The 71,698-nt window shown below is 40.2% G+C and overlaps 4 protein-coding genes across 7 annotated transcripts; 1 reads left to right on the plus strand and 3 right to left on the minus strand.

Annotated features, from left to right (window-relative positions):
• Window positions 1-7,869: 7,869 nt before the first annotated feature.
• On the minus strand, window positions 7,870-14,061 carry CETN3 (centrin 3). Its single transcript, XM_054986752.1, has 5 exons — window positions 13,922-14,061; window positions 12,326-12,461; window positions 10,010-10,124; window positions 9,081-9,272; window positions 7,870-8,275 (listed from the first exon to the last, which is right to left on the minus strand). Exons 1-5 carry the CDS (start codon window positions 13,936-13,938, stop codon window positions 8,232-8,234), a joined length of 504 nt encoding a protein of 167 aa, XP_054842727.1. The 5' UTR covers window positions 13,939-14,061; the 3' UTR covers window positions 7,870-8,231.
• Window positions 14,062-15,271: 1,210 nt separating this feature from the next.
• MBLAC2 (metallo-beta-lactamase domain containing 2) lies at window positions 15,272-29,375 on the minus strand. The gene is made up of 2 exons (XM_054986751.1): window positions 28,778-29,375; window positions 15,272-19,969 (listed from the first exon to the last, which is right to left on the minus strand). The coding sequence occupies exons 1-2, from the start codon at window positions 29,262-29,264 to the stop codon at window positions 19,584-19,586; spliced, it is 873 nt and encodes a 290-aa protein (XP_054842726.1). The 5' UTR covers window positions 29,265-29,375; the 3' UTR covers window positions 15,272-19,583.
• Window positions 29,376-29,541: 166 nt separating this feature from the next.
• On the plus strand, window positions 29,542-42,515 carry POLR3G (RNA polymerase III subunit G). Its single transcript, XM_054986767.1, has 8 exons — window positions 29,542-30,084; window positions 31,454-31,574; window positions 33,912-34,041; window positions 35,027-35,089; window positions 37,860-37,910; window positions 38,861-38,925; window positions 40,357-40,476; window positions 42,121-42,515. The coding sequence occupies exons 2-8, from the start codon at window positions 31,455-31,457 to the stop codon at window positions 42,205-42,207; spliced, it is 636 nt and encodes a 211-aa protein (XP_054842742.1). The 5' UTR covers window positions 29,542-30,084; window position 31,454; the 3' UTR covers window positions 42,208-42,515.
• On the minus strand, window positions 31,086-55,797 carry LYSMD3 (LysM domain containing 3). Of its 4 annotated transcripts, none has more exons than XM_054986765.1 (4): window positions 55,648-55,797; window positions 54,348-54,626; window positions 51,475-51,811; window positions 31,086-31,222 (listed from the first exon to the last, which is right to left on the minus strand). In XM_054986765.1, exons 2-4 carry the CDS (start codon window positions 54,609-54,611, stop codon window positions 31,098-31,100), a joined length of 726 nt encoding a protein of 241 aa, XP_054842740.1. In that variant the 5' UTR covers window positions 54,612-54,626; window positions 55,648-55,797; the 3' UTR covers window positions 31,086-31,097. The 4 variants fall into 4 exon arrangements, with proteins under 4 accessions (XP_054842740.1, XP_054842741.1, XP_054842739.1 ...); XM_054986766.1 differs by lacking the exon at window positions 31,086-31,222 and adding an exon at window positions 45,778-46,760; XM_054986764.1 differs by lacking the exon at window positions 31,086-31,222 and having other exon boundaries at window positions 51,242-51,811; window positions 55,705-55,797.
• Window positions 55,798-71,698: the final 15,901 nt, after the last annotated feature.

Below are 71,698 nucleotides of genomic sequence, written 5' to 3' on the forward strand. Positions count from 1 at the left end.
GAAGTGAGCTGTGGTTCATGAAAGCTCATACCCTACCACTAATTTTGTTAGTCTTGTAGGTGCCACTGGACTCTTGCTCTTTTCCACTGAGTTTATCATGGAGTTTCTTCAGCTCTTCAGTTGCTGATTTGTACCTTGAGATGGAAATAAATGAGTATGAGAATCAATATGGTATAGTGATTACACTTGCAGATAAGAACTGGGTCTAGTAGGGTTCAAATCTCTACTCAGCCATGAAACTTTTTGGGTAACTGTCCATCAGCCTAACCTACTTTGCATGGTTGGTATGAGAATAAAATAGAGGAGAGGAGGAGGATCTAGGATGCCTTAAAGGAAAGTGGGAATTACATAGTTATAGAAGTGCTATCCCAGATGAGGTCATTTAAGTATTTCTTGTTCAGTTTTGGCTGTCCAAATTCATAGATTACTGTTCCTTATAACTAAGTTTAGGCCTTGAGTGGCAGCAAACCTGTCTTTAGAAATAACAATAATTTCTCATCATACAAATAAAAATAATCCCTCCATATCCTAAACTCAATAATTCTGAATTTCAAGAACCATCAAGAGCTCCACTAAATTCAAATTTTGAGGAATCCAACATATTCAAGATCAGAATAAACAATAAGAAAAGAGCAAATGCAAGTGATAACAAAAGTATCAAAATATATATTACGAAGATACACACACAGCCCTGCAAAAACAAATACATAAACAGGAAGTGCTGTGCACATGGGGAAAACAGCACACCTCGGTTTAAATGTGAGTTGTAATTTTACCACTAGGCACTTCCATTGATGCAAACCCATGTGGAAAAAACATTGATTTAAAAGATTATTGCTTTCATGGTGAAAGGAAAACAAAAGTAAAACAAAACTTCCTGTTCATTTCCAAAAAGGCAATCCACTGTAGCCCAAATTGCAATGATCTCTAAGGAGCAGACTTCCTGTTTTCAGCAAACACTGCCTCTAACTTCTAGCAAACCTATATGTGATGCTGGAGTTCCATGACTGGACCTTCTATTTGTGTAATTGTATGATCCTAAAAACAGTCCTCATGCTGTTTTCCCAATCAAAAAATGCCTCTTGGGCTGCTTTGATGCATAATAGGGCGGGGGGGGGATAGGACCATTTATCCAGATTAGACCACTCCTCCACTTCTTAGGGCCAAATGACATGGCTGGAGTTCCATTTAACTCCAACACCAAATGTAACTTAAATAGGAGAACAATTGGCTTTTGGGGATGAGATGTTCATTGAGCTACCACAGAATCAAACTGGAAGTGACTCTATCCTTCTCCTTATTTAATAAGGCTGCAAGGGAATGGTCTAACAATCCCAGACACAAATATAAAACAGGAATGTGCAAGTTCTGGGATTGCAGCCACAACCTAAACATTGACATAGTGATGGCTAAGAGCACAGATAACTTTAAAAGGGGATTAGAAAGAATCACATAGGTTAGGTCCACCAATGACTCCTAGCCATTGAGCTGTTGGCTGGGAGATTAGATAATCAGGACTGAGAGACCAACACTTGCCAGTAACATAGGTTTGCCAGGTACCCACCAATGGCGGGCAAATACCTGGTGGTTTGCCTCTCTGCCCTCCGATTGCTGGTGATTGGTGGGAGGTGGCAAGCTGCCCAACAATCACCTGCCACCAGCAGGCATCTTGGGCAAACAGGTGGCATATGTGCTTCTGGAAGTGACATCATTGCACTTCCTGCGTAAGTGCTCCCATGCTCCACATGGGCAATTTCAGCCCTAAACAGGCCGATTCTTAAAAAATCAGCCCTGAGCAAAATATAGGACCAGTCCCACAGCCAGCACAATGACATCACTTCTGGAAGTTATGTCATCATGTCCTATTTAGGAGTGCCTCTTGGAAACCCTAAGTAACAGAGAGCAGAACACAACTTTAATAGATAGACAGGCTTAACTTAACTTAACTTAGAGCCAAGCTACAACTTAACTACAAGCTAGAGCCAAGCTACAACTTAACTTAACTTAGAGCCAAGCTAAAAGTGACGCCTTACACAGGTTGGACACTTGTCAGCTTACCTCAAGTTTTGATGGGAAATGTAGGCATCCTGGTTTTATAGTTTGGCTCTCCATCACAGCTGCAAGAACAGGATGCCTACATTTCCAATCAAAACTAGAGGGAAGCTTGCAAGCGTCCAGCCTGTGTCAGGTGTCACTTGTAGCTTGGCTCTAACTATACACTCTAGGCTTTCCTCTCTCTCCAGGAAATGCTTCCTGCCCAGGCTTTCTTTTGACTTCTGAACCAAGAACTATTCTCACCACCACCATAATTAAAGGTAACATCCACATTCAGGGCTAGGAGGTACATCAGGGGAAAATCTGGCCTCTATTTCTTGTTTGTTGACTCTCCAATAAAACTGGCCACTGAAACAAGACACTGGGCTAGATGGGTCCATCAGGGCTCTGATTACGTTCTCAGTTTTTCCTGTTGCAATTTTTCCACAAGAACGATACATCTTCTAGGATTTTCTAAATGTAAGCAGAAATCTGTTTTTTCACTGTGTTCTAAATACATAATTTTGCCTTGTGTGTAGAGTATATTGATGAAAAATAAACAGTTGCACTCTTGGTAAATATATTGGAGTGAATAAATAATATATTTTCAGTGCCTCCAAGATACAATGTGCTTTTCACATCTTTGATTTTCTGTTATAAATAGTGTGGTATATTATGGAAGGATTATATTACACAAATATCTAATTATAACCCTTAGTCATGGTACGCCTGTAACAGAATTTGATTTTTTTTCAGTTGCACGTGGCATTCCAAATACGTCCATCTCATCATCTTGATGTATACTTTTAATAAGCTACGACTAATAGATAACATTTGTAAGTTGTTTTGTAACTGAACTGGCTCACTAGATTAACCAATGGACTGAAAAGCATGCCATTCTGTCCTCCATGTGGATTACTGAGGCTTCTCCTGGCCTTCTGTTCATCTTTGATATTGTAGCAAAACTACTCAATTGGATTTGTACAGATTTTCCTTCATATGTGTGGATGAAGGAAGATCCTGAAACACTGACCTCTCTTTTTTCTCTGAGAGGTCATTTTCCTTTTGCAAAATCAAAAAGAGTCCAGTAGCACCTTTAAGACTAACCAATTTTATTGTAGCATAAGCTTTCGAGAATCACAGTTCTCTTCGTCAGATGCATGGAGGGCAAAAAGAAACTGGTCAGATATAGAGGAGGAGAGGGGAGGGCGGAGTAGATGCAAACAGCTCCTTCTGATATGGAGATGCAAACAGCTCCTTCTGATATGGAGATCAGTTTGCTTCTGCTAAGGAAATCAGTTACCTCTGATAATGAGATAACCATTCATAGTCCCTATTCAGACCCAGTCTGTCAAGCTGATGAAACTCTTGACCAAATGAAAAAAGTATAAAGAAAGAACTAACATGGGCTTCTGAACTGGTTAATTCCAGCATAAGATAAATTCAGCTCACTTCTTCACTGGTCTCTGCCTTATTTAAACATTAAGAAAATCCAACAACATCCCATGCAGTTAATGAAAGCAACAATAGCTTTCATTAATTTACAATTTACAATTAAAGGCAGTAACTGCCCCCTACCTGTTGTACATCCTTGTTAACATCACCAGAGTGAAGACAAGAATGTAAACTTCAAGTCTGTTTTTAAACAAGGAAGAGCACCACAAGAGGAACTTCCCACTGAAGTTCCAAGAGAGCAGCCCTCCCTCAAAGGAAACGATTTAGCTGGTAAGCCCAGAAGCTTCACGTTTCTTTAGGATAGCCGCTCCAAAAGACCCCAATCCACAGATGCTAAGCAAATGCCAAAGATCCTCTTCCCTCTCTGAGCTACTCTAAACATTTCTATTACCTAGCTTGATGGTGTGGGGGCGGAGCAGGTTGGAGGAGGAATCCATGAAGATTCCCTCCCTGCTCCTGCCATCAGATGTTTTAGCCTTCGATTGTCAGAGTCAATCTCAAAAAAGATCTTGCAGAACGTCAGTGAGACGCCAATGCCTTTGGCAAGTGTGACAAGACAAAAAATGTACATTGAATACAATATGCAACTTAATAACCACAAGGAGTTTTATGATTATGGACACAACCTAGTATGTCTTCATATGTGTGAAATCTGGACAATAGTCCCATAATATAAAAACTTAGAATAATGAATGGCTTTGAAAAAATTACCTTAACTGTCTAGGTAAGGGTTATGTTGTCCTGACTTGGACAGTCCAGGCTAGCCCAGTTTCATCAGCTCTCAGAAGCTAAGTAGTGTTGCTGGTTAGTAACTGGATGTGACCAAGGTTGCTATGCTATGCAGAGGTAGGCAATGGCAAACCACCTCTGTCAATCTCTTGCCTTGAAAACCCCAATAGGGGTCATCATAAATTGGCTGCAACTTGACACCATTTTATGTGTGTGCGCGCACACACAAACACACACATTGTATATTTAGTACATTTGTGTCATGAAATGAGGCAGGGCAAGAACCCATGGGGGAGACAGCACTCGGTAGATATGATTGAGGACCCAGGTGGAGTCTTTCAGTCTACATCCAGACTGAGAATCCAACCAGCAATTCTGGATAGCTACTGTTTACATTCCTCTCTCTAGTAAAACCTTTGTATTGGAGTGGAGAATTGGCGGTCCCAAACCTTAAATTCAGATTGAGTAATTTACTTTGGGACCCACATGGGCTGAACCCTCAACAGGTGCTGTCCCTTTGTCTTTATGTGTGTGTGCGCACACATGCACATCTACAAGGACTGGCAGGTGGGTCCAATGCACTTTATGTCAGATCCCCAACTGGAGCTGACATAAAGAAGCTGTAAGTTCCCATTGATGGTGGTGGAAAGTGCCATCCAGTCATAGCTCACTTATGGCAACCCCTGCTGGGGCTTTCAAGGCAGGAGACTAACAGAGATGGTTTGCCATTGCCTTCTTCTGCAGAACAACACTGGTCTTCCTTGGAGGTCTCCCATCCAATTACTAAGACTGACCTTGCTTAGCTTCCAGGATCCAAAGAGATCAGGTTTGCCTGAACTCTTAGCTAGTGGCTATTCTTGTTTATTTTCCCTAGCCTACAGATTTGTCTTGCTCCTGTATTTAACAAAGAATTGTCCTTTTGCAATAATATAGTTATTTGGTTAAGGATCATTGCTCCAATTCCTCTTGCACGCTCTGACTACTAGTCAGCACTACTATGTACTCTTTGGAGCAACTGCAACTCTGTGCAGCTGCCCAGGCACAAGAGGACATCTTGGGGGTGAGGGCAAACATCCAGGGCTGGTGCCAAGCGACAAAGAGACTCCAGCACCCTACCATTTGCAGAGGCGTTGGAGGGACATGTTTCCCAACCTCAAGTCTTCCAGGGTGGGTGGCATACTAGTGAGAGAGGGTCCTGCTGGGTGATTGAGATGAGGTACATCCTGACAGTTTGAAAGTGGGACAAATAATAACTGTGCTTATATACCACTCTTCTAGACAGATTAGTGCCCCAGAGCAGTGAACAAGTCCAGTGTTATTATCCCTACAATATAGCTGGGGCTGAGAGGAGTGGCTTACACAAAGCCACCTGCTGAGTTCATGGCAGTAGTGGGATTTGAACCAGCAGAATGCTGATTTGCAACCAAACCACTTATTATACCTCTTTTAAAAACAAAAATATGGTTGACTATAAAGCTCTGAGGAAAAGCAAAAAGCGTTTAAAAACTAGTGCCCTCTGAAGATTTTCTGAGGCTTAGCATTGATGCCAGGCTTGCATCGTGAGCCCTATTAATGCTTGATAAATATTTAATTTTGCCTTATGTGTCATTAACCTACATCTTATCTGTACTAATTCTACATTTGGAACAGGTTTGCTTCATTCTTCAAAAGCAGGGGGAGAGGAGGCATTATTTGTCATTTTTTTCACCTCACCCATCTGTCTCCTGCTTCCATGAGGCTGTTGTATGCTAATGTTGTCTTTCATGCTGCAAGGCCTAATATTGTAACCTCCCTCCATTCTTTAGAAAAGCAACTTCAGAAAGGTGTGATCGAGGAAAGAAGCAGGAAGATATTATTTAACCCTCCCTCCTGCTCCAGATCACCCTGGGGGAAAAAACCATTTTGAAAGGAAGGGGAAAGGAAGCCACCTTGAGTGGCAGGTTAACCCCCTTTCCACCTCAATCTCTATTCTAAGTAACACCTATTCTGAATAACAAGCTATTTTTCTATCTCAGTTGTGTATATGAAGTTAACCACATACATCCCTGCATTAGGAGAATGTATGAGCCCCCCTCTTTGCATGAAACCTTGAAGGAAAGGGGACAGTTGCTCACTTTAGTTTCAATTGACTCCATTATACCATTTCTCTAGTTCTAGGACTGATGATGGCAGGAACTTATATCATCTCTGTTCCATGTTAACATAACTAGAAAAAAGATTAACTCATGTTCTATGAAGTGAAATGCAACTATAAACTAAAAGCACCAAAGCGAGCACTGATCTAAATAACATACCAGAAGATCCAAAAACGTATTATTTTGTCCTTATGTACTATTTGTGATACAAAAAGAAAGTATTGCCAAGAAATCTCTGGCAGCAATGACAGTTCTAGAATACTGATTTAGCTGGAAATAGTGTGTGCAATACATGAAACTGGCACAGACAAGGTGTGAATACTTGAGATATTATAAAATTATACCAGTCAAGAATGTATTACACATAGTGGAATGCAACACAATGACTACAGATATGGAAACCAACATATTTGCTGTATATAAAAAATGAACGAAAGGGCTCCCCATTTTCCATGATCTATCATCTTCTGAACTCATAGGAGAGACTTGCTTCTCCCATATAGAACCATAGTATCTCTAACAGATTAAAACTGAGTATGTGACCAGTATCATCATGAGAACCAAGTGTTCAGAAGCAGATTCCTGAAATCTGGACCTAGGTAAAAATTTTCCTTTTGTATTGGGAGTTTTATCTCCAGATTCTCCCCTAGTTTGCAGGTCCCATTTACAAAAGTGTTTTCAAAAGGGAGAATCTATGGAGATTTAATATGAATTCTTCAGGTAGTTTTGATCAAAATTATGTTTTATAGGAGCTCTATAAACATTGGGATAGATTCTAAAAAGCTGTGTCCATTGGGCAGCTGCCATCCCACCCTTCAGCAGCTAAGGCACTAAACAGGAAAAGGGGAAAGGCATAAACTAGCTTGACGGTTTAACATGACAGTTGTTGGCCAAAACTATGCCACTTAACTTGAACTTGCTAGTTTGATTAGCAGTCAGCTGATGGTCTGGATTCATTCAGGACACTTGTTATTTGCACAGAGCTCTGTCTGGGGCACTTTAAAAACAACTCAGCTAATACTCAAGTTTTTCATAATCTAGAACAAAATTTGAGGGCAGTAGCACCTCAGACTAACATTTTCCAGTGTATAGGATTTGTGAGTCAAATATCATTCTATGAGATATAAGAGTTTCGACAGTTTCATAAATGTGCTTTTCATTTATGCCATATACTTTTAAACTTATGAGTTTTTTCTGTGTTCCAAAAACATTATTAGAAGCTTTAGTCTTAGGTGTGAATGAGTCTCACTTCCAAGTAAGTGTACAGCAGGTTGAAGCATTAGTTGTATCTACTGTGTGTGTTACCAATACCCATAATATTTAGCAATATTAATATTTGTACATTTTTGATTAAATTCAGCTTTATCATCACATACCAGTTTTCCATTGAAAGGAAAATGATTATAATAGGCACACAATAGAAACATCATATAAAATTCCAAATGTTATTTTTGAAATATTAAGCACTTCTACAGTTACAATTCCATTTGAATTAAAGACTCCAACAAGGTTTACAGAATATAAAAAGAAGACTTTATTAAAATGGATGTCTGTTAAACTCTTATATAAAAACTAAGGCCACAGCTAATGCTAAAATAATGTTAACTTTCAAAGGTTTTATACTATGATTTAAAATTCTTATACAAAGCTATCTTACAAATGAGTACTCAAACATAACACTGTTTATTCTAAAATTTAATGATACAAAATATCAACTTTAGTACATATACATATACTTTGTGTTTCTTTTGGTCCTTTGAGGAATTTTTTGCATGGCTCCTGGTACAGAAATCAACTAAAATGAAAAAGTGGCAGCTTCAATGCTGAAACCCGATACTCCTTTCTTTTTGTGCTAAGTTCAGTTCTTTTGTTACAGCGTTAAACATCTCCAGTCATGATAGCAATAAACTCCTCCTGGTTGACTGTAAAAAATAATTAAAAAAAACCATTCAGTATACTTTACATGAAAGTTTATGATTTCACTCATCACTTTTTGGCCATGTCTGAAATTCTCTCTCAAAAATCAGTTAGAAAGTCTGCTCAGTACCCTTCCAAAAGAATAGCTTGGTATTTAATCCTATAACCAAGCAAAATGTATACAAAATTAAGAAAGCATGGTCCTACTAAAGCAGGTCAATTTGAAATGCATTACTTTCACATGTAGAACAGCACTGAAGAGATGAGCATTTTTAAGTAAAAATAACAGTTGCCATCATGATTTCTTGTCACGTATTGCTACAAGAATGGATCACCATTATCTTTTGGGCCTTACCGTCTGAAATGAAATTATTTACAGATCCTGTAGTACTATCTATTTTCTGATAACAAATGGTATTTCTTAGTTTCTGGATTTCACATTTATGTTTCACTTATTTATACTGCAGATTCAACATGGTAGTGAATCAATAATTCATCGCAATTAATAAACTACTGCTAACTATAAAACTATAGAAGTGATCACTGCAATGATTAGACATGACTTCGTAACTTGTCAAAGAATTTCACATTTGAATAGGAAGGAATATAATTTCATTTAAAGATCCATGGGAAGTTTGAAGAATAACTAGGTCAGTCTATTCCGGCAAACCAGTCACTTGTCTGAGCAGGTCTCACCATGAAATTATTTCAAGCAAGTGAATATAATATACTTGCTTTGATTTGTTCTTCTCAAATTCAAGAACAGGGCATTAACATGTTACGTTTAGTAATGTTACATTTAGTACTCACTTTCTCCATCACCATCTTTATCAAATTCTTCAATCATAGCCCGAAGTTCTTCATCAGTCATGTTTTCCCCAAGTTCTCTAGCTACTCGACGCAAATTTCTCAAGCTTATTTTACCTGAATCATCATCATCAAACAATTTAAATGCTTTGAGAATCTCTTCATGTGGATCTCTTTCAAGAATCCAGTCTGTCACTAAAATGAGAAATAAAGATACTGGGGATTCAATAAAAAGACATTTTGTTGACAGAATTTTATCATGTACATAAATGCCTGTAATTGCTATTGCCTGTCAAACCTAAACAACTAAAAGGTGCATCTTCACCTTTTGTCTTAGGGGAGATGGGGAGCCTTAGGTTCATGGGTAATGTATTCTACATAAATAAGCAACCGTCTTGAAACATGCTCACCAACAAAATTTTATTCTAGCATGAGCTTTTGTGGTCTAGAGTCTGCTTCTTCAAATTTTTGCTGCAACAGATAGACAGGGCTACTCTTCTGGTATTCTATGTAAGAGATGAATGTATTTTTATCATAGCCTTATTGGGAGTGAGTAAGTACTTCCTGAATTCTGCACAAAAACACAGAAATGGAAATGTTCAGGTCAGGACTCTCTCACACTTTTATTCTATAAAATACATAAAATGTATTAAGCACTGCTGCATGGTTAAAGCAAAACTGAGGTTTAAGTGCTTTTTAAATTTATAAACAAATCTGAAGACAGAATATAAAATATTTCTAAAAAAATAGTTATAGTAAGAAAAGAGAAAGGCAGGAAAAAAGCAGTTTTTAAGCAGTTCATTAGGCAAAGGCTTAACACACGTATCCCTGGCACATCTGTACATCTATCAAGAAACAGATGAGCTAAACCTCTAGCTCCCAATTATTGCCAAATTTTTCATGATGATACATATTTAAAATCCAGTACTTACCAACTTCATTAAAATCTTCAAAGGTGATTTTCCCAGTTCCTGCCCGATCATAATCTTTAAGTATCTTCAACACATCTGCTTTTTTAACATCAAAACCTAAGGCTCTCATTGCCACCTTTTGGGAAAAAATAGAAATGCAATGATACTTCAGGTATAATACAGAAAGGGAACACTGCATATTTTTATACAATAAACTGAAGAAAACATCTACAGAGACTCTGTGTGTGTGCGTTTTCACCAGAACATAAGCCTGAGTGCAGGATCATGGGCTGCTTTTGAACATTGCCATTTAACTTATAACAACATAATACTATCATGTTTCAATGACATAACCATTTGTGCTAGGTCAGGTGACCTTTTTAGCAGTGTGTCAATAACAGATTGCAGGCACAAACAGTATTTTTACCTATGTGATGCCTTCCTAGATATTAAAGGCAAGGCAGATGCTTTGAAGATAAGATCTTAAATAACTTGTTGCAGATCACTGCAGAAGCCTGACAATTAATAACCACTCTCCAATCACAAGAGCATCCACTGACCAAATGAGAAGTAAGACTTGGTATTCAGCTTCTGCAACAACTATTGCAGCTTCCCTGATGTCAGGGAGCAGACTGGCTGGCCCAGAAGCAATGCATAAAACATCACTTCTCAGTTGACACCCCTCCAAATAGCAAATGGTATACTGTCTCAGAAGTGCCTGCCCTAACCTGAGAACTTCTGGGTGATTTCTCATTTCCTGATAAGAAGGGTAGGAGGCGAGTGGGCTAAGAGAGATTCCTCTGTGCTCCTTTTGGCCCTCTGAGCACTTTCCACAAGCAAACCATCAGAGGAAGTAACCATGTCCAGGCCAAATAAAACAAGAGTCATCCTCCACTGCTTCCAAAAAGAGTGGACAGAGGATCCAAATGAGCCTATGAGTTGGCCATCTTCTATTCTATATAAATCATCTTAACCTCTTGTTTTCTGGCAATTATATGACATATGTTTGATGCATGAAGCAACCTTTGAAAAAAAGAATCACAGTACAAGATGTATCTGCAATATCATATTTTTGATGTCAAAATATGGTACTATAAAAGTAGTCTGCTTTCCAGAGCTCTGGAAACACTTCAAAACATTTAAGATTCAAAATACCCCTTGAACCTACTTTTTTGCAACTAATAATCCAGAATAGTTCATCAGTAACCATTTCTAATGGTCTTAAATTTTATAAACTGAGGGGCTTTGTGGGAAGAGAGCACAAACATATGACTGGGTGGGGGTGCGGAATCTGAATCTACATCTAAGCTTCAACATTATCCAAGTCTCTTTTTGGTTCTACTATATCAGAGACACTGGAAGAAATGGCATCTATACATCTTGAAAATCAGAATGCTGTACTGTATTGTACTTAGAGAATGAAATATTTAGACTATTGAAAGCAACTGAATACCATACTTACAATAACTCTAACAAATCTCTGACAAAGAAACACATGTTATACTAGCAAGAATATTATGCTATATTCAGTGCAATTGAAGCAGGGTTACACACCTCTAAATCCACTCACTGAAGGGTGTAACTGCTTAAAGTCTGAAGTGAAAAAGTAGCATTTTTCCTTTCAGATTTGAAGCCTCCATCTGGCATGCATGAATATATTTCATCATACACACACACCTCAAATCTCTCTTCTGCTATTTGCTTTAAGTACTTCTGCCTTCAGGCTGCTTCATACAGCACAAAAGCACAAACATTCAAAATTCAAATTCAAGAGGTGCTTCAATATAGTAGATAAGCGCAGACCCAGTTCAAGCTGTTTTCATACATGAATTCCTAACACGGTCATCCTATGAAAGCTCCTTTCTCTCTTCAGCCTCTACTGTAAAATGGGTTAACACTAATCTACCCTCTAGGGTTGTAGTAGGGATTCCACTGATAATGTATGTTAAGGACTCCAAACCAAAGTCCTATACCAATGTCATTACACCACACTTGTTTTTATCTCACAGATCAGCAACTTGCCTTTTAGTCATTGTATGAATATAATAGAAACACTCATCACCACATACAGAATTTTGCAAGGTAGAAGACGGTATATATTTAGCTCATGTTTCCTCAGTAACATGAAATGTGGTCATTAATCCCTAGCACTGCTCTTTGGCCAATCCTGTGGATGTCAATCTGCAGCCACTTCCCATGCATTCTTTCCCTTTAGTCCTTTTCTTATGCAATAACTATTCATAGCTAAAGGTATCTGAACACCTAACCTACGAACAAAGAGTGAAAGCATTTAGAAACCAACTTCTATCAAACAAGAGACTAAGAGAAAAATATTGCCTTTAGCTCATGATAATCTATTGCTTTATCCTTATCTGTGTCAAATAATTCAAAAGCATCTTTAATTTCTTGCTTCTGTTCTTCAGTTAATTCTCTTCTCTTCTTTCTCTTAGTTTTTTCAGCAGCAAGCTCGGCTCTAGACATAAAAAAACACAAATGCAGTAATATAAAGCACCAGGTTTTTCCTTTTAATATACAAACTAAGAGTTCTAGAATGCATCTTAGGAGAGTGGGTAGTTATTTTATAATGGGGGTGGTGATAATCAGAACATTCCTCTGACCTGGATAGTCCAGGCAAGCCCAATCTCATTAGATCTCAGAAGTATGCAGGGTTGGTTTGGGTTAATAATTGGATGGGGGACCTCTAAGGAAGACCAGGATCACTATGCAGAGGCAGGAAATGGCAATCCACCTCAGTTAGTCTCTTGTCTTGAAAACCACAGCAGCAGTTGCCAAAAGTCAGCTATAAATTGACAGCACCAATGAGAACCCTATCAGTCTTCTTTATTTGGATGTATTGTGATGTTCTTTCCATCTCAAAAGTCAATAAAAGAGGGGAAATATTATAATATTAAAGAGGCTGGCATTTCTAAAAACAACTAGAATTCCTACATTAGTTTGACAAAGTTGCAGCAGGCCTAATGCCATGGTTATGCCTATCTCAATTAAGAAGCAACACACTACAGGAAAAAGAAAACCTTCAGGAAAGGGTTTGATTCTCGCACCCGTCCCCCCTCCCATCTACTGTGTGTAATGCCTTTGCATTAAGCCTGCCAAGAGTCTTACAATTAGCTAGCAGCATGGTCCCACACAGTAATTGCTAATTGGCTAAACAGTGTGAGATGGAGTGTGAGTAAATATGTCCTTTACTCATCCTCCCACACCCCTCAGCTCAGAACGGTTTGAAAGCCTCTGGTGAATTTGACAGGCAATTTGTAAAAATCCAGGGATCAAGCACCTGCAACATCAGATAGCTTTGAGAGGATTAGGGTGTTTTTTTAAATGCTGCCAATTTCTTTCAATTGCAGTTGATTCTTTCACCACATTTTACTTTGCTTTTAATTACTACTGCATTTGTTTGACTATTATCTGTTGTCTTGATTGTTAACTGCTTTGAGAATTGGGAGGGAGAGTCAACGACTTATAAGTAAACAACCCTTTTCTGGCACTAAGCCCCACTGAATACGCCCGAGTAGGAGTCTTAGAAGACTTGTTTATGACTGCTGCCTAAAGGGCCGTAAGGAGCATAATTTGCTCTGGATAAATGTCTAAAGGCTACCTACACAAAAATTCTGTAACGCTTTTTGTTGACTTTAATACAATTAACTCCATTCAGAATACCCTTCCTGATGGAAAAGTAGTTATCCAAACATTTTGATGATGGCAAAAACAACGGCGGGGGGGGGGGCGCAAACCCCCTCCGCCGCCCTCGCTTTAACTTTTGGGACAAAGCGCAGCTCCACCCGCTAAGGATACCAGCACGCGCCGGAACCTATATGGCTGCAAGCGGCTCGGGTAGACTAAACGCTGAGTTACCATAGCAACAAGGCGCAAGAACCCCTCACTGCTTCGCTCCCCATCCCTCTTCGTACCAACCTCGAGACCAAATTCATTCTCCTTGCTCAGCCCCTCAGCCACACTCCTGGCTGGGCGGCAGGGCGCCTCTGCTATTGTGACCCCCGGGACCCGGAATCAGAGCCCCAACAACAGCCTCCCCTCGCCAACGGCTCGCAGTCTCCTCCCTCCAACACCACCTTTCCCTCCCTTTCCTCAGAAATCTTCTACCATTGGACAGTGTCAAGGTTCCTCCCACCACCCTGTTTTTAACGCTCCCATGACAGGCTGAACTTGCTATCAATCAAACTGACATTTGTCGCCGTTTCCTAGTTTTAAAAAACCGTTTGGCTACGAGCACACATTACCCAGAAGGCAATGCGCCTTACAGGTCACAGTGAAGCGCTTGTAACTTTGAGCGTCGGTTGATGACGTTCAGAGACAGCCCCATTCTCTCTCCCTCTCATTGGTTGAACTGGCAGAAAGCACCGCCCCACTGCGATGCATTAAAATTTTATGTACAAATGCTCCCGCCGTTATAATAATTTAGTCCGCGATAGTGTAGCTGCTGTAAGGCACGCGCGCAGATTCTATCTCCGCCCTCCCCTGGTAAGGGGATTCGTCCTAGAAGCTCTCGAGCTATGACTGTCGAAGGTTCCTAACTGGCATATATGCTGTTAATCTTTAAAGCGCTGGCAAACTTGTTTTGTTACTAGAAGTCCTTAGAGAGAAATCTGGGCGCATAAAACGAGAGAGAGAAGAAACGGGAGCTGCTTCTGTCACTTCATTCACCACTCTCTGACCAAACAGATCATGCCCAGCTTTCACTGAGTCCCACTAATGAACGTGCGCCTACATTACTCCATTCCTTACAATCATAGTCGGGAATCTAAAATACATGGAAAGCAGAAATTTGCTGCTTCTATGCTTTACTGGCAATTCTTTGTCCGACGTTTCCGCTTTCAGAGAGAGACTTCTTACCCGTTTTCTTTCCGGAGCGCGGAAGGCCCCTTACCCTCAGAACAATACGGCTGGGAACAGAGCCTGCAGCTCATTTCAGTCTAAAACTACCCTGCAAGTTTTGCTGCTCAGGAGGGAGCCGAATTCTAGTTTCAGACCAACTCTAATTCTCCATTTCTCTGGAACTCAAAAGTAAGCCAGTGTGATATAATGAACTAACTGACATTCTGACCTGTGAAGACTTTGGAATCAAATCCTTAATGCTTCCCCCCCCCGCCCCCGCCCCCCCCAAACATAAGCTTTTCAAGTGCTTCCCCCACTGCCCCCAACCATGGAACATAGAAGGAGTTCTCCTAGCTAAGATTGTAGGTTGGTTCATTAAAAACACACACACACACAAAACAGTAGAATACCTTTTTATTAGGACCAATCAACGATCAGGCAGCGCCTATGCTAGAATTTTTGCTCTCACTATTGTTGTTAGGCTGCCTACTGGAACAATCCTTAGACAGTAATAGCAAAATCATTGAAAATCCTACACATTTTCTTATTGACTTGCCTTAGAGTGCATATTTAGTTTTATCAACATGACAACACTTGAAAATTAACTACAGAAATACGACAGCTGGCTTTAAAACTGTATATAAAAAAGTAAACCAGTAGATGGCATCAAAGTTGCCAATACATGTGGAACAGACCAATAAACATTAATGCATCAACATTCTGTTCATCCAACTTTTTTTGTACAGTTGTTACATTTTTATGTGGAAGTGGAAAACTAGTTTCATACTAGCTCCAGGACTAACGTTTTTAGACAAAGGGATTACTGTTACCTAAGTCATCAGATATATGTGGCAGGTAACTGTGTTGGTGCACAGAAAAATCTGAACACATCAGCCACGAATACATTTTATTAGGATTCATCACAAACCCTTAGACAAGCTTTCAAGCTTTCCAGAACTCATTTGCCTAGATGTCATAACAAAACTGGAAGGAGAAGAACAGTGAAAGGCCTGTAGTTTGTACAGAAGTTATTGTAGACAAAACTATATTAGAGATGCTGAGGTTTCAAAGAGCACTGACCGATGCCTTTTGGAAACAAGGAAAAATGGCAATCTTTATTTGAGAAGCCAGCAGTTAATCACTGCAACATTCAAAGAAGATCAAGTGTAACTTACTGAACTTTGGAAAAATGCCACCTCTCCCCACCAAATCAATTTTGAATTGTTTGTGGGAGTGAAGTGAATAGTTTGAACATGTGTATGTTTCCATGTAGGGTTGCCAGCCTCCAGGTACTGGCTGGAGATCTCCCAGAATTACAACTTGTCTCCAGGCCACAGCGATCAGTTAACCTGGAGAAAATGGCTACTTTGGGGGGTGAACTCTATGGAATTATGCCATGCCAAGGTCCTTTTCCTCCCCAAACCCCACTTTCTCCAGGTTTCACTCCCCAGATCTCCAGGAATCTCCAAAGCTGGAGCTGGCAACCCTATTTCCATGTTATAGTTACCATCATGGCTTCCAAAAATCTTCTACATTTTGTCCTAAACACAGCATTTTCTGCTTTTTTAAAATATGGGGTGGGGGCACTGTCAATATTATTTAAATTAAAACAAATTAAATTAAACCAAAAACTAACTAAAGGAAACTGGAAGACCTCCAGATGGCCTTTGGAAAGAGATGTTCATGGATAATGTGAAATGCTGCAGTGGCTCCTGTTTCTCAAAATGCACAAACATTGGGTTGGGTCAAATATAACATGGAAACTATTACTATAAGTGCATTTTCTGTTATAATTCCTTTTATTATCAATATCATGATAAAATAATACAGTTTTCCTTGAAACAGTGGAATACCATTAGTAAAATTTGGACAGTATAACATTTTATAATTTTAAAAAGGTCTTTAAGCCTCTTTTAACACACTTAATCCATAGCCCAGTTAAACTAAAAAAAAAGTTGAATCAATAATAGGATTAATTTAGGTTCAATATTAATTTAGGTTCAATTTTCAGCTGTTAAAAGCAACCCCAACCATGAATAGGTAAGAGGCTTCTAGACCTTTTACAAATAAAGCAACAGTAAATGCCTTATATTCTGCAATATTTTAAGTGAACAGATATGCTTCAAATTCCAAACACAGTAAGTAGTGATTAAGTTAAAAAAATAAAAATCGTTTAGAAAGTGAACACTTGCTTTAATATAAAAATAAAAACAAAATTATATCCTCCTGGAACTCTGAAACTGTACTTTACTAACCAGCACTAATCCAAAAATCAAACATGACTCACTTCTAAATTAAAATTTATTTCAGTAGATCATCTGGCTTTGCAAGCATGAATTTAATATTAATAGAGTACAAGTCCTCGATTTAAAATCATAGGCTTAGATTTTCCTGGAGGATTTCTTCACGTGGAAAGATTTCAGGTCACAAAGCATAACTTTCTTACCTTGGAACCCCAGGAACAAGACTGGGGGCGGGGGTTAGGCAACCACAGGAAGGGGAGGTGAAAGTTGTGCTCCGTGAGCAGAAATCCTTCTGTCCATAGAAAAAAATCCACAGGATTCTATAGTGTTTTTGTAGGTAACTGCTGACTCAAGAAGTCAAGAGAACTGTCTCAATAGCAGTAACTCAAATCAGTTTTTACAATGAAACCCAATTTTTGGTAGACATGCTGCTTCTTCCAACGAGTGATCTATTAAAAGTTACTAAGGGGAAGGAGTTCATTAAAGAATTTTCAAAACATTGGCCAGAGGAGCTCAAAAGGGGGAGCTTTCTTTACTTCAAAGGCAAAATTTTCATTAGTACCTTAGCAATATTCCAGAATAGCAAAGTCACTCTAATATTCAGTCAAGAAAAGAAACAAGGCACTAACATTTCTCAAAGAGCCACTTCCAAGCTGGTTATAAATATCCATGAAGCAGGAATGAAAGTTAGCCTTAACTATGGTTAATATTGCTCTTAATACACAACCACAGCTAAGGCAGGACACAGTAATTCACTCCAGGAGAGGGGGGGAAAGGAGCATGCAATAGTATAGCTGACTCCAGTTATGAGAATCCCTTCTTTTATGCCTACATCGGCCCTCAGAATTAGTTGAACTTTTAACTTTCATACTAATGTTTTGTAAGTAACAATCCCTTTTCAAGCCAAATGTGGTCAGTAACTTTTTCCCAAGCATTGAAGGATCCCATTTTAGTGGTTCTCATTACAACAATCCTTCTGAAGCTAAGAGCAATCCCAAGCTAAGAGCAATTTCCCCGTTAGTTTGGTACACGTATTATAAAGGATTCTCTCATTTGCAAATCTGATCTTCCTGCTTATACTGTTTTGCTCCTGTCTAAAACAGGAACTAGGCACAGATAACATTTAAGGAACTGAATACATCCATCCATCCTTAAGACTCCTTAGGGCTAAAGTGCTGAATACACAGTGGTCAAAATCTGTATGTGCAGAGCTCTTTGATTTCGAGAGATTATACAATCAAGTGATAGAAGGCTCAAAAATAGGTTTTGGCAGTGGCCACAATCCTGAAGCTATTTACTGTTCTTACAAGAAATGAACAGAGAACCTAAAATCTAGAACCAAACAGACGATTTAAGTTTTGGCTTCACGAAACAAACTCCATCTTCACACAAGAAACTGGTAAACTCGAAAGGGATTATTACATAGGATTTTGCACTGAGGGAAAATACATGTGCACACACAGATTTTTGTTAAGTAGCTTGAAAGCAAAATATATGCAAAGTAGAAGAAGATAGGAGAAACAAGCAGAGAAAAAGAGCATATCTCAGCGGGCAAGAACAAGGTTCAAAACCACTTATATACCTGAAATCACAAATCCTGTGGTGTAAAGCTGACTATAGCCATGATGCTTGACAGCTGCAGCCTTTTCCACAAAATGTGCTCTCTTGCTCCTGAAACCCACTATAGTACCACAATGATCCTGAAAACAAGTTATGACCCACAACTACTAACGTGGTTCTGCAGCTGTTAAACCACAATAACAAAAAGACTTTCAAAGGTTGGTTTCTATATCATATATCAAACTGTTACGACTGAACTTTTAACAATTATGCACTCATATCTTTAGTTTCTTTTTTAAAAGTCACATTTAAAAAGCAAGCAATATATTCCAAATATTCACAGACATTTCATTTGTTTTAGAAACAATAATCAAATGCAACATACTTTTCGCCCCAAACAAGTGTAATAATACATATTAGTGCTTTCTAACAACATTTGGTAATCACTTTATGTTACATTCACTTCTTACAATAAAAATTAAAATTTTGGGTACTTAACTGTGCATTTAAAGAGACAGTGGAATGTTATAACTCCCCCCACCCCAATATACTGCTTATAAGAAATTTCAGCCATTATAAATATACTTTAAACATAAACCCCTAATGTAAGACGTTGAAAAATTGGATATTAATGTAAAACTTCTCCATTGAGCATATTATATGATTCAAAATTCTGTAAAATACAAAACATGTGTAGCATATCTGTCAAATAGCATTCAACTTATGTGCAAACCTGCCTTGAAAAAATAGAAGGAAAATCAGTAGCTATGGCACAGCTACTAGCTTTTACTGTTTTTTAAATAGAAAGGAAGTAGGTAAAAATAAGTATCTTTAATGGCTCATCAGCCTGCTTTTCCTTTAAAGGTTATCTTTGCATTGGCAAAATAAAATACATAAGCCATTGGGTTTTTACAATAATACATGTTGTGCATACTATACTATGAAGTGGTTCTAGAATTTGTTGCACGAAGTGCTAGACTGGCGAGAGATCTCATTGCACAGGTAGAGACTTTGTGACAAACCCCAGCATTAGAAATGTAGTTGGAAGCCAAACGATAAAGCCGCTCAGCTCCAAAGGTGTTAAAATGTCCCGGAAGGACTTTCTCCACAAGACCCCTATTCACTAATTCTATCAGCCTCTGGCAGGTTCCAACATAATCACTTATCCTGCTGTAGGGAAGCCAGTCAATCATGGAACCGTCATACACAACATCCCCACTGAACAGTATCTTCCGTTCCCTGTCATGCAAACAAATGCTTCCTCTTGAATGGCCAGGCATATGCATGACAGTAAGCTGTCTGTCACCAAGGCTGATCACGTCCCCTACAAGCAAAAAACAAAATACACAAAATGTTGAATTGTAAAGTGTGATCTCCAAACATAACAAAAGAATACATCACAGTCAAAGGCAGAAACCTTGCAACAAACCCCACATTATAGGAGTATTCAGTGCACCCACAACTCTCTTTGTATTGGTTCAGCACAGTTCTGGCATCATCCCGGGTGTTCAAACACTTTTGTATAGGAATAGCTGCAATTCCTACCCTGTAGAAGCTTAAATATTTATTTAATTGGTTCAGAGTACTGGGAGGAACAGTGCAGAGTCAGTTCCTCTAATTTTAGTTCTTCTAATTTTAGTTTACTCTTGGGAGAGGAGGTGGACAGGATTCTGCAAATAGTGAGACCCACGACTTGTCTCCTCGACCCATGTCCATCGTGGCTGGAGAAAGCCAATAGCGATGGACTATGAGATTCCTTGGAGGCTATTATCAACTTGTCCTTGAGCTCCAGGGTTTTTCCTGGGGCATTAAAGGAGGCAGTGGTGAGACCTCTCTTAAAGAAACCATCATTGATCCTGCTGACCCAGTCAGTTACTGTCCGATTTCGAACCTCCTGTTTCAGGGCTAGGTGATTGAGCAGGCGGCGGAGAGACAGCTGCAGAGTTTCCTGAAGGATCCCTCAGCCCTGGACCCCTTCCAGTCGGGGTTTCGACTGGGACATGGGACTGAGACACTGCTGGTTGCCCTCATGGATGATCTTCGCAGACACTTGGACTGAGGTAGATTGGCACTGCTTATATTATTAGATCTTTCGGCAGCGTTTGATATGGTCAATCATCTGTTGTCCCACCACCTCGCTGATGTGGGGATACAGGAGGCAGCACTACAGTTGCTTGTCTCTTTTTCTCCATTGTCGGGGACAGAGGGTGGCACTGGGGAAGAAACTGTCTTCTCGCTACCCGCTGCTATGTGGTGTGCTGCAGGGGGCAATACTCTCCCCATTATTGTTTAACGTGTATATGCGCCCTCTAGCCCAGCTGGTGCGACGCTTTGGTCTTGGGTGTCACCAGTATGCTGATAACACCCAGTTATATCAGTTGATGGATGGCTGGCCTGGCTTGGCCCCAGATGTCCTGGAGCGGGCTTTTGAAGCCATGGCTAGATGGTTGAGGCAGTCAGCTGAAATTAGACCCCATGAAGATGGAGATCCTGTACTTGAGTTGCGGACAAGTGGATTCGGGACTCCAGCTTCCTGCCCTCGACGGGGCGGTACTTGCACCGGCCCTGAGAGTCAGGAGCCTTGAATATGGAGGCTCAGGTCACTGTGGTTGCCAGGTCTTCCTTTTTCCATCTACAACAGACTAGGCAGCTTGCCCCCTATCTCTCAACCCATGACTTAACTAGTGATTCAGGCAATGTTACCTCTAGGCTAGACTACTGTAACACACTCTATGCAGGGCTTCCCTTGAATCTGATCCAGCGGTTGCAACTGATCCAAAATGCAGCGGTGCGTGTCATCACCAGAGTGCCAAGAAGTGCACATATTACACCAGTGCTGTGCCAGCTGCATTGGTTACTAGTAGAGTACCAAATCAAATTCAAGGTTTTGGTATTAACCTTTAAAGCCCTATGCGGATTGGGACCTGCGTATCTTCGGGACCGCCTCTCCCCATATATGCCCCAGAGGACGCTTCGATCCAGTGAAGAACAACTATTAACGGTCCCTGGCCCCAGGGAGGCCAGACTAGCATTGACCAGAGCCAGGGCCTTTTCAGTCCTGGCTCCAACCTGGTGGAACGCTCTGTCTAATGAGACCAGAGCCCAGCAGGATCTGTTATCGTTCTGCCAGGCTTGTAATACAGAGCTGTTCCGCCAGTCGTACGGTTGATGCTGGGCTGGGCCCCTATTGGCCGACTAGGGTAGAATGGAGCACTTCCTATCAGAATATCCACCTCCAAAGAAACTTTTAAATGCTGAATTATCTTTAGTGATGGTGGAAATGGTTTAACTGAATTATTTTAGTGCTGTGCTATATTTGTATTTTTAAATATTTATATTGTATTTATTGTGTTTTAAACTGTAAATTTTAATGTGCATAAATGTAATGTGCCCTGAGCCTGCCAATGTGGGGCGGGTGGAATAGAAATAAATAACAATAAATTTAACTAAATAAATAAATTTAATTTGTCAAATAAGCAAATATTAGGAGGTGAATGCCCCAGACCACTGGAAAATGCAGTCTCCTTTCCTATTGTGTGGCAGCCCAATCTCAGGTGACTTTTACATACGAAATTTATTTATTATATCAACTGTGCATGGAGAGTTTGTCATTTGAATGCACCACCACATGGTAAAGTGGTATCTATCATGGCAGAACAGACCTTACAGGCCATTGTTGCATTCACTAAACATGACTGAAATGGTCAAACATCTCATGACAAGGGATAAATAACCAAACAATAAACAGAAATATACTTCTCTCTTCATTCAATGTGAAGCAAAGTAAATAAAGTCAGTCTCCTTACTAGAAGACAAGGAAATGACAATTGTAAATGTTTTGTAAAAGGGAACTGAGGCAATACAGATCTATCAAACTGAATTCTTTGGTATGCAAGGTGGCAGAGAGCTTTTATGATGGCTAAAACTGTTAACCATATACACAGAAAAATAAGCTTTGTCAAGGAAGACATTTTCTGCAAAGGTCATGCCTTGTTTGGACTTTCAAAAATCTTTTAGCAATCTCTTACCAAGGCTATTACAGAAACTTAGCAGTCATTGGATAATAATATATATTCTCTTATGGACTAGCAACTGACCACAAGACAGGAAGCAGTTTTCACGCTGAACATTACAGGTGGAATCCAAAGGTCCCATTTTTCTAACTGGGGACCCTTACACCAGGCTAGGAACCATTTGGTGGTAAAACACATCTCTTCTGTAAGAGGAAGCTCCTTGCCACACATCAAAACTCATGTTAGCAAAATGGAACCTTTGGATCCAACCCATTGTAATCAGCAGAGTTCCCAAATAAGCCAATGCCTTATTCATCATTGACATGGAGGGGCGTATAGTAAAGCTGTTTGTAGACATTACAAAATATGGATAGTAAAATCTAAAGGATCTGCGAAGCACTAAAAGGGAATAGGGAGAATATCTAACCTTCAAACACAAGCTGATGGGGTCTGAACTGGCTGTTGCTATGCTCAAGAGATTTTTGGGTCATGACAGAAATGTCATTGAAAATGTCAGCTCAAGTGAGCTGCATGAATACATATACCCAATTCAGTGTTAGGAATGATTATGAAAGGAATGATCGAAAAACCAAACAGCAAGTACTGTAATTTTTATATAAGATCCCTGGTTTGCCCACATTTGAAATATTGTGCTCATTCTGGTTGTTCCCGTCTCAAAATGACATTGAAGCTGGTATGAGGAAAGGAGAAATTTTTTTCTTATAAAGTAAGACCTTTTAGTTTAGAAAAAAGATGACACAAAGAAAAAACAGGGCAGAGGCAGGTTTGTAAGTTTATAAATAACAGGGGGAAGTTCATTCTCAACACACTCGAGTTTGGGATTATCGAGTAAAATGAATTGGCAATTGGTTCAGCATAAAAAACAGTATTATCTCTTACAATGTGTTTAACTAATTCATTGCTGTAGTCTTTTAAGGGCCACTAGCATCATTGGCTTTAAAACAGATTAGCCAACAGGCCACATCTGTGATATAAATTCACTGGCTCAAGTGGCTCTCTGATGTGCCACCTGTGGCTCTTTGAAGCACTGTTCCTCAATGTGGTACCTCCTTCATGTTTCAGGAAAGTGAGCCAAGCCCTTGCCCAGTAGGGCTGGTGATTGCCAGTTGGTTCCCACCCAGAAACAGCTGCTGTCAGAGAAACAGGTAAGCTACAACCCTCTGTGAAGTGCAGGCCTCATGCCAGAAAGGAAAGGAAACGGGGCTCTTTTGGTTGCTGGTAAGGGGGAAAGTGCCTCTCTGTGAGCTGTAGACTGAGTACAACTCAGGCAGGTCTATCAATGGCTTTTAGCCATCATTGCCAAGAATGGGGCGCATCTTCAGATACAACCAATTCCCAGATGCAGAGGACAAGCACAAGACAAAGGCCTTCCTCATCATCAGTGTCATGCGGCCTTTTCATGGGCACTAATGAAAACAAAATCGTCAACTAAGGGAACCTTAGGCATGCTCTGACAGCATTTCTTATCAGCTCTTAATATCCATTATTATTAGGTCTGTTTAACTATTTTTCCATCACTTATTTGGAATTAAACTGTTTTATCTAAAGCATAATAGAAACTGTAAGTTTTATTTATTATGTGACTGAATGCGGCATGAGGTCCGAGGCAGAACAATAAAGAACTTTATTTAAATGGTTTATTAATAACTGGTGTTCAAAACTTTGTAAAATAAAGAGAATAGTAAAGGTTGGTGAACAAACAAAATAAAACATCTAACACGTCTAACTAGACTGTTCCTGTCTCCTGGTGATGGCTTCAAACTGTCTCACGCCTTCTGAATGAGGGATCACTCCATCTGCAACAGCCTCTCCTTGGCTATGCTCCCTAGGAGTGAACACCCTCCCACTGTTATGAGGCCTTTTATCCCTTCTCTCAGGCACCCCCCCTACTTTTCTATTGGTGCAATTTTTCCCTCCAAATCCTCTTTTCTAATCACAGCAGCCAAAGGAAACATGGGAAATGTACACCCTGCAGTCACTTTAGTGCAGGCTTCCCCAGAGCCACTAGATCTCTCTAGGCCCAGGCTCATAACAAGGTCACTCTAGATGTTCTCAGGAGAAACTTAAATGGTGGGCAGTGACTACCAGGGTGCTTTGCAGGGAACCCTTGGGCTAAGGTTGTCCCCCTTTTTCCTAACTGTAACTACAGTATTATGTTATGTTTTGTTCATTTTATAAAGAGACACTCAGTTATTCTGAAATAGTCATCACTATAATGGACTGGACCAGCTGGTATCACTGGATAGATTTTGAGATATTCATTTGCATTAGAACTCTTTATATGCCTCTCTTCTCTCAATATCAGAAATAAGTGACAGTGGATGAATGATAGAAAGGTTAAGGATAAAGAGCATAAAACAGGATCATGTGCCATTTCTCAAAAATCCAATTAGATTTCAAATTGGTTTAATTTTACAAATTCAGGCAAATCAATTGCTATTAGGAAATCTGTCGTCTCCTGGAAACTAAATTCTCATTTTAGTAAAATGTTTAAACTTGCAATGAACTACAACCACCTAATCATTATTAGCTGCTTAATCTTAATTTCAGATAATTTATAGTAGCTATTTCAGACGACATCTCTTTTTTCATATCCGCAGAGCCACATCCTCTCTTGGGAGGCAGCTGAACACTGATCTAAAATGGTTTCTTTAGAACTCATAGTAAATTAGGAACCTTCATTTTAAATTCTTTAATCATTTATTTTACTATTTAAGTAGTCGTAAAATTTATATCTCCCTCCACTTTGGTGGCTTCCTGTACTATTACTGTGAACAATTATTTTAGGATACAGCAGTAGAGAAATGCAAGTTCTTATTCATAAATCTGATTAAGGTCCAGCATGCCGATTTGTCAATAATTTCAGAATCAAATCTTCCTCCAGCCAACTCGTGTCTACGTATATATGTACAGATGAAGCTGCCTTGTGCTGAATCAGACCATGAGTCTATCCAGGTCAGTATCATCTACTCAGACTGGCAGCAGCTCTCCAGGGTCACAGGTAGTCCTTCACATCATCTACTACCTGGTTGTCTTCACTGGAGATGCTGGGGATTGAACCTGGGACCTTCTGCATGCCAAGTAGATGCTCTACCACTGCGCCATGGGAACCGCCTCAATGATGTAACATCTTCTTTAATCACAGCCTTAGATACAGTTCTAGATGCAAGTGCTGAGGAGTAGTAAATCACATTGCACTGGCGTGCAGTCTGATTCCAATCATGCTTGTCAAACTCAGAAGCAAGCTTCTTTAAAAACAATGGCGCTTTCTTCAAAGTAAGCATTGCTTAGGACTGCAGATTCAGTCTTGAATAAACGAGCTGATGTACTCAGGAAAATAAGTCAAATGAAACTATTAATTTAGTTAAAATATTTATACTTTGCATCTCTTAGTGCATATGCTCTCAAGAGAGCTCAACAGCATAGAAGATTTTGCAGAGCTTTACATTAAACAGGAATTGTGGAATCCATCTGGAAACATGAGTACATGACGTTATGATCTTGTTGTATCTCATTTTGAAATTGCAACCAAATGCTCTTGTTGGACCTTCACTGAGTTCTTCCTGTAAGCAAAGTGGCAACTGATGCCATTCCTGGCAGGCTTCCTACCACTGGGAATGCCCCTGGCAGAACAACATATGCGAGCACTATTTCAGCTACTTAGACTAGAAAAGAACACTATTGGTTTCTTCTAGTCACTCTTTTAGGGGCCCTGAACAGAAATTGTATAATCTATAAAAAAGGAGCCTTCTCTAAGAGTCCCCAAACATGGTCCACCTTACATTTAATGTTTCATTCACAAGCACAGTTAATAAATCTATTAAAGTAGTACTGAATATAGCTTAATGTCTTACAGAGCACTTGCTAAACATGGACAAATTGGTGCATTCAAACTTTATATACTACCAAAAAGTTGAGGTACAGGTATGTAGTTCACAACAGATGGTTTATACATCTGTCAGATTTTTTAAAAAATTCTATCCCTCAGTATCAATCCTTCTGAATTCACAAATTAATAAAGAATAAAATATGTTGAGTAACAAAATGATGGAAATATCACTTGTACTGAAATACAGTTTGAAACCACTCCACAAAGCTTATAATCCAGAGGGTAGATACCAGCCAGCTAATTAAACTCAGCTAATTCCTGCCTGGTCTCCAATCTTTCATGCTACTTCATCTTCCTCAGAAAAGCTGACTGAATCCACATTTCTTCCATAGAAATGGGCCCAGAAATAGGGAGGTCTAAAATAATAGGTGCAATGGGGTGGGGGGATTAGAACTGGTCAGATGGAAAGGAGATCTGATGTAATCCACATCATTAAAGCTTTCATCTCTATTAAACGAAGTTCCTGTACATTTTCAAAGAGATCAAAAGCAAAACCAAGAATTACAGTGCCACTCTAAGCACAGTTACACAATTATGTGCCTTCAATGGCCTTAGAAGGGTGTAACTGTTTAGGATTGTAGAATGTACTGCTACACACCAGCTGAGATTGAACATACCATACAGCTGAAGATGGTGTTGCTTGTTCTCAAGCAAACAGCTTAACATATAAAACCCTCCATGTGCATTATGATTATTAAAATAATATCAGGTTAGCTTAGAAGGGTGTACCTTTACTCAGGATTGCATTGTTAGCCAATAAATTTCCAAGAGGTTTTTTTTTAAAAATGATTTTACTATTTGTCTTTTCTCAGCAATAGAATGCCTTGCAGAAATACAATTATGCACAAAGCTATCTATGCATATATTTTATGTACACCCACTGGCCAGTCTAAGATTCTACTGCCTGCAAGCCCTTCCAGAGAAGCAGCCAAAGATGTCAGAGATGTCCCCACCCATAATCTCTCAGAAACCCTTACAGTGCATTTTCTGACAGCCTGCACTTTAAGAGATAGCATTCATATTCTATGAAGATGCAGTGTATGTGGATCTTGCAAGATACTCCACCCTCAACCCTCCTCGTATGAATGCTCAAAAGGAATTTCTAAACCAACCCCTAAAGGAAAAGACTTTGCCCTATCACATACATCAGAATGGGACAGTAAAATATTTTTTTCTCCTTGAACATACATACACTGATGGGACTCAGAATCCCAATTTCCCAAGGGCCAAGAACCAACTGGAAAAGCTACATCGTGTTTTGTAATATGTTTTGTCATAAGAACAATATTAATAGAAAAAAACTAACATCAACCATGTCCACCCCTCAATGTACACTCCCCCCATATTTACACATTGCCTGAAACATCTCAAAGGCCTATGGGAAAAGCCATTCACTTCCATGTTTTCCTCCATCCCACAACCTGATCTCAGTTCTTGGAGGATTATCCCATCCTTTTTCATTACAGGGCTGTCTCTGTATATACAGATGTAGAGCTTTCGACCCCACCTCCCAATCTGTCTAGCTTCACTTATACACTGCAGCACAAAAGGCACCCTTTCCCCTCACATACTCAGCAGTGGATTAACAATCCTGGAGCCCAATTCCCCAAAGAGCACAAAACACACCCCATCATAGTTTAGGAATAAAAAGCAGTATGATACATTTATACAGAACAATTATACTAAATACATTATTAAATAAACATACAAGAATTTATAAGACTATACTCAATTTCAGCATTTAGTTGAAGATTAATGGCATATTAAAAGTCATCTAAATACTCCCCAAGTAGCTTTCACTGCAAATAATTGAGAAGTCTGTATTAGGTTAAGCCCTCTAAAAAATCCACTCTTATGTAGTTATACAAACCAGAGTTGTCTAGCAAGAGTAACTGGAGAAATAAGAAGTGTTGCAGGTGTCCAAAGCAGCCCGCAAGCCACATCTTTTGGCTTACAAGTTTGAATCCTCCTTAGTAGGAGGTATGAGACGAGCTCTAGACAATGCAATCTTGTGCAGAGTTACTCCCAACCTGAAGTCACTAGTGGCTTTAGACTGGGGTAACCCTGAGCCAGTTGACAGTCAGGGAAGAAAAGGCACTCTGAGCATGGGCAGTCTCTCTCTTTACAGCCAGTTCAAAGACGATGTCATCAATAAACTGCAGAAGGGCGCCTCTCGTCGAGCCAGCCCCCACCCACAGCTCTCCCTTACCCTCCTGCAGGACATGCGTGGGTTGGACGGGCCGCACTCGAAACTGCCTGGCGCTCCAGCCGGGGCTGGGCTGCCGCACCACCTCGCTGTCCGAGAGCCAAGTGACCGTCTCGTAGTTGTCCCCGCGGCGCAGGGCGGGGGCCTCGGCGCTGTGCACGGCCACCTCCTCGAACTGATGCAGCCCGCCAGAGTGGTCGAAGTGCACATGGGTGGCCACGGCCAGCAACGGCCGCCGCCGCCCGCCGCCCCCCGGAGGCGCCTTCTCCTCCTCCTCCTCCTCGCCCGCCATCTCGGGACCCAGAAGCCCGGCCAGGTACAAGTAGTCGGGAAGGCTGCGCAGCCCGAGCCCGGTGTCGATCACCACGTCCCGCTGCGAGCCGCGCACTAGCCAGATGTTGGCCCGGTTGCCCGACTCGTAGAAGCGCTCCTGGATCCAGTAGATGCCGCCGCCCAGGGACTTGTGGGCGAACCACTCCAGCGCCGACATTGCCACCGACTGCCGGCCTCCTGCTGGGGCGACCCGACACTGCCTGGAGAACGCAGCGCAGAAGCTCCTGCGCAAAAAGTGCGGCCACGCTCGCCAGCCAGCCAGGCGAGAGTCGCGACGGGGAGGAGCCGGAGGAGGAGGGGCTGGAGTCGGCCGGGCGAGCGAGCGGTCTCCGCCCCGTGCCTGCCCATTGCGGTAGCGCGTCACAAGGAAGGCTGCGAAGAGCGGGCAGGAGTGACGGGCTTAGGCTTGGAGTGCGGCTGCACGTGGAGGCTGGGCTAGGCTCGGCTAGGCTGGCCGGAGAGAGCCATTAAGGCTTTCCGAGTGGCGAGAGGGCAGCGGGCGACGCGGGCCTCTCTTCGGGGCGCTGAGTTGGCTGCCTTGCTTTCTTTGAATGGGCATGCGTTGAAGTGACTGCAAAAAAGGAAGCAGGCTTTCTTTTTCTTTTTTACTTGAAAGCAGAAATGATTTTAATTGTTGTGGATGTTTCCAGCAGGGACAATTCTCCTGCGATTGGGGCCAGGCCGGGAGTGCTTTGAGTACTTGCACGCGAGGAGGAACAGTGGCTGGTTGTTCTGAAAGCTCTGCCAGGCAGAGAGGATTTCCAGCGGCGGGCTGGCCACAAGGGTGACTTGCGGCACCGATCGGTTTCTTTGGGCATTAACTTTTGTGCGCTGCAGCCCACTTTGCCAAATGCATATTTTTCACAATTGGAAGATATATGTAAAGGGGGGAGGGAAAGAGAAATTTAAACAGCGGAGCAAAATGGCCATGAAATATTGAAAGGCCTCTTCTATTTAAAGCTCTAATACTCAGGGAGGTAAGTAAGCATTTGGCTAAAGGTGAATCATCTGGGGGTGCAGGGTTTCTAAGGAGATCTGATGCCGAGTAGCAGACCAGCTGCCTTGAAGCTCTCTTCTTATGCTCAGTAAAGCAAAGATTGCAAAAAATGTCTTAACTCTCCAGTGTGCTCCGTGTGTGCTAGAGCTTTGCGCCACGAGTGGAAGGGGGGACAGTAAGAGCTGCAATCCAAAGCCTGCTGTTTGGGAAGCAAGACTGAACTCCTTAGGATTCATTTCTAAGTATGCGTAGAACTGACAGTAAATCCTTATTCAGAAGTGAAATCTGTTGGATTTAAGGGGTCCCCCCCCCATGTGATACTTACGGTGATAGGTTTAATAGAACAGGAATCCTGTGGCAGAACATCTATTCCAGCAAAAGCTTTCATGAGTCAGAACCCAGTTCATTAAACGCATGGGATGAAGTAAACTCTAATTTATGCATGGTAATGCTAGATGCCACTGGACTCCTGTTTAATTTTGCTGCAACAGACTAACATGGCTGCCCATCTGGAATTCCACTTAATAGGCATTTTCGCATTTACACACTTTGGTGTAAGCTCAAGTTGAACTTGGTGAGGCTTAGTGCCAAATAAACAAGCATAGAACTGAAGTGAATTTGATTGCATTACCAATCCAGTTATTTTTTCCCCATGTGTCATAACAGGAGCTCACATAATAACAAAACTTTTGAGTACTACTTGATGGCAAAGAGAGATTAGGACTGTGTGGTTTGGATAAAATAGGTTTCTTAAATTTCAGTGTCAGTTATTAATTAATTAGTAGGTGGAGAAACAACTATCCGTGCTGAAGCAATTCCCATGAAAAGTTATTTCTTCAGGCATTGTGAATGTCATGGAGTTGAAGAACTGGCTAAGAAATGGTTGTAATACAATCAATTAGCCTTTGAATTCTTTATTATTACGTCACACAAATAACATTGGACTTACATTAAAATTGTTGAATGTACAATTGTTTCCCTGCTCCTGGATTCTTAATACGTTGTGTGGCAGAAAATTCTTTCAATGAAATCGGTAGGTCTTGCAAGGAAGCTTGTTTGTCTGGTTCTTATTTTGTAGCCTTGCATGACAATTTGCATTGAGATGTCAAGTCTCCAAGCTGTTAGAAACATGAATTGTAAAAAGAAGCGAGTATATCAGACTTCGGTTCTTAAATGGTCTTTTTGCAAAGGGAATAATTGGCAATAAGGCATGTGTGTTTTCAAAACAATTTGTTATGGTAGTTTGTCATTAAAAACAGCCCTTTGTAGTTTTTTAGCTTTTTCATTCTTACAGCCCATTCTGCGCAACACAAATTATTAACTGAAGCATGTCATTTTCTGTAATTCAGGATGGCGAGGTCAGGCCGGGGGAGAGGGCGAACTGCCTTCACATTCGATGTTGGAGCCATTGGCTTTGCTAGAGGGGAAGCACTACCTGAAGCAGCATTCAAGCCTTCTGCCCTGTATCCTGTACGTATTTCTTAGAGACTCCTTTTCATCTCTGATGTGTTCAATATGGTTTGCATTTAAAAGGCTAAAAGGGTGTAACACATAAAATAAGAGTACTTGTGTGTGAAGCAGAGGAGGGGGAGCATTGGCTGCTGTTCTCTCTCGCCAGTGGCTTCAGCAATGGCAGTTGGAGGTGAGGGCAAGGGGTCCTTCAACTGGAAGTGTGCCCTGGCATGAGTGCCTGGCTGCTGTTCTGCCCCTCTGATGGTTTTTGCAATGGCAATAGTTCAATCATATCTCTCCATAATTAAAAGGGCTGGAGACTCTCCTCCAGGAAAGCAAGTATTTTGAAATATCTTGCACAGAGAGATAGCCTTAAGAACATGAGAGCTTCTTTCTCTTTAGGACTGTTGACCATGAATGGCAGGAAAAGCCATTTGGTACATAGTGTTTCATACGAGGATGTGACAAAAACTGCTTCCCTCTACCAGTGCAATGGGCAAGGATAAACTATTATACCGATACTCCTTCACCTGCTTAGTGTGATTCTGAGTTAAACTGGATACAAGACATGAAATTAGAGCTCAGAATTGTCTGCATTCTTTTTCAGTTGAGCTGTGCAGGACTTCTAATTTGACTGGGCAAAGCATCATTGTATCTCTTCTTCCTCCCATCTCCTCCAACTGAGTTAATAGCAGTGGAGGTGAGAGGGGATTTTAGAGGGGGGACCTAGCAGAAGAGGAATGGGGTAAATGTCTTAGCCTCCCTTTCATATTAGCAGGCCCACAGTGCTGGGCTTTGAAGGATTATTGTAAAAGTAAAACCATGGGCAGTCCAAATTGGGGATTCCCAGCTTCTATTAAAGGTGTGTTTTGGGAGGGACAAAAAGGATTTATCTTTCTGCTAATACCTTGCCTTATGGAGTACACACAATTCTAAGAGTAATTTGAGAAAAGAAGGTGAAGGAGAGCCTCTCTTAAACTGAGTTTAAGCTAAGATTTTAGTAACTGTAGACCTGTGAATATGCTAAAGAGCCAGTGTGATGCAATGGCAGTGGGAGACTAGGATCTGGGCAACCGAGATTCGATTTCTCGCTTCGCTGTGAAGCTCACTGGGTGACCTTGGGCCAGTTACCAACTCTCAGTCTAACCCGCCTCACAGGGTTTGTTGTGATGAAAAAACACAGGCAAAGAGAATGATGTAAGATGGCTTGAGAAGAAAGGTGTGGGATATAAATGAAGTAAAATAAATACATATAGATTATAGGTAGAAATGTCTGTCCTGGATGGCCCAAGCTAACCTGATCTCATCAGATCTCAGAAACTAAGCAGGGTCAGCACTGGTTAGTATTTGGTTGGGAGACCACCAAGGAAGCCCAGAGTTGCTATGCAAAGGCTGGCATTAACAAACCACCTCTGTTAGTCTCTTGCCTTGAAAACCTATAGGATTGCCATAAGTGGGCTGCAATTTGGTGGCACTTTACACATAGAGAAATGTTTAGCCCTACCTCAGAACTAGTTTCCAGGGTCCTTTATGGAAGGGGGGAACTGGAGGTCATATTGGTTTATATCTGTGGTGTGAACATGCCATCACGGCCTGCCTTCAGAGTTCTTCTGTTTTCAGTCTGCATTTTTCTTATCCCCCATCTCTGTTTTTTTTTTAAACTGAGATTATATCATTCCTTATCGTAGTGGCTCATGCCATTGAGGTTATATCATTCCTTATCGTAGGGGCTTGTGCCATTGAGCAAGCCGCTATTATGCACTTTAGAGGCTGTGATATTTTTTGACTTGCTGCTTTATTTATGGAGATTGCATATCCTTTTGAATTGTGGTTTCTGTAACTGCTTTGAGAAAGGGGCATCCGGAAACGGGAACCTCTTGCTGGCGAACCCGTCAGCAGTTACATAATGTATTTTGGAAGTATTATTGTTAAAAATTGATGTTCTGTGGAGTTAATTGTATCTCTACATGTTTTTGCAAGTCTTGAATTATTTATATCAGTGTTAGACCCTTGGTGGTCTCTCTTTGAATTTCTCACGCCTTTTTGAGATTGTTTCAATTTGCTTTTGCCTATGTGCAATGTAAATTATTCTGCTTACTCTGGTAGCAGGCTTATTTGGAGCTGGGATAGCTAACTGCTGCATATAGAGTAACACACAGAAATTGAATAAAGTTTTGTTGTTTCACTTTCCATATATTCGAGTTGTAGTATGTTTCACTGAATTTCAGTAAGCTGGTCACGGTTTGGTATTTAGTGAGATATGTTTTGTCTTCCTGCATGTTTGTTTTTGAACTACCTTTTTATATTGCTTTTGAACTGTCTTTTTATATTGAGAGTGTGCATAATTTTACACAGCCTACAGATTTCAAACCAGTACCACTAAAAGCTGGAGAAGATGAAGATTATCTTGTGGCCTTAAAACAAGAATTTAGGACCACAGTGAGAAATACACCCTATTTTGTATGCATAAAAAATGAAGATCAAGGTTGGTTCTATATGCTGTTTTATTTTGGAAGCAATATTTATGGAAATACTTGAGAGATGCGAATGTGCTGGTGTTGGTTCTGGGGCGCTCCCATGCCTTTCTGCTGTTGGGGAATTCCAGTGCATTACTTAGCTCGGTAAGGGTGGGGGATGGGTCTGACCTGCTCCAAGACACATGGATGCATTCACTACGTGACAATTTGTTTCAAGGCACATTTTCCTCTTCCCCTTTTAGAACACTGGCACACAGTTTGGGGAATCACTGCCTTAAATCATAAATATTCTGCATGGGGAAAGTTGAATATTCACTATAAGGGAGATTGTAGGAAAACGTATTGTCTTCTACACCACCCTATCGCACGTATCTTCTGCAGTAACTGTGCCTGGGATACAAAGTATGCATGATGTTGGGCATCTATGATCACTTTCCCTGACATGTAGTTTATCTGCAGGGGCCTCCAGTAAGGACTGGACCACTATAAAAAGGGGATTAACTTTTCCCTATGCACCATTTCCCCATCTGAAAATGTCCCCCCCCCCCCCGGCTTTCTTTTAGCCTTAGTAGAATGAGGAAAAGGCACAATATGAGCACCTGTCTCTCCCTCTTTTTTTTTTTTTTGCAGCATGGAGGATCATTGTTTATTGGGGAAATCGCATGGGGTATAAACTGGCCTTCAGCAGAGCCATTGCTGCAGTCAATATTACCCCCCCAGATGTTTTTTGGAGCTAAACTACATGCCGGGGGATCAAATCAGGAATTCCCCAACCCTATGTAGTTGGCCCTGAGTGGCATTGTCCTAATCTTGCAAAAGTGTTTGGTTACCTCCATAAGAATGTTATTCTTGAGGGCATTATAATATCACTAATACAGTAGGAGACTGTTTTTCGGGGGCGGAAATGTGACTTGCTTAGATAAAGATTCCAGTTCTCTAATGATACTTGCATAGATGTTTGGCCTTCAGGTTCAACAATGTATTGTCTTCTAGGAGTTGAAAGATACAGCAAAAAATATTTGCGGATAAATCAAGCCGACTTAGAATGGACCCCAGGTAAATATATATGTAAAAATTCCAAATCAGTGGTGGTTCTTAAAGCAATCCATTCTATTCTGTTCCAGGCCTGGTTGTGAGACTGGACTGGCTTTGGTTGCCCTAGTCGATGATCTACGCCAGTTGATAGGCAGGGAAATGTGGCCTTGTTAATTCTCCTTGGTCTCTCAGCAGTCTTTGATACCATCAATTAGGGTATCCTGGACCACCTTTTGGAGTTGTCACTGTTTCAGTCCTGTCTTGATGGCAGGTTTCAGAGTGTGATACTGCTCTGCCCCTTGGTCTCTTGCCTGTGGGGTTCCACAAGGTTCTCTCTTGTCCCTTTTGCTCTTAAACATATATATAAAGCTGCTGGGAAAGGTCTTCTGGAGATTTGGTCTTGAGTTTTCACCAATATGCAAATGAAAGCTCTATCTCACACTTCCAACAGATCCCAGGGAAGTTGTGGAAACCATTAACAGGTGCCTGGTGGCAGTTTAGAGATAGAAGAGGACTAAGAAGATGAAACCTGATCCCAACAAAACAAAGAGAAGATTTGACCCAGGGATCTCCTATTCTGGATGGTGTTGCACTCCCTGTAAAGGAGCAGTTTCGTTGCTTGAGGAAATTGCTAGCCTCAGGCCTCCTATTGGATAATCAGGTAGCGGTTGGGGCCAGGGGTGCCTTTCACCACCTTCAGCACTTCCTGAACAGGAATGATCTTGCCACTGAGATGCATACCCTGGTATCTAGATTAGATGGTTGCAATGTGCAGTACATGAGGCTGCCCTTGAAGACTGTCCAAAAGCTGCAGTTGATATAGAATGCTGTGGCCAGAGGTTTAACTAGAGTGGATCATAGTGACCATATCACTCCAGTCTTCTTCCATCTATAGTGGCTCCAAATTTCCTTCCAGGCCCAATGCAAGGTGGTGGTATAGACCTTTAAAACCCTGTACAACTTGGGACCAACATACTTTAAGGACCATCTTCTCTTATATGGATCTCCCCATCCACTCTGGTCATCTTTGGAGGCCTTGCTTTGTGTTCCTCCACCATCTGAGGCTTGATGGGTGGCAATACAAGAAAGGGCCCTCACATGGCACCAAAATGTTGGAACATCCTTTCCCAGGGAGATTTATCTGTCTCCCTCTGTTACTGTCTTTTGTCAGTAAGTGAAGACTTCTTCATTTTGTTTGCCACACCCCCAGTAAAATCTTATTGGCCCTCTTCCTTGTTGTGTATGTGTTTGTCTATATGTTTTTATTGTATTTATATACACATTTTAAATGTTATTTTAATGTTTTGATTATCTGCTGTTTACCAGCTTGGGGATCCTATTTGGATGGAAAGGTAGCATATAAATGTTTTAAATAAATTAAAATAAAATGGAAAGGGCTAGGTATCATGTATTAGGCAGTTTAGTCCATCTTAGGGATGCAGTAAGTTAGGCATAGATGAGAGGATCCAGGGAAAATCTTGAGACACCAGTTAACTTCATCTTCAGGGTCTGAATCAAGGGGTGACCAGACTGGGGAAGGGTACACTCTTCCAGAATCTTGTCAGCCTGTGAAGGCAATAGTGAAAGGATCAGAGATCCCAGTATTTAGTGAGGCTTTCCCAATTAAAATCACTTCATCTCTTTCACCAGGAGGAGAAACCTCCTGTCAGTTCTGTAATCCTGGGCATGAGTGGGTCATGGTAGTGATTCTTAAGAGAACTGAATCAGCTTAACTGTGAAAACTGATACACTTTTACAGTGTTTTACTTGTCAACAAAAAAAAGCTGTTTAACCCTTATACAAAAGAGACAAACTAATTATTGGTTGTTGAAATAAGGGGTCTGTGTGAATTTAAAAAGTGATGTGGGGGGCACATATCATCCCTTGAAAACTTGGGCTGCTATCAATACATCCACACAGCACCTTCAGCATGTTATCCAGCTTTCTTAATATCTACATCTAACTTTTATCGGCGACTTAACAACAAACGTTTATTGTACTATACCCTCAGCTAGCCAGCTGTTAAGGGGGCTGGTGAAGGTAGAGGAGTTGATACATAGCCCTGCCTGTCACAGTGACAAATTTATTTATTTAGGATATTTCTGTACTTCCTCTTCCAAGCCCTGCTTGAGACAGGACTCTGTAAGGCTATCTTTTAACAAAGGACCCTGAAATTGGAACCACACAAGTTAATACAGATGTGTTACCTCTCCAAGAGTTCAGAGCTCCAAGATTTTCCTGCTCCTTGATGTTGATTTGGTGAAGTGCCATGGCTTGCTCTAATTTTTACCTAGATGCACATTGTGTGGTTCGCTAGTATCATGGGAATGGAGGGGCCAATCCTCATGAAGGGGCTCCTTTGGCTTTATGCAGAGAAATCCTAACATATTGTGTAGGTCACAGAATGAGGGCTATAAGCTGAAATAAATGGCCTTAGACTGGAGTAACTCTGCATAGGATTGCACTGTAAAATGAACTAATCTGCAGTCTTCTGCACATTTACCTGAGAGTAAGCTCAGTCAAACATAGTGGGATTTACTTCAGAGTACAGATGCATTAGGTTTGTTAGGGGTGTCAAGGTAAGTTTTTCAGTTTCTGCATGTTCCTGCAGGCTTAACTTTAAATGTACATGTAGATCCATGTGGTATGACTATTCTTGTACTCAGATTGTTTGAAGAATCAGAGTTTGTGACAGCAATTAATAAAATGTCTTAGGCATAATTTCAGTTCCTGTATATCAGTTATTTTTAATAGAAACACTTTTAAATTAATGTAATTTTTTTTTACCAAGATTGGAGACAACTCCCAAGAGAGATGAAACCAAAGAAAAAAATTACAAAAGGTAACTGATGCTCATTATGCGGTACCTAACACTTTTTTTTTTACTGTTTAGAATTATGCTTATTTTATCTGAATCATTCTGATCAACATTCTGAGTTTTTTGGGCTGATGGGTAGTATAATTGTTCGGGGATTGGAGAGATTGGATGTTGGGTTGTTTTGTCTTAAATTCCTTGCTTATTTTTAAGATTCCTTTTAAATGTTTGCATTGTTAACTTTGAGTTGGTTCTGTTAAGTTTACAGAGTAATTCTGAAAAACCTTACTCTGTTGTGTAGCTTGGTACAAGCAAGGAGACAACACAAGGCAGGTTCTTAAGGGTTTATTCTTCTGTCCTTACAGCTTATGTTCTACTTTCTACTCCATCTCCTCCTGTTCAGCCCTTTTTCTTTCTGTATTGAAGGGTCTAGTCTACCTGGCAACAGGCTATCATCTCCTTAATGGGACAAGCTTCTAAGCATCATCAATGAAACTAACTGTAGCTATTAAAACACAGCAGTTTCACTGAAGCTTCTTTTCAAGATTAATATTGGTGAGCAAGTAGTCAAGAAAGTAATGCTGTACATTTTTGTGATGGATTATTGGACTAAAAAGCTAAAATGCCCCGTTTCTTGATCATGGGTCTTGTGGATCTGTTTTGCTAATCGTGGTGCTTCTCTCCAGTGCAATAAGCTTTTTCTTGCTGCAGGCTCTTTGAGCCAGAGGAAAGCTCCAGTTTGTGGGGTCCAGTAGGATCCAGCTTGATGGTTTTCCTCACAGGAATCTGCTGGAATAAGCGTATACTAAAGTGTTCTTCCAGGCATAGCTGGTCCTGGGATTTCCGCATAACGGCTTGGCTCTTACTATACCAGTGTCTTTCCGTTTTCCTTGTTTCAAAATGAAAAAGTGTTGTTCTGGCATAGTAAGTAAACTATGTTATATCCTTTAATTCTGAATAGGATTTTACTTCTGCAGGTGGAAAACTGAAAACAAAACCTGCTGTATCCAAGGCTAATGTGGATGTACTCAAAAAGTTAGAGGTAAGACCTACATACACAATGTATTTTTCTTTATTTAGCTTTCATTATGGAGTTATCATCTTTGTTGGGAGTATGTCTTTGGTGTGAACAGAGATGTCAGAAATAGATGATGCTTTATAAATCTCTAAAGACAAAAGAGAGGAGGACATTCTGAGGCCTTATTAGGGTTGGCAAATTCTGGCTGTGGGCAGGAGACCTCCTGCCCCTAGCAGACCCTTCCTATCACCATTCAGCTGGGCACTGGGAGAAAAATAATAGGGAAATTGTGTGTGTGCGTGTGTGCGCGCGCGCGCGCACTCTATTTTGACTTGACTTTGTGATTGGCTTGGAAGATGATTTCATGCTGTGATATGTATTAATACTATGGTGACATGAAAATCAAATAATCCTCTGGCATGAACAAATGTTGTGCATGCGATTTAAGGAGAGAGAGAGAGAGAGACTTGAAAACTGGAGTGCTATTACTGCTCTCCAAGCTACACCGTGCTGCCAAAAATGAAGGCAGACATTACTGTGTTACTGAAAATTTGAGGTTTTAAGCAACCTCTTGTTTGAAGAGACTGTATTAATTGACAAGTTGCTTTCAGATATAGAAGTGTTTGAGGTAGGTAGCTTTGAGTCTTGAAAGCTTATATCCTGAAAATCTTGCTGGTCTCTAAGGTGCCTTTGGACTCAAATCCTGCTAACAGAACAGAAAATGTCCTTATTTTCAAGTTATATATGTGTTCTTGCATACTTTTCTCATTCTTGACTAAGGGCAAAAAGAGAACCCAGTACCACAAATCAGTGTTAAGGATTATTCATCCCCCATATTGAAAATATCAACAATGTTACCTAGTAAGATTGAACTAAATTCCAGCCATGAAAAATTACATCATGCGGTATTCTTTAAGAACAGTTTGTTTTAAATACTTCCAACCTGCTTTTCTCCTGTGTTAAGTCTCAAGGTGGTATACAGTCAAAATCAGAAATTTACTATAAAACCAAAGACAAATCAACAATTACACAAGACCGCTAGACAGACGGCACCATTATCCACCCTCAAATGCCCTCCTGAAATGTTCAATTTTACATGCCTTCCTAAAAGCTGGAAGTGGTAGGTCCATTTCTAACAGCCTCAGGAGGGCTAATGCACAAAATAAGAGTTGCCACAGAAGAGGCTTGAAGTCAGACTGTGGCAAATCTCATGCAAGTAAAGGAGGAGTCAAGTAGGAGGAATGGCTTCAACGATCAGATGTGCTACACAGATTCATACTGAGGGAGAGAGCCATTTCAGTACAGGTGTCCAAGATGGTAAAAGGAAAGAACTCTTTGAATTGTTTCAGTCCTTTCCTTAGTTGGTTTATCAGCTGCAGAGCAGAACAACCAACCTCCAAAAACCTTCACTGAAAAAAACAATGACGTGATAGATACACTGCTTATATTGAACAGGAGTTGGAAAAGAAAAGTGATGGAGAAAAATCAGATGAAGAGGAAAAGGAGAAGGAAAGGGGGGAAGAAGAGGAAGAAGCAGAAGAGCCAGATGAATATGATGAAGAGGAGCATGAAGAGGTATTGTTAGTTTTATCAAGCAGATTATTTTTTACTCTTAACTAGTGGCAGTAGTGATAATGTCTCCTGACATCCCACCTGGTTGGAGCAGGCATAGTGAATTTGGCCCGCTCTAAATGTTTTCACAAGTGTTGTCTCCATTTCCCTCATTTGTAATCCAAGAGAGAGAATTACACTGATCAGAATATGGGTTGATTTTAAAGCGGCTCTTTCACTTTCTGTGTTGCATTGGCAACATTCAAAAGTGACAGAGATCAGAACTATTCTTTGTAATCCCTTCTGAAAACATTCTGTGGTTGTTTCCACAGACATTCCAATTTTGGCATTTAACTAGAGATAGTTTTTTTTAGTATCTTTGTTGTCTCCTGAATTGATCCAGTCTTTCCTAAACCTGGTTTCATATGATCACAGTCAAAGTGTGTTTGTATACCATGTGAAGGTGCACACATTTTGCAGGTTCCACCCAGATTGCCTCCATCTTTCTAGCCCCAGTTCCATGACGATGCCATTTCCCTTACTTATCAGCAGAGGACTTTTTCATGCTTCTTAAAAATCAGTAATTGATATATCACTATAGCATTAGGATGTAGTGGTATCAGTGACTAATTTTAAACTATAGTGAAATGTCAATTACCAGTATTTTATTTAAGCCCCCAAAGCCTTCTGGTTGCACGGGGTAAAATGGTGGCTGCAGGGGGGTTGGAGTAGGGTTGCCAAGTCCCTGGGGGTAAAAGCTGGAGATGGAGGCTCAATCGGCCCCTAGCACAACCCATTACTTCTGTGACGTTCCTGATGCGATGTGTAGGTGCACTTCGCCCCCACCACAACATTCCTGTACCTTTTCCTTCCCCGTCTGCCAGGTGAGTGCTGGGGGGGTGGAGGATCCCCCACCTCCACAGAGGATCTGGAAAGCCTAGGCTGGAGCAAGAAATGTGTGAGAAAAATTGCTGTATGACTGCTCAGTTGCAATTTCTTTGAGAACTCCAAAGAGAATCTCTGTGTGGAAGTAGCTTATGGCCCTTGTGTGGTTAGTCCAGATATGACTACTTGGAAATAAATTCCACCAACATCAATACAACTTACTTCCTAGTAGAACATTTTTAGGATTATGGTGCATGTTGAGTTCGATCAAAAAAGGTTATGGTGAGCTTGAAAGAGGAAGAATCAATGTTAGCAAGTCCAAAATGTTGTTCGAATGGGGCCATTGTAACATGGTAGACAATTATTTAGTCAGTCAAAGTTATAGCACAATTAATCTTGCATTTATAATTTTGTATCCCATCTGAGTGCATCAGATATTCTTACAATTAAAGGTATTCCTATCCGTTTCAGTTTCTTCTTGCATGCTCTGTTTACCCTATAAATAAATATTTGCAGTTTTTAAAAAATTAAACCAAAATTATACATCCTTTATAAAATTCAGGAAGGCTGTATTGTGATTGTAAATCAACTTTATTATAAGATTATCATTTGATTCAGAAACTTGGTAAGATTGAATAACTCATCTTTGTTTTTTCTTGGGGTAATAGGATGTGCACATATTTACCATGGCTGTGATTCTGATTTTGCTTTCATTAAGTTTGAATTGCCTTATTTTTGGCCATGCTAGTAATGATTGACAATAACTTCTCTCTTTTTCTTTAGGAGAATGACTACATTTCTTCATATTTTGAAGATGGAGATGACTACGGAGCTGGCAGTGATGACAACATGGATGAAGCCACTTACTAATTCTACTTTAATTATTGCATATACTTCCACTGCAAAAAGTTATGACAGGAAGTGTAACCTTGGAAGACGGGGTTATCTCTTTGGTCAGGTTATCTTGTTGCAATATGTGAATGTAATAGCCCAATATTCCTAGCTCCCTTTGTGAGCAGTTAAGTTTTATGGCATAGAAAAGTGCACTGGCAGAGCAATGGAGGTAGTCAGATTGGCATTACTCACAGTAATATGAATTATTTTATGGAAATGTTATGTTATTTAGCACTGATCTGCCCTGTGCAGAATTCAGTTTTATTTTAGGCATTGGTGATGAAATCATGGGAATGGGGGGGTGTGCGGGGAGTGGAGAGACACCTGTGCATTTTGACTTAAGAACATTCTTCTTAGGCACAATTGCCATTATGTGCATTAAAAGCTCAGTTCCAGCCTTTTATATAATATAATAAAACTATTAACTAATCACAGAATCTGAGGTGACTATGTGATCATAAACTATTCTGGCTTATTTCTGATTTTTAAAAAAAAATCTGTATTTCATTGAGTATGTTTGTTTGTTGTATTTTTAAAGAAATCTTGGTCCATTCAAAAGGCTTGGATCAAGTAGTATTACTTGAAACAAAGCCCAATGAAACAGACTATTTGCACTAGTTGCGCTGGCTCCCCGTGGAATTCTGGATTAGGTTCAAGGTTCTGGTACTGACCTTTAAAGCCCTTAGTGGACTGGGACCACCTCTCGCCATATGTTCCCCGGAGAGCCCTTTGTTCGGCAGATCTGCTGGTGGTCCCCAGCCCCAGGGAGGTCCGTCTCGCCTCAACCAGGGCCAGGGCTTTTCTAGCCCTGGCTCCAACCTGGAGGAACTCTGTCTGTAGAGACTTGGACCTGGCAGGATTTACTGTCTTTCTGCTGGACCTGCAAGACGGAGTTGTTCCATCAGGCATACAGTGGTTGAGATGAACATACTCCCCCCTCCCCCACCAGGGGGATATGATCCCCCCTGATCTGCTGAAATATTAAACAGCTTGCCACCTGCCCCCGTGGTTTTATGTATATAGAGGGATTGTGCAATATGAATGCTGCAATGTTCTTATTGTGTTTTAATTATGCTGCTGTTTTATACTTTTCCTGTAATCTGCTCTGAGCCTGGTTCTCAGGGAGAGCAGAATACATATGTAATAAAATAAATACATTTTGCTATTTAGTTACTGGACACTGAATCAGACCACAGATAGGCTGAGCTGATTTGATCTTGGCCAGTAAAAGTAGCTGAAGCACACAAGTCTTAACAGTGCTTCCAGGAAACACTGAAGCTCACCACTGGGCAAGGGTCCAGGGAAATCATCCTGTGCTTGTGGAGCAGTCTTTCTACCTGCCTTTTGTGTATGCATTATAGGACTAAAAATGTCCAAGGTTCTAGATGCAGCTACTGGTCCTCTGAAGGCAGTGGCAAAATGGAAATGCTTCTGGATTTCAAACAGGATCCCAGTAAACATACAGTCTGTAGGGTCCAAGGCATTTCAACTCGTTTTAGCACCTTAAATTCTACCTGAAAAGTTTTAGGGAGCTATTATAAACCACTTTTCTAACAGTCTTCTGCTGCCCCAGCAACAAATTAAGAGACTAAGACTGCAATCCTAAGCAGAGTTGACCCTCTGAGTCCATGAACGTCAATGAACTTACAAGGGTAACTGTTAAGGATTGCACTGTAAGGAGTAAATTATGCTGACTGTATTCTATATACAGCAATTACTCTAGTTTGCGTGGATGTGAGGCACATTGAATAGGCAACTGCCTTGTCACTTTTTAAAGCCAGAGCACATGGACCTTTGCTTACATCTCCCTTTTAATCAAGAAAAAGCAGTTTATTCATAAATGACCTGCAACAGGCAGTAGCCAGTAAGGTAGTGAAGAAATTGTTCAGGATGGTGAAAACACAAGGGATTGTGTGTAGGCACTCCAACAGGAAAAAGATAACAGGGAGGCAACATGATAGCAATCTATATAGTTATGCATAGTGCAGAGGAAGCAGATAAAAAACTTTTATTCCCATTCCACAATACAAGCAGTTGAGATTGCCCTAAGAAACTGATCTACAACAGACTGGATAAAAAAATGGTACTACTTCACGCAATGGTGACTTGTAGAACTCAATGCCACACTGTGGTGGCAGTGAGTGGCTTAGATTTAAAAGAGGATTTGACAGATTTGTGTGGGGTAGGCTTATTGGCAATTAGCTGTGATAGCCAAATGGGACCTCTGGCAGTAAAGGCATTCAGGCTCTAAAACCAGACGCTAGAGGTGAGAGCTGTTGTTGGAGGGCCATGCTTCTGGACTTCCCCCTGGCACCTGACTGGCTGCTGTCAGAAAGATGATACTGGACCAAATGGCTACTTCATTATCAAGGTTTTCACATGTTGATGTAACAATACTTAATAAATCCCGTACACTCTCATTTTCTTTAATGATGGTGGGAATTGTCCTAAATGCAGTGTCAAATGAACATTATTCCCTTCTCACAGGAGGAAGCTAAACTGATAAAATTGGGATTCCCAATTATAATCCGTCATCTAAAAATAGCCCTTCCATAGTGGCAACAGCATTTTGTTGGATATTAGCCACTACTTTTTATTTTATTGGTAACAAAATGATTTGCAGCTCAGATTAATATGAATTTTAAAATAGCTTTGCTTCTTCACTGAACCAGAATTGGTTGTAGAGCAAATTGCTAGACTGTTAAACTCACAGGAAGGATACTACATTATCTTTATTCCTTGTAGAGTACAGAACATACTTTGTGCTACATAAACTGTACCAGTAACAAGTTCAGAGATAAGATAATTTAATGTTATAACTGGTCTTTTGGTCTGCATAATTCTGTAGTTGTGCCATTTGAAAAAGCTAGTTTTTTCAATATTATGTAATAACAGTTACGCTGAAGTGTTTTTCCCCTACTCTATTTTGGTTTTATTTTTATATGATGCTAAATACTAAGAGCATCTCAAATATATGGGATTTGTTTTACAACAAAGATGATCCCGCCCCCCTTCCCAAGTAAGACAGGCATGGGTATGTGGTAGGGGGGGCTTGCATGGAGCTTCTATAGATGTAGTGTCCCCAGCCACTGAACATTATTGTTTCCTAGGTGATGCCAGCATTTGACAATAGTGGTATTATACAGATCAGCAAACTGCCTTCTGGCGTTAATGGAGGGATTTCTTTAGCTAAGGTATATAGATTGCAAAGCCAATGTCAAAATAACTGGGTGGTTTGTCAAACACTTAAGATTCACACAGGTATAAACCCAGTGCTCTGTTAAGCATGTGATGCTTCAGATAGCTTCAGTTCACTATACCTGAAACTCCTGAATTTCAAAAGTCAGTTGTCCAAAAGCAGTTTGTGAACTTTGATGATAGCTTTGCAATTTAAATGAGGTGGGGGGGGGATAGAACAATCCAACTGAGCGTGTGCAAGCCTTATAAACATGAAGTCACTCTTTAATATTGAACCACTGCTCGAGGAAAATGTAAATCAAAAGCAAGGCATATATACATGCCAGTTAAATTACTCTAAGCGCTGAATATTTGAAAAAATATTTTATTACAATTTGTACTTTTTTGAGATTTACAATTTTAAAAGATATTCTTGCCATAAGCATTTTACAAATTTTGAAATTTATAAAAGATTTAAATATGCACAGAAGACTTGCAATAGCGGTCCACAGAATAATCAATTTAAATATAAGATTTACTTATTTTATCTGTTTCTATGGAGTAGTATACTCAGATTAATAGCTGACTTCCTAATCAACCACGTGTAATATCCAGCAATCATATCCTAAATACTTCTCCATCTGTTTCAATGGAACTTCATGAGCTTTTACAGGAATATGTGTTTAAGAAGTTTAACAATTCCATTTTTTTTCTAATTATAAGTTTTTACTTCAAAATCACTCCTAGCCAAATCAGACTATTCAGAAGAGAGGTAATGAGGTTATCTTTGTAATTCTTGCCAAATAAATGATTCATCAGACACAATGATTGTCTCCTAGTTCACCACAGAATATTTTGGAAAACAGCAGTATGTACAGCAGTGTCCCATATTAAAAGAAAGCAAATGCAGCTAATGGAGTTTATCTTAACATGTCACTGCAAACACAGAGTAAAAGCAATTTTAGAAAAATATTAAGAATAGATATTAATCATTAAAACAGGTCTGAAAACATGTCCTTCCACTCTGCCCCAAAAGCTCTCTGGAATGGTTCTGGTTTGTAGCCTAGTTGGAAAACTAGGAGGGTTGGAGCCTCCAAGACCTCTTCTGGGAAGCTGTGCAAGAGGCATGGAGGGGCCAGTGAAAGGGCTTGAGCTCAAACCGTAGCCAAACATTACTTGACAAGGAAGGAGGTACAGACAAACCCTACTAGGATGAATGAAGCTTCCACACGGGAACATGCAGGGAGAAAGTCCTTCAAGTATGTGGTCTCCAGGTCATAAAGGGCTTGAACGGTAAAGTATTACAACTAGCATGCCATTCTTGAGGGTCACTTGACTTGACTTTTGAGGGTCTGCAGGAAAGTGTAGAAAAGAGGAGCCAAGAAACATCGATTCTCTGTATCCAATCCAATGTCTTTTTAAAACACACCATAATAATTCAGAAGATATCTTCTCCATGCCATCCTCTTTTCCCCCCAAAATACAATGGATTTAAATTTTATTAGTAAGGCACAGACTCTTGAGCTATGATAAAAAATGGAAAACTCTAGTTTTTGCTATATGGCACTACACTGAACTAACATGATATCCTGTACACTTTGCTGTTACTGTACATTTGTCTTTTGAATACCTTAATTTAATCTGTTACAAAAATAATAGAAAAGCAAGATCTCTTTATAAGTGGGATATAACAAGCACATCTGCCCTGCTGCCTCAAAGACAACTCCAGAATAAGTGGTTTACAGTACAATCCTAAGCAGTTATACCCTAAGTCCACTGAAGTCAATGAGCTTAGAAGGATATTACTCTCTTTAGGATTGCACTAGTAAATTGTCATTTTCCTCTGCAGCTTAGGAAATTTTTCTTGCCAAATGGCTTTGCCTAGTGTTCTACTTCTCCCATCATCAGGCTGGAAAGAATTTGTTTTTCAAAAATTATTTCCAATATGCAGTGCTCTTTCTACAGCTTTGCACTCCTGTTCTTTAATTTCTTCCATAAAGGTTATCTTGAGCGCAAATAATTATGTGCATTGAAAGACTGTACATTTTTTTTAAAATTTAATAAGTGGGGGAATACACATTCAATGTGCTTCCAAGAGTTGGCAAATTTCTTTTTAAAATAACACTGATTAGCAGGAAAGAAGAAAGCTTAGTGGGAAAGGCAACAAAAGTTTCTTTTCAAGCACTCTGCCACTAACTGATGAGCCAAATTTGGTACAGTCAGGTTTCTGCAGGCTAAAGGCCAACATCAACATCTTGCTGGTCCTACATTTGTAGTTCTTGTTCCTGTCCAGCAGTGTACATTTGTATGACCAGTTCTTCCAGAATGTGGATGCAGATGTACACCTGAATAGAAAATCAATGAAAACAATGCTGGGCAAACAGCCATCTGCTCCAGATGTACATCCAACGTGCCTTCATGTTTCCTAATCTATGAAGTTATATGTACACAAAAGCCTGCTTCTATGTACAGATACGTGTTTTCAAAACCATGGTGAAAGATTCAGTAGTTGCACTCTCCTCCTCAGCACTAGCCCAGAAAAAATATTACATTAACTTAGAAGGGTACCTCCACATAAAGTAGTGCAGGTATGGGCTATGATTCCTTAAGAAAAATTAAAGTAGTGAACTTAGTAGAGGCTTCCATCTACAGAGATGTCAAGAACATTTCTTGCAAGATTTTCACACAAGATTTCAAGGACACTTAAAAAGGAACAAAATATGCATGGCTACTACCACTGCAAGGGACTTTACAATGCACCTAGTGCTGCTCCACACCACAACCAAAGCAACTTAGAACCAAAAGGACTACACAGGAAACTTTGGAAATGATGAGGCATCCCTAGATCTAAATAGTTAGCATGACTGACATTTTGAAAGCTAGCATGTATTCTTTATACCAAACACACGGGAAAACAGTCTTGTACACATCTATTTTAAGCTTCCTCAAAGTAATACTTTAAAGGAAATCAGTGCTGCCCACACATTGCAATTGTTAAAATGTGATTGCAAACACTTTTAGCTAGCAATATATATTTCACACTTTCACTCATCTGTGTCTGTTTTACATGACTATATATGGCCCAGAAATGTCATGCTGAGCCCTAATCCAAAAAAGCACACATTAGAAAGCATTTAGAAAATAATTATAGTAGCACAAAAGGGGATGGTTCTACTGTCCAAAATAAAAGAAGCCACTGTATATGTGCAGAGAACTCTAGATGGGGAATATGTGTCGATTTTTAAGACTTCCAAGTGGCCTTGTTTTAGATTAAACTTAAATGGGGAGGTTTAATCAAGGCATTCTTAAATCTGTCTAGTAGAACACATTCAATCTAGCAAAAGATTTAAGTATTTTCACAAGATAAACTCTGTATGAGTTAAGAAAAAGATCATTTTATTTTCAATTACTTGTACTTCTTTACCTGTGATGTGTTTCTCAGGCTTTTGTGGTAGAGTTACTAGTACAGTAAACTCTTTGCTATCCAGCAGCCATGGAGAATGGGTGTTGCCAGTTAATCAAGCTTTACTCCAATAATTGCAAAACTTTTCTTCATATGCAAAAATTAGACAAAACATTAAAACAACACCTCTGCCATTTATAAAAAGCAAACAAGACACTGTAACAAACTAGCTTGATCTTACTTTACTCCCCAATATCACGTACGGGAAGCAGCCCCTAAGAGACTTCCAGAGAGGCTAAGACTAGCTTGCCCAGCAAGCCCTATTCATAGGTCATCTTGGGGCACCTCAGCTGCTGGCTGGCCAGCCCTACTGCACTCCAAGCATCCCAAAGGGTGCTGGATTTTCAGCCACCCTTGCCATGAGCAGGAGCTTTAGAGTCAACTGGGCCTCCCCTCTCCAATGACTGCTAAGCACAGGGAGGATTTTCTGCCCCCAAACATATTGCTAGCCATAAGTGTATAATCTTGACTTCTGCAACTGCCTGAAACAGATGACAATCAATATTTTTGGTTAGCTGAAGGAGGATTTTTTTTGCCATCTATGACAGATACCAGTTAACACACTTGTCCAGAGAGCAAGGTTTTTACTCTAATTTTTTTTTCACTGGAAGCTAATATGCCATCACAAGGCACTTTCCCCATTTCATAGTTTAGTAAGCACTTAAGAACAGAATGGATTTTCCTTGTGGCTAGATAAAGACAGTATAAAGGAATTGTTAGTTGATGGCAACATTTTAATCATACTTTCAGTGAACTATGGGCAACTACTTCATGAAAGCTAGTGGAGGAGTTTGGCAAATCACCACCAGTATAAACATCTGCATTTACCCACTTTAGGCAGTTTGATATTTCTGGAGTAGCAGCAAAAACAAGACTTTGATTTTTTAAAAAAATATAGAAATCTTGAAAAGAAATGAAAAAAATTATATTGTAATTACATTTAACCTGAAGTAGGATATAGCTACACATAATGCCATACATCATTTTCATGAAGACTTACTTCCAGAAACTTAAGTAGTTTCTTTGATCCCAATAGAGAAGCAATGATACCAAATCCACTAGCTTATCTCCAGATCAGCTACTTACCAGTGGTAAATTGGAAAGAAGTATAGATAGGAGGACCACAATGCAATAGGTCCAGTTGTAACTCATGCTATCACACCTATAGTAGGAAGGCTCTCCTATAAAAGTGAGCAAGTGGGTAACAGCTGAGAAGTCCTGGGCTTGGGTAATATTCAGCCATTACTCCTTCACAACTGGTTTCATATTTGATTTTTTTGAAGTGATGCTCTTAAATCTCAAAGACCAGTTTTATAATCACAGGATTTACTTTGAAAACAGCAATTTTTATGCCCAGTAAAATCTGCCTGTACAGACAACATCCAAATTTATATTGTTGACTACCTGGAGGACTAACTACATTATACACACTTAAATGTGAGCTCCAACATCTTTTTTTTTAAGTGGGAAGAGAGAAAGATTGCTACTAGTTCTCATCAAAGCTTGCTCTCTCCTCCCATTAGAATTCTTCAAATGGGAACAATTTCCTTTCCTATCTTTTATTTTTCAAAAACCAACAGCACAAGAGAACTATCTGTATGCAATGTGGAGTCAGCACCTATGAATCATTGGTCTCTTCATGATATAGTACTCTTAATAGCCTGGTCAACATATACTACACAGTAGTAACACAGAGCACTGCATTTCTTGAGCAAGGCTGACACCAAATATTTTTAATCCCTGACTATATGGTGTTTACTGTACTCATAATGATGTCTTTTTAATATTATAGTATATGTAACTCAAGTACATTCATTTAAAATAGATCCAGTCCCATTAATTTCAGTGGGAATGCAGCAGCTTAAATCCAAGTATTTTGGCTTGACCAAGCATTTCTGGTTCAGGCAGTTGTGTTTTTAATAGTGATGTCACACTGAACTTGATGACAATCTTTCGGTTGAACTCTTATCTAATGTAATTTTATTCCTTTCCTCCAAGGAGCACGAAGCAGTATCCATGGTTCCCCCCATCCCTCATTTTATCCTCACATCCCTGTGAGGTAGGTGAGGCTGAGTGTGACTGGCCCAAGGTCGCCTGGCAAGTTTCATGGAAGAATGGGGATTTGAACCCAGATAGCCCTAGTCCTAGTTTCACACTCTAAACACTACACCACACCGGATCTGGAAAAGATAACTTCTATCATATATTCAATGAGGTAACAAATTACCTTCTTATTAAATTCCACCACAAATAAAAGCTACTTTTCAACTCCAAATGGCGTCTGTTTCTTTTCTCTTTTGTGAAATAGGCTGAATAGATGCCCAAGAATTTAGAATGTAAAGCCAAAAGCAAAAAACTCTTCAGTCTTCATGAAGTTTGATGATTTATTTCATTTTCTAGTGCTTTTAGTTAAGGTGGTGCTATCACTTGGGAATATTCCACTGTGGAATGGTGACTGACATCCACCTTAACTAAAACTTCATAGTATAAAAGATAAAAAACAGGTGTCACTATGCCCACCACTACCATTATCACTACTGCTGTCCACCATCCTATTCCCCAGTCTGCTCCATAGTAAGGATCTTTCCGTTTGATAGGTTTACCTTCTGTTTCAAAGCTTGGCTGTTGAGTTGATAAGGCCGAAACAACTTCATTAAGATTCTCTCTTTTTGTAGCATTACATTTCACTATTTGTTCTATATCACGATCCACTACTTTCAAGAAGTTACCAACAGTCTCAGTGGTGTTTTCAAGAACTTGGGTTGCATCTGGGTAATCAGCAGAGTATGAAGTAGAGGCAGATCTTGAAACCTGCCTGCTTTTTGGAAAGCAGTGTGTCTCAGTCAATACGCTGAACTTCTTCACTGGAATTTTAATAGATCTTAGTGCAAAGAAGTCCTGATCTGTGATAAGGTTATTCAGCCTTTTGATATCTGCCACCTGAAATACAATTGTTTAAGAAATTGTTAATGAAATGAATAACCACTTGAATGACTAGTATTCATTCTAGGTTAAAATTGGGGTTAACTTGGGGAAAAAGTTTAAAGTCATTAATTAAAACAATGTGTTGTTTTTAATCAATGGCAGTATTCGCAGTAGTATAAAATACATGGTGTAAAAGGAATATCATACAACAGGATATATTTTAGTAAGATATATATTACAGCTCATGTGGGAAGCAGCTGTTCAGATAATAACATTAATATAATAACAGTCGATTTATATACTGCCCTTCAGGATGACTTAACACCCACTGAGTGGTTTACAAAGTAGATCATTATTATCCCAACAACAAAACACCCTGTGAGGTGGATGGGCTGAGAGAGCTCCAGAGAGCCGTGACTAGCCCAAGGTCACCCAGCTGGCTTCAAGTGAAGGAGTGGGGAATCAATCCGGGCTCTCCAGATTAGAGTCCCGCGCTCTTAACCACTACACCAAACTGGCTCTCCCGATTCCCAGAACTCTCCCTCCTACAAAGTTGGAATGTGTGTATGCAGCACATGCAGCCTTTTTTGTCATCACAGGAAGGAGAAAGGGCCTCTCCCTCAAAGGAATATGAATAGCTTCAGGAAGGAGCTGTTATCTTCCAGTGATTACTGGAGAGGGGAACAGAAGATTAGGGAAGATTTGTGATGTCTTACAACTACGCTTACAACACCATTCCTGTATCAAAAGCATTCCACACACACTCATATTTTGATGCAATTACATGCAATGGCTCATTCACATGTAATATTAGGTTTTCAAAAGCAACTGTATTTAACAGTGACTAGGTGTGTGGAACACTTTCACCAATGACTACTTTACCCATGGTGCACATCATGCCACTCTAAGTAACCTTAACTCAGTTCTTTGAACAGAAATCAGAAAAAAAATTCTGCAAAATAATACAGTGAATTTAAAAATATTGTTCCCATGACTTTACATATCTACTCACAGATATAATTTTATTCCGAGTACTGATGGCAAGCATGTAGAATGTGGCCAGGAACCTAAAGATACAGGTATTTTAGATGTACTCAAGGATGTTCTCTAAGCAAGAACAACAGGTTTTGAGTCTGGCATCACCTTAGAGACTTAAGATTTTCAGGGTGTAAGCTTTTGAGAGTCAGAGTTCTCTTATTTCCTAGCATCTGAAGAAGGGATTTCTGACTCTCAAAAGCTAACAGCCTGAAAATCTTGTTGGTCTCTAAGGCGCCACTGGACTCATTGCTGTTAGAAAGAAGACCCACACACACATGCTGTATTATAAACCAATTTTGAAATCCCACTCCATTTCCAAAGTAGTTGTGATTAAAGGAGGAGGGCTTTTGTTTAGAAACGCAGGTCAAAAGTTCTTGTTTCTTCACACTTCACTATCAATAAAAGGCTTAAACTATATTACACAGAAAGGCATGTGGCTCTAACTTCGGATGCTAAAGGCCTCTTTCTATTGCAGCAGGGAGGGGATGTTTAATCCTTTCACTGCTCCCACTGGCTTCCAAGAAGCTCTGCCAAACCATGGAAACTGCAGGGGAAGAGCTGCTGGGAAGGTGACGGCGTTCAGTATGGCATAAAGTAAAAGGGTTGAAATTCCTTCGTCTTCTAGTTATGCTTATTGTGTATATGTTTGACTTTATTATCTAAAATAAATAAATAAACAATGTTTAAAAGAAATAAATTCCTTCTCCTCCCCACACACACAGTTTCTCCACCTCTGATTTCCCCACAGGAAAAACCTTTTTCATAGTTAAAAGGCTCAGCTGACTTAATGTTACAAGCATTTGCACAGGGCATATGATCTGGACCCAATAAGAAAGGGTTACTGAAAACAGAAATTAACTAGGAGTCATTTTGACAAAATTATTCTGTTTATTTAGGCATGTACCAATTTGGTTGTCTTGGAGTCCCTAAGATTCATCTCGGGTAGAATCCATTACCTACATCCAATTTATTTGTGTCAAGTAATCACTTAATCACATATAAATATTTTAAAGTTTTTGCTTCATTACCACTAACTATCCTTTGGATCCTCTTGTGAAAGCACCATAAAATAAAGCTACACATTAGGGGGTGGGGGTAGAGAGTGCCCTCAAGTCATAGCAGACTTAAGGCAACCCCTGGCGGGGTTTTCGTGCAAGAGGCTAACAGAGGTGGTTTGCCAGTTCCTGGCTCTGTAACCCTGGTCTTTGTTAGAAGTCTCCCATCCAATTACTAACCAAGGCCAAACCTGCTTAGCTTCTGAGATTGACAAGATCAGGCTCACCTGGGCTATCCAGGTCAGGGCAGAATTGAAAACTGGACAATACTTCAATGCATTCTTAAATTTGGCCTAGCTATGTTAAAACACTACATGCAACACATCCCAGATTATGCCAAATAACATTTTTGAACTGCTTCCATGGCACAAATCATTTAACAGTCTTTAATAATAAGCATTTCAAAGCTTTTCACATTTATATTTCCTCCAAATGAAATTTACTGCATACGGACTTACTGAACAACAATACTGAAGAGCTATTGCATTTAAAGTGTCTCCTTCCTGTATATCCTTTGTTATAAATATAACATCATCTATTCTCTCTCGTGATGTATTTTGACGGACTTTCTCCCTTCCTCTGGGTCGCAGTTCATACACCTCTGTTTCATCTTCCAAGACATCACTGTCAGAACTGATACCATTCCCAAATGGATGTCCATGGTTATCCACTGTAGGCTGCATTACAGCTGGAAGTTGAAAGCTTTGGCTTTTCCCTGCCATTTTGTCAGGAAAAGTCTAACAATATAAGGAAAAGAAAAATAGGCCAATTACTCATAAACATCATTTCAAATTAATTTACATGCAATGCCTGTTAAGTATGAAAAATATTGGAAGCACCCTTTCAATGCCCAAATCTATTCACTCCCTTAATGATTTGAAAAGAGTAAATGCTTCATCTTAATTTTTTAAAGTGACACATTCAAGCTACAGCATCCACACACACACACAAAACCAGGCAGCCACTGGGAACAGTAATGTCTGGTTGTAAAGTAAAAGAGCAATCTAGCAATCCTATTTGGGGAAAAAAGGAAAATATTTTTTTAGTAGGTCAGTCAGTCATCAACAGCATTCAGCTTGAAATTCATTAATCTGATTCTGAGGAACCAGTTTAAAAAAAAAAAACCCTTCCAAAGTTGGGAAACCTGCTAGCCAACAGGCTCCTGATTAAATCACCAGCTCACTGTCCCACGCAGCTCTCAACCACCTCTATCAACATGAGTTGGATGCAACTGCATCAAGGACTCCCTTCAACTATGCTTTATTTCACAAAATCTTTTTTTCTCAAAACACCACCAACAATAACCCCTAGTAGGAGCAACTAACGCCCACAAGCATCTTAGGCTCATAACTACAAGATCCAATGATTCAAAGGCAACAGCTTGGGCCTGAGTTCAAGTCCAACAATCACCACAGGCATAGTGTCGTTCCGATCACTCAACCTACGTCCCCCGCCAATGAAGAGAAGGGCCAAGGTAACGACTTAGGGTGGCCCACTTTCTGCCTTGCTTGTCACATTTTAAGAGGAAGAGGAGCCAGAGAGATGCTTGCCGGTCCTCAGGATGCTGAGCCCAACAAAGAGCCTGGAGCAGGAGAGACTGACCCTTGGTCCTCCCTTCGGAGGCCCTTACTCCCTCTCCGCAGCCCACTTAAGGGGAGTGAAGGCCAAGGACAAAACCATCCCCTCACTCTAGCCGCCAGCGCGGCGCGGGGAAGAGGCCGTCTTCGGTTGGTACCCCAGCGACAGCCCGCCGCCTACCCTGAGAAGCTTCCCTCCGGACCCGAGCGGCGGCGGGAAAGCCTGCCTTGGCGGTACCTGCCCCTCTCCCGGGAAGTGTCATAGCAATGGCCGCCTCCATGCCACCTCTGCACCGGGCTCCACTGTGACAGGCCAGGCCCGGACCGCACGGCGAAGCGCCGCCGGCGCCACGTCTGCAAATTAGTCCCGCCCCTTCCCAGCCCTTAAAGGGCCAACGACCGCCCAGAATGTTCTGCGCAGGCCCAGAACTGGCCGACAAGGCGGTGAGAGGGGCTAGAGGGCTCCGGGTTTTTAAACCGCTAACGCGCGCTGTGTTCCAGTACTATTCGCCTAAGTCTTCCCTTCCGAACTCTTAAGGGTGAACCGTGGAATGAAATCTACCCGCGCTGCTATCTTTCACTCCCAGATGACCTAAAAAGGGATCGTTCTTTAACGTGAAGCTCACAAACACAACAAAATACCTATAAACCGCTGTACGAGAGTGTAGGCTACACGCCTGTAACCTGGGAGTAAACACTCTTCAGTGGGAATTCTTTCTGAAGGAGGGCTTACATTGCATACAGGGTTTGATATCAAAAAGATCCATGATGTACTGGAGCGAATTTCTACAGACGAAATTGTTGTGTGCTTGGGTCGTCTTAACAGGAAGGTCATGAGAGCAATCCTAAGCAGGTCTACTTAGAATGCTATTCAATGGGGCTTACTCCCTGGAAAGTGTTCTTAGGAATTCAAGTCTATTTGGGACTACATGGAGATGCAAAGGGGTAGGAAGTTCGAGGCACTTGCTCTTCCTGTTTTCCATTTACCACACAACTCTGTCTTGAGTAATAGAACATATAAAGGTAAGTATTAGTGAAAACAATAAAAATATAATCTAAGGACAGGTAGTACTGATATTGGTGTGCTTTTGGGGCTTCTGTAAACGTAGATTGGCTGTTCTAAGGTGCAATACTTGGTGATCAATTTTATTGTGGTTTGCCACCAAATGTGTCTTATTTGGTTGGATATAAATTTCAGATTGAATAAATACATGTCCTTACTATTGGATAAGTGCTACATTTCCTTATGCATTTTACCTTACAACTAAAGGAGTAGCCAGAATAACGGAAAAACCTGTGTTCAGATTCCCACTCAGCCATGATGCTCATTGAGTGACCCAGAACCAAACGCTATCAGGAGAATCAGAATTATGTTCTAAGTCTCAATCTCATCTAACCACCAGAGGGTTGTTAAGATGAAGTACAACCTGCACTTCTTGGAGGAAGGGAGCAGGGATAAAACTGTGATTGACAGAACCAGAGCCTTTCTTCTTATTTGTCAACGAAAAGAACTGAACTCAGGCTACCATAGGAAATAGCCATCTCTCTTATGGTCTTGGGCCTGTGCGGACGTTTGTGCATCCTTTGTAATCCATTGCATGAGGATCATTGCCAGCAGGCTGAGGGAACAATCCTAAGCAAGTCTATTCAGAAGTTAGTCCCATGGTATTCAATGGGCCTTACTCCCAAGGAAGTGTTCTCAGGACTGAAGCCTACACAAACCAGGTGAAAGTTTCTATTCATATCAAAGGAAGTGACATCTATGTAAGGCAGAACTCCAGGGAGCTTTTTATGTAGATTAAGCACTCTGTACAACGTAAAGCTGTGATTAAAAATTTAAAGTGGGCTATGACATTCCCTCATCCTTAAACAACAGAAATGGCACCAAAAGCATTTTAAAAATTCCAAAAATAAATAGGTAATCCAATCTCTCTTTCTCTCTGAGGTAAAATCAGAACATGCACAGACTTCAGTACTTAAGCTCTTCACAGAGAGTTAAAGGCTCCTACTTTAAGGCTTTGGTTCCCTTGTTTTTCCCCAAGCACTCTAGTATATTTTTAGTATTCTCTTTCTCTTCTGGACTTAGGAATGCTGGTACCCACTTTCTAGTACCCCAGTGCTCTTCTCTTCACAAACCAGTGCTTTCCTGCAGTTGTTAACTGAATCTGAAGGCCTCCATACTCAACCATGGATCTCTCAACTCTCCAGAGCTACCTCCCTGTTTGACTGGGTAGGGGAAATCACCTCTCCTTAGAAGATCTTTCCCCTTTCTTTGGCCTGTTTGGGCATCTGCACCTACTTTCCAACTTTCCCCATTTCTACTGGTGCTAAAACTGCTCAGAGTTAAGACTCCATCTCCCAGCTCTTCACACTTGATCTCTCACTCTACTAGGACTGAAAACAGACCCTCCTCTTTCCAGCGAATGCTACTCAATCTCATCCCTTGGAGTAGCCTGTTGCTCAAAGCTCTCTGATTCTGTGACAGATTGACCCTTAATAGTCATGCAGCTGTGTGTACAGCACTCCAGGCTTTTAAAAAAACATGCAGTCCATCACAGGGGCAGAGGTTGCTTTTTTAAAAGCTGCAACATTTTGACTCCCTTTTTCAGATATTTGTTATGTTAAAGCCAAGTAGTGTCAACTTGCTTGAACGAGGATATAGAATTCAAGGGTTTAGATAAACCTAATTCCTTAACTAGACTGTTGCCTCCCATTTGAAAGTCATTTGATTTCATGTTTATTGCTGTGATTATCCTCCTCTGCAACTGAAACAAAACAGAAGAAATTTCAATAGTGTTTGTCAACTTCCCTCCCTTGTTAATTGTTTTCTTTCCTCCCTCATAATTGATTCATTTCTCTAGACAGGTGCTATACACAATTGGGTGAAATAAGCATCAACTTGTCCTGGATGGTCAAGGCTATCCCAGTCTTATCAGATCTTGTAAGCTAAGCAGGTTATGCCCTGGTTAGTACTTAGATGAGAGAACACCATGGAAGTCCATGGTTGCTATGGAGGCAGACAAGGGCAAACCACCTCTGTTGGACTCTTGCCGTGAAAACTCTACAGGGTCATTGTAAGTCGACTTTCCATCACCAGCATCTCCTCATTGTTGAAATTAATACTGTAAGCTTCTCTAGGCAGAGATCTTTCTTGCTTACGTGACTCTGTAAAGCTTTATAAAGCTGATAGCATCACTTTAAAATGATAAGAATATTTATAAGTTGAATATGATTGGTTAATATGTTTGTATAATGATTAATAATTTAATAGCAGTATCCTTTAGAATGAAAACACATGGAGGAAAAAATATCTGGCATGCATATGAGGTAGATTACCTTTTAATAGCACAGCTGATTTTTCTCATGGTGTCTTCAGGTGACAGACACTGTTATTCAGAGACACTGAATAACTGAAGGAAACTTTCATCTGTGAGTGTCACTGAAGCTCTTGGCAGGACAAATCTTGAATAGATTGTAATTACGAGGCTTTCAGTCACAGTGGTAAAGAAAATGAAATTGTCAGTAGCTAGGAAACTGATGAGTCAGCCCTGATTCATTCTTGCTGCAAGATTGTTTTATTATATTGGTCAAAGCTCTTGGTGAAAACTGACAGAAGTTTGTAGTCTGTCTTCAGAAATTCTTGTGACAAAATTGGATGATTATAGACATATTATTAGCAGAACATTATTTTTAGATAGCAAGAGGGAATACTGGGATTTCATTGATTCTTTTCTCTAGACAGATGCTACATGCTATTGGATCAAACAAGCATTGCTAGAGTAGCACACTTCCTTAGAGGAAACAAAGTGAGGAGGCTTTGCTGTGACCCTGCTAACTCCATTTGTACCTAGTGACATTTTCCCATCAACATACAAAAGAGTATATTTCCAACTTGATGAACAGGACAGTAGCTGCACAACTCATGAATACTAATAGGATTACAGCCTTTCTCTTTCCCCATGTAAATTACTTCACTTATTCTAATAGTGCATATTAAGTGAGTTAACAGGGTCAGTATTAATCATTGCATGACACCTGTATGTGCAACTATAGGAACTCGGCTCACTTGTCCTTAGTTATCTGTCTGCCTCGACTAGAAAGCAGAAGTTACAGATGTAGTGAACAATGCTAGTAGTCTCTTCAAGGAAGAAAGGCATTACATTAAGGGAAATTGTTGCCTCTGAAGAGCAGTTTTAGGGGGAATGTACAGCTTAGTGATAGCAAACTGCCGATGTGCACAAGACTGTGGTAAAATGGTTGTATGGGGGATAGTTTTGCATTTAAAGAGAAAACCCAAATGTTCAAGCCAGGTTGGATAGATTAACAGTGCAATCCTAAACAAAGTCTAAATCCAAGGAACGCTTAGAAGGATATAACTCTGTTTAGTATTGCAGTGATAGAGAGCTAGGTTAAAACAGATCTAATCAGAATCCTACTGAGGTTTATTTAATGAAGATTACTACCAGGAATACTGTCCACTTAGACATATAAATTCATATGGATTAGTGAGAGAAGTAGAAGATTAATTCAAGAAACGGTTGGATTTTACAGCTCAGTCTTACTTGGAAGTAAATTCCCCTTAAATGATTTTCAAGTGAGTGGCTACAATCCAGTGCACAGTTATAGGTAGTACTTAGACCGCACTGAAATCAATGGATTTTAAAGTATTCCTGTCTGTGCTGGTTTGTAGCTGTTACCTTATTTTTATTATTAGAAGCCATCAGGAAACCTTGGGTAAGGTACTATTCCTTTGTTATAGATTTCATCTTTAAATGACAATACCGCATATTTATTTTTATATATTTATGTAATTTATAGTCTGCCTTTCTCACTGAGACTCAAGGTGGATTACATAGAGTGCGATTAGCATAGTCGATATCAAGGACATTTCAATAAACAATGCCATAAGATAAATAAATGCAAGTTTACAAAGATGTAACATTAGCAAAAATCTAATACCAGGTTAAAGAAATGCTGAAACAGAACATAAGTAATTTTGACATTAGACAAAGAACTACCAAGTGAGTCATACTTAAAGCAACAGGTAGTTCATAGGAGCACATACTTAAAGCAATAGATAATACTATGGCAACATAGTGGTGAAGTCTATGGTCCCTAACTCGTTAGCGAAGCATCTCTTTGAGATCATCTCCCTACAATACAGCCCTCCTATCTGTGTAAAAAGCCCTTTTGAATAATTCAGTTTTGCACCATTTGCAGAAGGCCAGGAGAGCGGGGCTCCGCTGACTTCCTCGGGCAGGCCATTCTGTAGGACAGGGCCACCACAGGGAATGCACATGTACTGGCAGCTGTTGATTTCACCCATATGCAGGGTGGCGCCTGCAGAAATCTCTGTTCAGATGAGGGAAGCTGCCATGTAGGGACATAGGGAGAGAGGTGGTCCCATAGATATGCCGGACCAAGGCCATTAAGAGCCTTGTATATGATAGCTAACCCCTTGAACTGAGCATGGTATCTGATAGTCAATGGAGTGACTGCAGGATGAGAGTGATATTCATGCTTCTTCTTGCTTCTGATAACAGTCAAGCTGCAGCATATTGTACCAACTGGAATCTCCTAGTTAACTTAAATGGGAGACCTATGTATAGTGCATTACAGTAGTCAAGTTTTGATGTTACCATAGCGTGTGCCAAAAGATCTGGTATGAAATGTATAGTTGTGTTGAGTATTAGGCATAACTTTGTTTTCTATCTTGGTCATTTTCAAACAGATATGAAAACTAGCATTTATATGAAACGTTCTCTATTAACTATACATTTGTATTATTTATTGTGGTGTATTCCAGGGGTTAAATATTGGCTTCCTGGAAACTGAAACTGCAAATATCTGTAGAAAAAGTCAGCATAATAAAATCTCCATTTCCCTGTTTATTGGCTTGATTACCTTTCTGATGTAGTGCCCACTGCACCTCTCTTCACCCACCTGGCCTTATAATGGATTGGTAATCTCAGTGGCCTTCAATACCATTGATCATGGTATCATTCTGAGTCATTTCTTGACCCTGGGACTCCGGGGCACCATGTTATGGTGGTATGAGTCCTATCTGGGTAATCAGCCTCAGAAGGTGGTACTGGGGAACTCCTGTTCTACTACTTGGCTAATGACCTATGGAGCTGCACAGGGCTTGATTTTATCCCTCATGTTATTTAATATTTAAATGAAGCCACTGGGAGAAGTCATCAGGAGATTTGGGCTGTGGTGTAATAATATTCAGATGATACCCAACTCTACTTCCCCCACCCCCATCTAATTCCAAGGATGCTGTGTTTATGTTCTGAGCCAGTGCTTGAAGTCAGTAATGGGGTTGGATGACTGAACAAGCTGAAACTTAATCCTGACAAGACAAAGCTTCTCCGGGTTAGTAAAAAGGTTGACTAGCAATGTGAGATCTCCCGTCTTGGATGGGGTTACACTCCCCCCCAAAAAATCAGGTTCACAGCTTAGGAGTGCTGCTTGACACAACAGTCACCTTAGAAAGCCAGGTGGCTGCAGTGGCTCAGAAAGTGCTTGCCCAGCTTTTGGTGGTGACTCAGCCACATCTATTCCTGGTTCAGTCAGATCTAACAACATTTGATTTATATACCACCCTTCAGGATGACTTAACACCCACTCCGAGCGGTTTACAAAGTATGTTGTTATTATCCCCACAACAAAATACCCTGTGAGGTGGATGGGGCTGAGACAGCTAGAAGCTGTGACTGACCCAAGGTCACTAAGGCCACAGTGCTCCATGCCTTAGTTACACTCTACTTGGGGCTACCCTTGAAGATGCTTTGGAAGCTGTAAGTGCTGAATGCTGTGGCTAGGCTGCTGGTTGGGGCCAGCTATTGGGAACATGTGACCTTGATTTTACACTGGCTACCACTCTGCTCCTGGGCCCAATTCAAGGTGCTGGTTCTATTCTTGAAAGCCCTACATTGCTTGGGACCAGGGTATCTGAAGGACAGTCTTTTCTGCTTGGGAGTTGAGATTGCAGGATAGACCCTCCTATCTGTCTCATCAACCAAAGAAGCTTGGTTGGTGGGTACATGAGTGAGGGCCTTTTTGGTGGCAGTCCCACAACTGTGGAACAATCTCCCCAGGAAGGTGCACCTGGCCTCCCCATTCTCTAGCTTCAGGAGGCAGCTGAAGACTTTTATTTAGGACTGTTTTTAAATATATTTTATCTGTGATCTAAGTCTGTTTTTAAAGGTATTTTTTATTGTAAACCACCTGGAGCATCTTTGGAGAAAAGGTAACTAATAAGTATTTTAAATAAATTAATCAGTACTACATGATATTGATCATGTGAGTACTTGCTTCATCAGTGTCTTCCCTCCATTAAGACTTTGACATTGTAAGGGCAATACCCGATTATCATAGCTATTTACTTGATCAAAACATCCATATGCTTTTCTTTGTATATACCAAAAGTTTATAAATAACATTTGTTAGGTTAAAACCAGAATTTTAATGAAGGGGGTATGGGGTTGGGGGGGGGGTACAGCACAAGTTTATTTTAGATTTACATTTGGGTAATGCTCTAAGTTGTTATACATAATATTATTTTATCTGATGACTTTGAGAAGTGTCTGTAACCACAGAAAGCAACGACTTTGTTACATTTTTAGGGTTTTTAGAGGCTATACTAAACTGTATATACAGAGGGCTTCCAATATAAGTACTTTCTCCATGCATTTTAAAAAAGATTTGCTCCTCCTCCATTCTTTTACAGCCTTTGTCTTTGAATTGGATCCATTTTCTATGTAAGATGGACAGAGTGCTTCAAAAATCCTTAGATTCTCTTTCACAGGCATGCTAATGCCACTATCTTATGACTAGACTCTAAGGGAGAATCACAAATGTAGCTCATCTCAACACACTAAAGTGTTTACAAGGACTAATGTGCTCAATATGAGAAATGGGTTTAAAAGGAAGAAACAAAGAATTTGTTTCATTAGTTTTGTCTCAGCTTCCAAATGATAACTCTTAAAAGCTTCAATATTGATTCAATGCAATGAATGGCTGAATCATTCTGGAGGGGCCCTAACAAGTGGACAAATGCTTCCATGGTTACTCTGAGCTATGCAGTGTGGTTGCCAAGCATTGTTAGTTTCCTCCCTCTGCTATTGAAGAAAAATAACAAACCACAGGGAAGCGCCACACATGGTGCGCATAAAGAGGGAGCAACTTAAAAGATCAAAATCTAGACAGCCTTACACAGATTTCAGAGAGTGCAGTTTCTCCTGATTTTACTTAGCTCACACAAAGAAAGAATACTGAGACATATGCTGCTCTCGGCCAAATGGAAGTTTTAAATCATTTGTCTCATCTGTCTCTTGGAGATGAACCGATCTGTCCTAGTTTGTCTAAAAAGGTTTACCGATGGCCACTTCAAGCAGTATGATTTTTTTCTATATCAAGCACATTTGTCCTTCATTAATATTTTTGCTTCTCTAGTAGGTGATATTGATTAGTTTACAATGTTAATTTCAAATTATTAGATAACTTTAAAAAAATCTTGACTGGATTGGAATTCAATCCATGCATTCATAATATGCTTTGATCTTAGTAACAGAGTCTATGAAATGTTGTTATATTGGTTGGTGGAATAATGTGTATTGATCGTGCACTACAAAGCATCTACATTTGTTGAGAGCCATGAGGCAAAATCATATAGGAAGACCAAATATATGTTCAAGATCTCTGAAGCAAGCAGATTTGCAAAGGGAACATGGTATGATGATAGGTAATAGAAGTGGTGTGTGATATGGATCATTTTAGAAGAACCACAAGTCACAAGTTGTCCTGAAGAGTGAGCTCAAGACTTCAGGCAAATGGTTCTTTCTTTCTCTCTTTCTCTCTGTGTGTGTGTTTTTTTTAAACTGGAGCAAGGCAGCAAGAAGGAATTCCTTGCTGCTGGGAAGAATGGATGCCCCTTGGCCATACTGTGAGCCAACAGCTGCAGCCACCAAGATTCTTCACCCAAATTTCAGTGGAGTTCAGTATCACTCCATATGAGCTGCGCTGAGATTTGACTTGAGGTCTCAGTTTAAAACAGTTGTCACAGTTGAAAGAGTGAACGAGATGGAAGATCAGCTGACATATCACTGACATATCAAGATATCTGTAGCTACTGAGGCTATTTTCTTCCTCCCAGTTGTTGATCCAGAAGCTAGAAAACTAGAGAGGCGCCTTCGGGTACAACTAAGCCTGGGGGATAGAGGAAGACCCCTCAACTGAATGTATCACCAGTATTACAATATACAAACTACCAATATCTCATGAACAAAATCTATCACATATCACTGTATCAAATATATGAATTATTTATAGATCACACTGAGATTTAAAGTATCAAGTGCAAATAAAGGATACCCAATCCTATATTCCAAGAATAAAGTCTATAAATATCAATAAATACAATTTCTCACAATTCATGTCCGCAAATCAATAACCCCGTATTAGGAAAAGTCTTAAATGATTAGTCGTCTTGTAGATATGCTGGAATGCGAACCTCAATGAAGTAGATGTCGACAATGGAAATCAAATTGGTAAGTCCAATGGAATTCAATACTAGTCCAGTAATATGTTTTTTCTTTACCTAGGTTGGATCATCACAGAAGCAGAGGCACTCAGACACCCACCCAACGAACTGCCTGCTAACTTGGCTTGTTTCACAATTTTACTTTCTCAAGGACTTTTATATGATCCAAAACATGGCCCTAATCAAGGGAGATCAAATGTCGATCCAGCAGTATCTGCAAGCCAACTTTTACATGACAGCCATATTCCGGCATTATTTTCCTCACAGGAACCCTGTCAAGTAGTTTGGACTGTGAAAGAATTGTACTTTAACCCACACTCTGAGTCTAATACTCTTAATCCAGGATTCCCCAGCTTTATTCAACCTGTAGGTACTTTTGAAATTTTGAGAACAGTTAGTGGGTGTCAAAACAAAATTGCTGTTATGGTGGTTCAATAGAATCATAAAAAAAATGGGAACTTATGTAGATGGAGGTCCAAAGCCAAGCATCCTCCCATAATGGAGACAGCTGCTTCCATGGGTGCTCCTTGAAGCAAAATGATGATGCCTCTTGGGCTCTTCCTACTCCAGTAAAGTGAAAGAAAGCTAGGTCTGGCTCTTTGCACTGGGGAAAGGATGTTTTGGGAAAGTACCAAGGAGGTATGAAGAAAGACACAGGTAAGTCATTGTTTTAATCGCCGTACTACATTTTTTTAATGGAGGTTGTGTCAGTGACTGCCTCAGAATGCTTTTCTTTACATATAGTGACCCTATGAATTAATTACCTCCAAAACATCTTATTGGCAGACTTGCTCAGGTCTTGAAGACTGAAGGTCATGGCTTCCTTTTATCGTGTCAAGTCTTCCTCTTTTCCTATTGTCTTCAATTTTTCCTAGTGAGTCTTGTCTTCTTGTGCTGGGATCAAAGTACAATAGCATTGGTTTAGCCATTTTAGCTTCTAGGGAGAATTCAGGCTTGATTTGAGCTAGAACCCACATATTTGTCTTTTTGGTCATCCATGGTATCTATAAAATGCTCTTTTAACACCACATTTCAAATGAAGCAATTCTCTTCCTGTTAGCTTTCTTCATTATCCAACTTAAACATCTATATATAGTCATGGGGAATACCACAGTGAATTATTTTGATCTTGGTCTCCAGCAGCACTTCCTTATACTTAAGGCTATTTTCTACTTCCTTCATGGCTGCCCTTCCAAGTTTCAGTCTCCTTCTGAATCCTTGGCTACAGTCTTCTTTTTGGATGATAATTAAACCAAGGAATAGAAAATCTTTAACAATTTCAATTTCTTTATTGTCAACCTTAAAAATTGCGTAATTCTTCAGTATTCAACTTTTGTCATCTTGATGTTCAGCACCTGCTTTGGCACTTTCTCCTTTAACCTTCATCAGTTGTTGTTTCAAGTCTTTACTGTTTTCTGCCAGTTGTACTTTGTTTCAGCCATGTTTTATATCTGTGGATGGATTTGTGCTGTTTTCAAATTTCTACCACCCATATCCTATTGTATTTGTTCACTGAATTTCCTAGTTTTTGACTTAGTGACTTGCCCTGTGTAATCTTCCTTAGGTCTCAGTAAGAAAGGTGGATTATAAATAAAAATAAATAAAACAATAATAATGAAGTGGCATCTTCTGCATATCTCAAATTGTTAGCATTCCTTCTATCAGTTTTTACTCTAGCTTCACCTAAACCTGATCCAGCTTTCTGTATGATTGAACAGATAGGGAGATAACATACATTCTTGTCTGACTGCTTTGTCAATTGGAAACTATTCCGTGTACCCATATTCCATCCTAACAGTAGCCTCTTGGCCAGAGTACAGGTTGCATATCAAAACAGAGGCTGTGGTATCCTGGTTTTTTTTAATCCATCCAAATGATGTAAACATTTGAGCATCAGTTTGCTTGCGTGGGAATTTAATGAGATTGGTTGTTTTGGGTTTTCCGGGCTGTATTGCCGTGGTCTTGGCATTGTAGTTCCTGATGTTTCGCCAGCAGCTGTGGCTGGCATCTTCAGAGGTGTAGCACCAAAAGACAGAGATCTCTCAGTGTCACAGTGTGGAAAAGATGTTGGCAGGTCATTTATATCTACTCAGGAAGGGTGGGGTTGAGCTGAGTCATCCTGTAAGAGTTTCCCAGGGTGTGGAATGCTAATGGCGGGAGGCTTCACTGTATCCTGAGGAAGTTCCTTTGCATATGGATTGGTGCTTGATGTGCTAATCTTCTCTGCAGGGCTATTGTCCGGTATAGAGTGTTTTGTTAGCCTGGTGTTTTTCAGAACTGGAAACCATGCTCTGTTCATTCTTAAGGTTTCTTCTTTCCTGTTGAAGTTTTGCTTATGCTTGTGAATTTCAATGGCTTCCCTGTGCAGTCTGACAAAGTAGTTGGAAGTGTTGTCCAGTATTTTGGTGCCCTGGAATAAGATACTGTGCCCTGTTTGAGTTAGGCTATATTCAGCCACTGCTGATTTTTCAGGTTGTCCAAGTCTGCAGTGTCTTTCATGTTCTTTTATTCGTGTCTGGATGCTACGCTTTGTGGTCCCGATATAGACTTGTCCACAGCTGCAGGGTATACGGTATACTCCTGCAGAGGTGAGGGGGTGTCTACTGTCTTTTGCTGATCGTAGCATCTGTTGTATTTTTCGGGTGGGTCTGAATACTGCTTGAAGGTTATGCTTTTTCATAAGCTTGCCCATCTGATTAGTAATTCCTTTGATATATGGCAAAAACACTTTTCCTGTAGGAGACTGTTTTTCCTTGGTTGTTTGATTCATCCTGGGTTTGATTGCTCTTCTGATTTCATTTCTGGAGTACCCATTTGCCTGAAGTGTGTGGTTTCTCATTGAGAAAGTGCGGCTCACATATCCGTCTTGCACGATCCACTAATGTTTTCATTATGCCTCTTTTCTGTCGGGGGTGGTGATTGGAGTTTTTGTGTAAGTACCAATCAGTACTTACCAACTCACACTGATCAGTACTTACACAAAAACTAGCCTAGCATCCAGACAAGAATAAAAGAACATGAAAGACACTGCAGACTTGGATACCCTGAAAAATCAGCAGTGGCTGAACATAGCCTAACTCAAACAGGGCACAGTATCTTATTCCAGGACACCAAAATACTGGACAACACTTCCAACTACTTTGTCAGACTGCACAGGGAAGCCATTGAAATTCACAAGCATAAGCAAAACTTCAACAGGAAAGAAGAAACCTTAAGAATGAACAGAGCATGGTTTCCAGTTCTGAAAAACACCAGGCTAACAAAACACTCTATACCCGACAATAGCCCTGCAGAGAAGATTAGCACATCAAGTACCAATCCATATGAAAAGGAACCTCCTCAGGATACAGTGAAGCCTCCTTCCATTAGCATTCCACACCCTGGGAAACTCTTACAGGATGACTCAGCTCAACCCCACCCTTCCTGAGTAGATATAAATGACCTGCCAACATCTTTTCCACACTGTGACACTGAGAGATCTCTGTCTTTTGGTGCTACACCTCTGAAGATGCCAGCCACAGCTGCTGGCGAAACGTCAGGAACTACAATGCCAAGACCACGGCAATACAGCCCGGAAAACCCAGAACAACCATTGTTCTCCGGCCGTGAAAGCCTTTGACAATACATTTAATGAGATTGTCTGATAATCAGTGCAATATTTGATGTCTCTTTTTTAAATTTGGGACATGGATCAAGTGTTCCTGTTTGTGGGCCATTGTTTAGTTTTCTGTATTTGTTGCCTTATTGTTGTTAAGGTTTTGATGTACTCAGTTTCTGTAGCTTATTTTTTTTAATATGTTATTTATAGTCTTTAAATATGTAGCTGGAAATAGCTCTATTGATGTCCCATCTACTGGTGATTTCTTTCTGCCAGTTGCTTTGTGTGCATCTTCACTTTCTAAAATTGCAGGAGGTTCTTCAAAAGATTCTTCTTTGAAGGAATCTGTCATCCTTTCATCTCTTCTATATAGTTCCTCAGTGCATAGTTTTTTAAATGATGTTCTGATTAGGTAATGTATTTCCATGTCGATTTTTCAGCATCCCTAACCGTGGTTTGAATTTCCCTTTAATTTCTTGGATTTTGTGGGACAGTACTCTTGTTTCTCCTTTTTTGTTGTTCTCTTATTTCTTTGCACTGGTTGTTACAATAGCTCTCTTTGTCTCTATATTTAACTCACTGAAAAGCTGCATTTAGAATTCTGCTTCTAGTTCTGTCACTTTATAATTTTGCTTCTCATCTGTCTTTAGCAATTTGAAGAGTTTCATTAGTCATCCATTGAGGCTTTTATTTTCTTTTGGCTATAGAAATAGCCCTTGTACATTCTTCTTTGATAATATCTGGTTTCAACCCACAGTTCTCCCAGTTCACGTGCATTTGAACTTAGTAATGCAAATCTGTTCTTTACATGGTCTTAAAATTCTTCAGGAATGCTATTTAGATTATATTTTGGCACTATGGTTATTTTAGTGTCCCTCCCCACCAGCTTTATTCTGACATTAACAAATTGTGGTTTGTACCACAATCAGCTCCTGGTCTTGTTTTAGCATGGAGAATAGAGCTTCTCTGTCTTCTGCTTCCAATGATCTATTTGATTTCTGTATTGGCCATCAAGGGATGTCCACATATACAATCACGTATTTTGTTGCCTAAAGTATGTTTGCAATGAACAAATGGTTACCCACTCTCTTGCTTTATTTTGTAATACTAGTCTAATTTTTCTGACAATATTTGATTTTGATTTTGTTTCCTACTTTTGTGTTCCAGTCACCTATGATTATCAGCGCGTCTTGTTTAAGTGTATGATCAATTTCTTCCAGGATATTTGCATAAACACTTTCAATTTCTTCCTCTTCAGCATCTGTAACTGGAGCATAAAGTTGGATGACAGTTATGTTGATAGGCTTTCCATGAATTATGATTGATATTATTTGGTTAGACTTTCTATTATAGCCCCGATTTCTTGTTCTACTCTTTACCTCATTATCAGAGCAATACCATTTCTTCTGAGTGTGTCCCTTCCAGAGTAAAATACTTCATAATTTTCTGACTGAAAAGCCCTAATCCATTACACTTCAGTTCATTTATGTCCAGGATTACAATGTTTAAACATTCCATTTCTCGTTTTACAATTTCAAGTGTGCCTTAGAGTTCTCGATTCCATGTTCTTATGGAACAGCTTTGGACTTTCCTTTTACATCTATTCACATCAGCAACTGAATGTCCTTCTGGCTTTAATTTGGTTGCAGCATTAAGAACAGTGCTATTTGTACTTGACCTATGGCCTTTCCCAGTAGCTAACTGGATGCCTTTTGACCTGGGGGTCCTATCTTCCAGCACTTATATCTTCTTTCATTTTGGTTGTCTCATCAGAGGGATTTTGAGGTATGAAATGATCAGAAGAGGTTTACCATTGCCTTCTTTTGTGCAGTAATAAGCAGAGTTAGTGAAGTGTCACTGCTGTTATTTATGAAAGTGTCACTGCTGTTATCTATGCTGTTATCTATGTCATCTTCTACTACTGCTGCTGCCCAGTAGCTATCCTTCAAGGATTCCTTTGCCACATCATGACTGGAACTGCAAATTCTCTTCTACTGACATGACTGTTGGATCAATTAGAGCCAGCTTGGTGTAAGAACGCGGGACTCTAATCCGGAGAACCAGGTTTGATTCCCCACTCCTCCACTTGAAGCCAGCGGGGTGACCTTGAGTCAGTCACAACTTCTCGGAGCTCTCTCAGCCCCACCCACCTCACAGGGTGTTTCGTTGTGGGGATAATGACATGCTTTGTAAACCGCTCTGAGTGGGCGTGAACTTGTCCTGAAGAGCGGTATATAAATCGAATATTGTTGTTGTTGTTAAAGGCTGGATGCATCTTACCCTGGTGTCCCAGCTTTGACCACTCCACCTTGAGTGAGTCTCCTAGGAATTTACACTCCTGACAGAGTGTAAACTTCTTGATGGTATTTCTCTGAGATTCACTGACATACTCAAACCCCCTCACCATGTTAAGATGTGCATTCAAGAGAGAGTAAATCCTAATATGTAAATTCCCATGGTGGTTGTCTGTTTGAGCTATGCTGTCCTTTAAGGAAACTTGAAGAGAGACCAGAACTGATAACTCTTACTGGAAAAATTGGCTTGTCTGTCTTGCAAAATCGCTTTGAAATACAAATAATTTTCCAGCCACTTCCTTCATCAGGATTCATCATTACCTCAGTAATCTCTAATAATAGTATTGGGCTAACAGTGGTTCTCAAACTGGGTCTGACTTGGGTGCTAACACCGGATTGTGAGTATCTTGCAAGTGGGTTGCAAGGCCAGAGGGGATGAGGAGGAACAGGGTGAGCCAGGAAAAAGATTTTAGGAGGTCTGATAGCAACGTCGGGTTTACTTCTGCATAATGTGCAAAATGGCTCAGTAATGCCATATATTTCCAAACACTAAACATAAAAACTAAAACATAAACTTCTTCCGTGTTAACTGACGTGAGATTCCTGCATTTATGTTGTGGAGGGGAAAGTAGTATGCAGTTAGTTTGCAAGTGGGTCCTGAAAAGTAGAGTAAATTTAAAAATGAATACCATTTCAAAAAGTTTGAGAACTACTGATATTATCGAGTGTTGAGGAAGCCATTCAAAGATCTTTCTTCTATATGATGGAATATATCTTATAATCCATCAGTAAA

This window comes from Eublepharis macularius, chromosome 8 (assembly GCF_028583425.1).
Source record: "Eublepharis macularius isolate TG4126 chromosome 8, MPM_Emac_v1.0, whole genome shotgun sequence".
Lineage (NCBI taxonomy): Eukaryota > Metazoa > Chordata > Lepidosauria > Squamata > Eublepharidae > Eublepharis > Eublepharis macularius.

Coding starts and splice junctions, on each gene's coding strand:
- LYSMD3 (XM_054986764.1), bottom strand. CDS start 54,611: ATGGCAGGGAAAAGCCAAAGCTTTCAACTTCCAGCTGTAATGCAGCCT. Junction 51,812..54,347: donor CTCTTCAGTATTGTTGTTCA/GTAAGTCCGTAT, acceptor ATTGTATTTCAG/GTGGCAGATATCAAAAGGCT.
- POLR3G (XM_054986767.1), top strand. CDS start 31,455: ATGGCGAGGTCAGGCCGGGGGAGAGGGCGAACTGCCTTCACATTCGAT. Junction 31,575..33,911: donor AGCCTTCTGCCCTGTATCCT/GTACGTATTTCT, acceptor AATTTTACACAG/CCTACAGATTTCAAACCAGT. Junction 40,477..42,120: donor ATGAAGAGGAGCATGAAGAG/GTATTGTTAGTT, acceptor CTTTTTCTTTAG/GAGAATGACTACATTTCTTC.
- CETN3 (XM_054986752.1), bottom strand. Junction 10,125..12,325: donor TAGATTATCATGAGCTAAAG/GCAATATTTTTC, acceptor TTTTCCCAAAAG/GTGGCAATGAGAGCCTTAGG. Junction 9,273..10,009: donor TGAAGATTTTAATGAAGTTG/GTAAGTACTGGA, acceptor TTCTCATTTTAG/TGACAGACTGGATTCTTGAA.
- MBLAC2 (XM_054986751.1), bottom strand. CDS start 29,264: ATGTCGGCGCTGGAGTGGTTCGCCCACAAGTCCCTGGGCGGCGGCATC. Junction 19,970..28,777: donor CACGCATGTCCTGCAGGAGG/GTAAGGGAGAGC, acceptor TTTTGCTTGTAG/GGGACGTGATCAGCCTTGGT.